This window comes from Saimiri boliviensis, chromosome 7, assembly GCF_048565385.1.
Source record: "Saimiri boliviensis isolate mSaiBol1 chromosome 7, mSaiBol1.pri, whole genome shotgun sequence".
NCBI lineage: Eukaryota > Metazoa > Chordata > Mammalia > Primates > Cebidae > Saimiri > Saimiri boliviensis.
The window spans coordinates 72,473,953-72,525,330 of record NC_133455.1 but is presented as its reverse complement, the minus strand read 5'-3'; the positions used below and the strand labels follow the sequence as shown (position 1 = coordinate 72,525,330).

General features: G+C 40.3%; 1 protein-coding gene and 1 long non-coding RNA gene across 2 annotated transcripts; one reads left to right on the top strand and one right to left on the bottom strand.

Annotated features, from left to right (window-relative positions):
* Positions 1–21,563: 21,563 nt before the first annotated feature.
* On the bottom strand, positions 21,564–38,708 carry ATP23 (ATP23 metallopeptidase and ATP synthase assembly factor homolog). The gene is made up of 6 exons (XM_003926507.4): positions 38,430–38,708; positions 34,660–34,705; positions 32,958–33,039; positions 27,285–27,422; positions 25,535–25,618; positions 21,564–22,014 (listed from the first exon to the last, which is right to left on the bottom strand). The coding sequence occupies exons 1-6, from the start codon at positions 38,614–38,616 to the stop codon at positions 21,811–21,813; spliced, it is 741 nt and encodes a 246-aa protein (XP_003926556.1). The 5' UTR covers positions 38,617–38,708; the 3' UTR covers positions 21,564–21,810.
* A 5,797-nt stretch (positions 38,709–44,505) lies between these two features.
* Positions 44,506–48,842, top strand: LOC141585133 (uncharacterized). The gene is made up of 3 exons (XR_012518464.1): positions 44,506–44,593; positions 45,094–45,177; positions 48,557–48,842. It is a non-coding gene; the product is annotated as an uncharacterized LOC141585133 (long non-coding RNA).
* The last annotated feature ends 2,536 nt before the right edge of the window (positions 48,843–51,378 follow it).

Genomic DNA, 51,378 nt, shown 5'->3' with positions numbered 1-51,378 from the left:
GCAATGCCAAGGCTAGCACAAAGAGGGCCAAAATGAACTCTCCTTCTCTGTCCATAAAGGCAGTACCGTGAGGAAAATAAAATCGTCCTGAATTTTACTGCACCTACACACACCTTTGTATAGGTTTGTATGCCTGGGGACAGAATTATATCATATGACACTTTATTGTCTGGTTCAAGAGTTAAGTCAGTCCAGCCTTGGCCATCTCCCATCCAACTAGGATTTTAGTTCCTTAACTTCACAAACCTCCATCCACCACTCCCTTTCTTAATTAGACCTGTGATCCCTGACACACAGTCAACACACTTGCAAAGACTCAGGCATTCAAGCAGAAACCAAAAACGTAGTGCATCTAGTGGCCAAAATAATTAAGTACTTAGCAAAGGATCTGAAGCAAAAATATATTACTATTTAGGGTCATGCAAGTGCTGAACGGTACACTACAACTGCTTTTAGTTTCTAATCTGTTTTAACAACACTGCATGGCAAAGTTGATTAAAATAAATATTTAAATAAAATCTAAGTTGAACAAAGCATTACAAAAATGTTTTAAGCCGCGCATGACTCACAGTTCATCCGTGATACGTTAGTGCCCTCTGCTGCTGGCTGGGTTTTCCAACAGCTCAGAATTTCAATACAGTTTTTCTTTTTCTCCCTTTTTTCTTTCCCATTTTTTTTTTCCTCCTCTTCTTTTAAGAACATTGCAGTGTATTGTTTTGGTTCAGCATTTTACACATAAATTACTAAAATTGGTAGAATGGTAATCAGGATGCATGGGAATATTTTAAATTATTATTGTTTGTATTTTGACATCAATGCAAAAAAAAAATCTTGATCAAAATTACTTAGAGATTTCATATTGAGCTGCAATCATGGAACACAGCATGTTATTGCTCTTTAATTTGTAAAATATCCCATAAAAGGGGATTTATGCAGTTATCATGCTAGCATATCATATAGGTTCCAATTTTCATTGATTAAAAATATAATTTACTCCTCATTTTGCATGGCTTATTTCTTAGGGTTGTCAGATTTAGCAAATAAAACTATGTCTCAGGTACTTGCATGGAACCTATTTCTACTAAATACTTATACTAAAAAAAGCTAAATCGTTAGGTTAAATAAGGTATTTATGGTTGTGAAATTCAAATTTAACTGGATTTCCTGTATCTTACCTAATGACCTTATCTATTCTCATGTGTGCTCTGAATCTCATAACTGAAATTCTTTTCTCTTATGATATTCAGAAACTTTATCTTACCATAATAATGTGTAAAAGCAAAACATGTCTTTCTCTATTTTATACTTCTTCCCTCACATGTTGTGAAAAACTGAATAGGTTTTCACATATCAACACTTAATGCAAAAGACTGAATTAGCAGGGTTTGTTAGTCATGAGATTAAAAACATTTGTTCTTAAAAGAAGAGTTATTTAATTAATGGATGGATTAAATGAGAACAGTCCTGAATTCCTCAGCTTCCTTTATGGAACAACAGACATACTATATAAAATGCATATAAAAAGTTCTGTTTTGTTCTAAGAATGGTAAGTTAGAAAGTAAGGGCACCCAGATGCAATATTATCCTAAAGTAGTGAGTCTCAAGCTTGCACAGCTGAATCACTTGTGGAAGTTTTTGGGGGGTTAGTGGGTTTGTTTTTGAGACAGCTCTGTCACCCAAGCTGGAGTACGGTAGCATAATCACAGCTCACTGCAGCCCCAAACTCTTGGGCTCAAGCAATCCTCCCGCATCAGCTTCCCAAGTAGCTGAGACTAGGTGCGCCACCACGCCTGAGTAATTTGATTGATCGATTGATTGATTGATTGATTTTAGAAACAGGATCCCACTATGTTGTCTAGGCTGGTCTCAAACTCCTGGCCTCAAGAGATCCTTCTGCCTCAGCCTCCAGAGTCCCTGGTATTACAGGTGTGAGCTATTGCACCTGGCCAGAGGGTGCTTCTTGATTTTAATGTACACATGAATGAAACAGATTGATCTGACACAATCTGGGCATTTCTAATTAGCAGCTAGTTGATGCCATTGCTGCTAAGCCGAGGACCACACTTTGAGAAGCAAAATTTTAGGAGAGACCAAAAAAGAAAAAAAAAAATTTTCAATATGGAACTACATAACGTCTGTGTAATTGAAAATGCAGATTACTTACCACCACAATACTGCCAGAATGTAATGATAACTGCCATAGAAACGAAGGATGGGAGCGGAGATAAAAGAAAACAATCTTTTTTTCTTGAGACAGTTTCGCTCTTGTTGCCCAGGCTGGAGTGCAATGGCCCCATCTCGGCTCACCGCAACCTCCGCCTCCCAGGTTCAAGCGCTCCTGCCTCAACCTCCTGAGTAGCTGGGATTATGGTATCTGCCACCACACCCAGCTAATTTTGTATTTTCAGTAGAGACGGAGTTTCTCCATGTCGGTCAGGCTGATCTTGAGCTCCCTACCTCAGGTGATCCGCCTGCCTCCGCCTCCCAAAGTGCTGGGATTACAGGCGTGAGCCACTGCGCCCGGCCAAAAATGAATCTTAATAGCCCCACAGGGGTGTTCAGTGCGCCACCTTCGGTTCCTTTATTTTCTGCCACAGTAACTCTCACTAGCAAAATGGAATTAGTATTTGCTCCCTTACTACTTTTTCAGAATTAGAGAATTTGCATTAGAACATTTTATATGCAGCATCCCAAATATGCAGTAATTTAAAGCATACAAGTTTCGACCACATTAGAATTGAGTTCGTAGTTTATTTCCATCGGACCTCTTTTAACCATTCTGGTCTGTTGGAGCTTAAAGCAGTAAGATGCAGATTGTGCATCCATGTGGAGCTGATCAAATCAACCCCTGAAAGTGTAACTGGTAAATTTCTTCAAGTGCTTTTGAAAAATTAATCAAGACAGGTTTGGTGAACCTTTGCTGAGAGTGTCGTTAGGACAAATGACTTGGTTCCCAATATATTATCATAAAGGAAAACTCCAGCTGCAAATCCCAAGGTGACCCACTCATCTCACTTGAATGGAAAATAATGACTTTTTAAGCACTGCAAATAATTTTGCTGGTTTAATATCAATTTGGTTAACACAATTAAATTGAACTATTTGATCTTTCATGTTCAAAAACCACCAATTTGACTCAAACATTCACATTTTAAAATAGAAACAGCCACCATAATCTTCCAATGCCTTCCAAAATGGTTTATACAGCCACATTATAGAAAACAGTGCATATAGCATTGTCTTTAAAATTTTTCGAGAATTAGTAATAAGAATTGATATTGAAATATTCTGCCTTAAGCACTCATATTTCACCGCAAAGCCAATGCCTTTTGTTTTTTGTTTTTGTTTTTGTTTTAGACAGAGGCCCACTTTGTCACCCAGGCTGGAGTGCAGTGGTATGATCTCAGCTCACTGCAACCTCCGTCTCCTGCGTTCAAGCGATTCTCATGCCTCAGTCTTTCAAGTAGCTGGAATTACAGGTGCCCACTACCATGACTGGCTAATTTTTTGTGTTTTTAGTAGAGGCAAGGTTTCACCATGTTGGCCAAGCTGGTCTTGATCTCCTGACCTCAGTAGATCTGCCCACCTCATCCTCCCAAAGTGCCGGGCCACTGCAGTCATGAGCCACTGCACCCAGCCCAAAAGCCAATGCCTTTATAAGGTCTTTGCTTGTATTCACCAGAGAAGGTAGAGGTGTTACAAACTGTACATCAAGTTCCACTGAATAGCCTATCTCCCAACCCCACCACCTTCAAAGTTACACCTACTTGGAGCACACTGATTTGGTCAATGTTAAAGACCTACTTTCAGTTCTTATTTTAATGAATCGGTTCATGATATTTAACCCTAGCAACCACCCTCTCTCTTCTCGAAACTCTCTTCCATTTTTTTACAGGAAACACTCCTCCTTTTGGCCTCTTTGGACACGTTTTTTCCATCTCTTTCTTCTCTGGCCAAACCTTAAATGCAAATATTCTCCTGTTTCTAACCTTTACTGTGTTCCCTTCCTATTCTATTTATTTTTTCTTCATTCTTATGGTTTTCCTGTTGTCCATAAAGTGATAATAACATCTACAACTCACAGCCTGGCCTCACCTCCAAGCCCTAGACTCATGCTGTCTGATAGGGTAGCTGCTAGCCACATGTAGCTAATAAATGTAAATTAATTAAAGTTAAATAAAATTTAAAACTCCATTCCTCAGTCACTAGCTGCATTCCAATACTCAATAACACTTTCAGCTGGTGTATACTGTATTGGATAGTTCAGATAAAGAATATTTCCCTCATCACAAAAAGTTCCGTTGGACAGTGCTACCTAGATAACAATTGCTAACACACAGTTGCTCTTCAGCTTACAACAGGGTCATGTCCTGATAACCCCATAGTAAACTGAAAATATTGTAAGTCAAAAATGCATTCCATACACCTAACCTGCTGAACATCGAAGCTTAGCCTGGCCTGCTTTACGCGGATCCAGAACACTTGCGTTCGCCTACAGTTGGGCAAAATCATCTGGCAACACAGTCTACTGTAGAGTATGGGTGGTTAACCCTCATGTTCAAGTGGCTAACTGGGAGCTGCAACTCACTGCCACTGCCCAGCATCAAGGAGAGTATCATATCGTTTTCATGACATCACAAAGTCAAAAAATCCTCAATCAAACCATCATAAGTCAGGGGCCATCTGTATAGCATTTTCTATGTGCCAGGCTTCGATTATGTTCTCTCTCTGTGCATATGTTCTCTTTCTGTCTCACACACTCTCTGTCTATCCATCTCTATCTCTTTCTCACCCTGTATAACATTTCAGTCAATGGCAAACCACACATACAATGGTGGTCCCATGATACTAAAATGGAGCTTAAAAATTCCAGTTGGCCCATGCTGCAGCCGTGGTAAATGTATAGCATAACGCATTACTGACATTAGCATAGCATTTTATGCACCATACACAATATTATGTACCATACATAATACTTGATGATAATAAACAACTGTGTTACTGGTTTATGTATGTGCTACATACTTTTTATCATTGTTTTAAGAGTGCACTCCTACTTATTAAAAAAAAAATGTTAACTGTAAAACAGCTTCAGGCAGGTGCTTCAGGACATATTCCAGAAGAAGGCATTGTTAGCATAGGAGATGACAGCTCCATGCATGCTATTGCCTCTGAAGAGCTTCTGGTGAGATAAGATGTGGAGATGAAAAACAGAATATTGGTGATCCTGACCTGTATAGGCCTAGGCTAATGCATGTGTTTCTGTCTTGGTTTCTAACAAAAAAGTTTTGAAAGTTAAAAAAATAAAATAAAAATTTTAAAAACAAGAAAAAGCTTATACAATAAAGATATAAACATTTTTGTGTAGCTGTACAATGTGTTTGTCTTTTAAGCTAAGTGTTACTACGAAAGAGTCAAAAAGTCTTGAAATTTTAGGCCACTATAATCCAAACAGTATGATACTAGTACCAAGACAGAGATATAGACCAGTGGAAGAGAACAGAGGCCTCAGAAACAATGCCACACAACTTCAATCATCTGATCTTTGACAAATCTGACAAAAACAAGCAATGGGGAAAGAATTCCCTATTTAATAAATGGTATCAAGAAAACTGGCTAGCCATATGCAGAAAGCTGAAACTGGATCCCTTCCTCACACTTTATACAAAAATTAACTCTAGATGGATTAAATATTTAAACATAAGATGTAACACCATAAAAACTCTAGAAGAAAACTTAGGCAATACCATTCAGGACACAGGCATGGGCAAGGACTTCATGACTAAAATACCAAAAGCAATGGCAACAAAAGCCAAAATTGACAAATGGGATCTAATTAAACTTAAGAGCTTCTGCACAGCAAAAGAAACTATCATTAGAGTGAACCAGCAACCAACAGAATGGGAAAAAATTTTTTGCAATCTACCCATCTGACAAAGGGCTAATATCCAGAACCTATGGAGAACTTAAACAAATTCAAAAAAAAAAAAAAAAAAAAAACCCTGTCAAAAAGTGGGCAAAGAATATGAACAGACACTTCTCAAAAGAAGACATATATGCAGCCAACAAACATATGAAAAAAAGCCTATCATCACTGGTCATTAGAGAAATGCAAATCAAAACCACATTGAGATACCACCTCACACCAGTTAAAATGGTGATCATTAAAAAGTCAGGAGACAACAGATGCTGGAGAAGATGTGGAGAAATAGGAACGCTTTTACACTGTTGGTGGGAGTGTAAATTAGTTTAACCATTGTGGAAGACAGTGTGGGGATTCCTCAAGGATCTAGAAATAGAAATGTCATTTGGCCCAGCAATCCCATTACTGGGAATATACCCAAAAGATTATAAATCATTCTATTATAAAGACACATGCACACATATGTTTACTGAGGCACTGTTCACAATAGCAAAGACTTGGAACCAATGCAAATGCCCATCAATGATAGACTGGATAAAGAAAATGTGGCACATATACACCATGGAATACTATGCAGCCATAAAAAAGGATGAGTTCATGTCCTTTGCAGGGACATGGATGAAACTGGAAATCATTCTCAGCAAACTGACACAAGAACAGAGAACCAAACACTGCCTGTTCTCATTCATAAGTGGGTGTTGAACAATGAGAACACACAGACACAGGAAGGGGAAAATCACACACTGGGGCCTGCCTGTGATGGGGGACTAGGGGAGGGATAGCAAGGGGTGGGAGGCAGGGGAGGGATAGCACCAGGAGAAATACCTAATGTAGATGACGGGGTGATGGATGCAGCAAACCACCACCATGGCACATGTATACCTATATAACAAACCTGCACAATCTGCACATGTACCCAGAACTTAAAGTATAATAAATAAATTAAGAAAAGAAAGTCTTGAAAAATTAAAGTTTATAAAATTAAAAAGTTACAGTAAGCTAAGGTTAATATATTATTTAAGAAAGAACAATGTTTTTTATAAATATGGTGCAGCCTAAATTTACAGTGTTGATCATGTCTACACTATTGTACAGTAATGTCCTAGATCTTCACATTCACTCACTACTGACTCACTCACAGCAACTCCCAGTTCTGTAAGCTCCATTCATGGTAAGTGCCCTAGACAGTTGTACCATTTATTTACCGTTTTTACTGTACCTTTTCTATGTTAAGATACGTTTAGATACACAAATACTCACCATTGTGTTACAATTGCCTACAGTATTCAGTATGATAACATGCTGTATAAGTTTGTAGCCTAGGAGCAATAGGCTATACCATATAGCCTCGATGTGTATAGACTATAACATCTAGGTTTGTGTAAGGACACTCTATGATGTTTGCATGACAATGAAACTGCCTAATAATACATTTCTCAAAACATTTCCTAAGCAACACATGACTGTATATATGTTTGCTCTCTATGTGTGTGTATATATATGTTCTCTTTATATATATAATAATGTCCTGTATAAATATATATGCTCTCTATATATATGCTTTCTCTATATATGCTTGTTTTATATATATATATATATATATATGTTCTATATATATTCTCTATATGTGTGTTCTCAATATATGTATGTTCTTTGTATGTTCTATCTACACATATTCTCTATATAGCATATATGTTCTCTGTACATCTATGTCTTTTCTACATATATATGTGCTGTTTATATCTATATATGCTCTCAGAGGGTATACGTGTTGTGTGTGTGCTGTGTGTTCATACTACATGTGTATATGCATGCTGTGTATTATATATGTGTATGTATACAAACATACACATACATACACAGACACATATACACATGCATATATATATACTCATTTAATTCCCACAACAAATTTCTGAGGTAGGAATTATTATTCTCCTTCCCATTTTACAATTGAGGTAATCAAAGCACATAGAGGTTTAGCATTGCCTAGAAGCCATGTTTTTAACTACTGTGATAAATTGCCTAGCTGGTATTTGAAGTTTTATATTTCTAGCTGTCTAGGACCTGGAGTCCTACAGACTCCTGAAACTTATCACATCTGAAATAATAATAAACTTCTTTTCCATTTCCCTCACCCCTAAATGACCCATCTGTGCTCCCTGTCTCAGTCAATCCCTATCCACCCCAGCTGCTAACCTAGAGTTATCCTTGTCTCTTCTTTCATATATTGAAGCTATCACTGACTGTGGTCAGGAAAATTTCCTAACAAGGATGTTGGTTAATGAAATAGTTCATATATGTAAGATAGGGTGAGGGAAATTGGTGTCCAGGGAGTAATTACAAGTAACACGGTAACAAGCTATGTGTGGTTTTGTTCATTGTTGCCCCCAAGAATTAGTTGCCCATAACCACTGTAACAAAATTACCACAAACTCCACAGTTGAAAATAATATGAGTATTTTATCTTACAGTTCTGGAGATCAGAAGTCTGAAATGAGTGACAGGAGTTAAAACCAAGATGTAGTCAATGCTGTGTTTCTTCCGGAGGTTCCAAACAGAGAATCCATTTCCTTGTCTTATCCAGTTTCTAGAGGTTGCCTTTATGCCTTGGCCCCGGCCTCCACCTTCAAAGAATATCATTCCAACCTCTGCCTCCATCCCCAAACCTCCCTCTCCATTCTCAAACTTTCTTCTTCTTCCTTTGATGTTCTTGCCTCCCTCTTGTTTTGATTACATTGTGCCCACCTGGATAATACCTGGACTATGTATTTGTGGGTCTATTTCAGCTTTTTGGCTTTCTGTCATCCTTAGCTGCACTCAATAATAAAAGATAAACAATCCAAGAAAAAAACGGGCAAAATATTTGAACAGACACTTTTACAAAGGAAATTTATTTTAAAATTTAAAATTGTCTAATAAACACAAGAAAATTGTTCAATATCATTAGTCATCAAAGAAGTGAAAATTGAAACTGCAATGAGAAACCCCTACACACCCACTAGAATGACTAAAAGTAAAAAGACAGCTGACAATATTTGTTATAATACGAAGCAAATAGAGCTCACATACACTACTGGTAGGAATCTGAAATAGCACAACCACTTTGGGAAAAGATTTCTGTTTCATTTAAAGTTAAATATACATATATTACTTGATTCTGCTATTCTATCCTAGGTATTTTACTTATTTGTAGAAAGGAGAACATATTCACAAAAAGATTTGTACAAAGAATGTTCATAACAGCCTTATTTATAACACCTAAAACTAAAAACAACCCATTATCTATAAGCAGGAGAATGAATAAACAAATTGTTATATATTCATACCATTGGACATGTCTCAGCAATAAAAAGAATGAATTACTAATAAATGCAATAAGACCAATGAAACTCACAGACATGCTGAGCAAAAGAAACCTGATACAAAAGAGCATATATTTAATGATTCCACATGTATGAAATTCTAGAACAGGCAAAACCAATCTATGGAGGAAAAAAATTCAGAAAAGTCCCTGGGTGGTGGGAAAGAGGGAAACTAACTGAGAAAAAAAAAAGGAAGGAATTTTCTGGGGTAATGCGGATGTTCTACATTTTATAATGTGGGTTACACAAATAAACATACTATCCAAATTGTGTAGTTAATATTTGGGTATCTCACTATATGTGAAATTTACTTTAAAAAATGAGTGTGATGTGGATAATGGCTGAAAGTATAGGTTAAACAAAACAGCAGAATGTTGATAATTGTCAAACCTGAGTCATAGCTGCAAAGATATTTATTATACTTGGTTTGCTTTGTACATGTTTGACATTTTCTATGATGGAGTTTGTTTAAACTGGTGGAAATGAATTAAAGGTTAATATGCACCAAATTCTAAATGCAATAATCTTCTATTTTAACTAAAACTATATGAGAACTGGCATAACCACACAGTTTTTGCTAGGCAGAAAATTGAGTGCTAAACAATTAAGAAACTATTGTTTTGTTTTGTTCATTTACGCCCTTGGGAGAATGAAGAGCAGAAAAGAATGAAACAGAATAATATTAGTCTGTAGCAATCAGACCATGCTATTTCAACTATTCACCTCCTCAAGAGGATAGCGATATTCAGCCAAGATATTGCCAAACCTAGTTAATTGTTCATTAAACTCGCTTCAGACAATGCCCTGAGTGTATAATTAATAAATGTTAATTTATGTCAATAATAATGTTGCACTTGAATTTTTTAACTTTTTTCTGAATTTAAAATATTTGAGAAGCAAGAGCCAAACATTCTCTAATAAGCCTGCATTTTTCTTTCATTATTCCCTTTCTTCTTTCCTTCCCTGCTGATTTCTACTTCTAACTTTTGCAATGCAAGTGTTAGAGTCCCTAAGGGCTGAATTTAGTTCTATAGAAATTACCAAGTAGAATATCTGGGATTATATTGAATAGCGTTGTTTATTCAACAGGTACCTTTGTTAAGTAGAAGGAAAACAAAAATTATGTGATGCCCTGAGTGGCAAGTGGCAGCTTCTCTGAGTGCTAACTGCATTCACACTTCCTCATAACCAAAGTGGTCAAATACAAGGGGGAAAAAATTACAATCGGTCAAGAAAACTCTCCTAACATAATGCTTCAGAGTCCTAGAGCAAAAGTCAAAGTTATATGCACACTCCAAATCTGGATCTGTAGGATCAAAGTTAGATCAGACAACCCACTAACATGGCCACCTGTTAATAGGAAACCCTGAGGAGCATCAGAAGGGTCAAGGTGGCTGGACTAAGAGCTCACTAGGAAACTACAGCTCCCTTTCATTCTCCAAGCCACTGTATAAGGAGAGACTCAATCTAAAGAAAAAAATAGATATTGCATTCATTCAATAAGTATTTATTAAACACTCACTGTCTATTATGTGCTGAGGTAGGCACCAGGGATACAAGAGAAAACAACATGGGCTTAGTCTTCGTCACCGTGGGCAACAGCTGCATCAAGGAGGAAGTGCAGGGTGATCTGGGGTGTGTAACACAGCATATATTTGAGGATATATAACCTGGGTTGAGACCCAAGTTGAAGGCTCAAGAAAAAATGTCCAGACATCAATAACCCTATTTCTAATTGGCTCAAAACGTGGTTCAGCCAATCGAAAGAAACCATAACCTCAATTCTTACCTCTCTAGCAACTGTGATAATTATACTTCTCATTAGATGTTGTGTCATACCGTGCATCTGAGGACTCGTTCAGAGGCTAATAGACACAATGCTTACTAAAATATCCCCAATCCCTCCTCCACCCTATTCAGATAGATTAAGTCTTTTAGAAGAACAAGCAGGCCGGGCGCGGTGGCTCAAGCCTGTAATCCCAGCACTTTGGGAGGCCGAGGCGGGTGGATCACGAGGTCGAGAGATCGAGACCATCCTGGTCAACATGGTGAAACCCCGTCTCTACTAAAAGTGCAAAAAATTAGCTGGGCATGGTGGCACGTGCCTGTAATCCCAGCTACTCAGGAGGCTGAGGCAGGAGAATTGCCTGAGCCCAGGAGGCGGAGGTTGCGGTGAGCCGAGATCGCGCCATTGCACTCCAGCCTGGGTAACAAGAGCGAAACTCCGTCTCAAAAAAAAAAGAAAAAAAAAAAAAAAAGAAGAACAAGCAGAACAACTAAGCCAAGACATGTTAAGGAAGTTTGAAGAAAAACGAAAGCTATAGAGGGGTACAAGATGACCAAATAGGAATAGCTCTGGAGTGCGGTTCCCAGTGAGACCAATGCAGAGAGTGAGTGATCACCATATTTCCAAACTAGTTTTTACTGCCCACAGACCAGGAGATTCCCAGGCTGAAAAGCACCACAAGTTTGAAGCATGGCTGTTTCAGCCAGCTCCACAGGTCTTTACACAAAACTCACACAAATCTGGGCAGCTGTTTCAACTGGCGCCTGAAAAGCCTGGGATACAGAGACACTCATTCAACTAAAAAAAGGGGGGCTGAAACAGGGAGCCAGGTTATCTAGCTCAGCAGGGCCCACCCCTACAAGGACCAGAAATCTGAACCTCTCTGGATTGAGATTTTCACGGCAAGTACAGCTGGACCTGGGTCAGTCCAGCTCGGTGGGGGGAAGGGCATCAGCCATTACCAAGGCAGTCCACCATTACCGAGGCAGTCCACCTTAACCAAAACAGTCTGCCATTACCAAGGCAGTCTGCCATTACTGAGGCAGGCCACCATTACTGAGGCAGTTCTAACTGTATCTCTGTAAACAAAACCAGAAGAAGTTCACACAGCAGCTGGGCAGAACCCATGGCAGCTCAGCAATGCCTCTGCTGCCAGACTGTGACTAGACTATCCCCTTGCTGGGCAGGGCATCTCTGAAGGAACTTATAAATAAAGCCCCACCTTCCCAGGACACAGCACCTGGGAAAAAAGATGGTATGAGTTCTGCTGCAACAGACTTAAACGTACCTGGCCAGCAGCTCTCAACAGAATAACAGAGCTCCAAGCTCAGCACTTGAGTTCCTACAAGGGACAGACTGTCTCCTCAAGCAGCTCCCTGACCCCCGTATATCCAAAGAGACACTTTATAAAAGAGAACTCAGGCTGACATCTCATGAGTACCCTTCTGGGACAAAGAAATAGAAGAAGAAACTGGCAGCAACCCTTACTGTTCTGTAGACACCGCAGGTGATCCCCAGGCAAGCAGGTAGACCTCCAGCAGTCCTACAGCAGAGGGGCCTGACTGTTAGAAGGAAAACTAAAAAACAGAAAGAAATAACTTCAACATCAACAAAAGGACATCCATTCAGAGACCCCATCTGAAAGTTACCAACTACAACGATCACAGGTAGATAAATCCATGAAGATGGAAAGAAACCAGTGCAAAAAGAATGAAAACACCAAAAACCAGAACGCCTCTCCTCCTCCAAGGGATTACAACTCCTCACCAACAAGGGAACAAAGCTAGTTGGAGAGTGAGTCTGACGAACTGAGGGATCACAACTCCTTACCACCAAGGGAACAAAGCTGGATGGAGAATGAGTCTGACGAATTGACAAAAACAGGCTTCAGAAGGTGGGTAGTAAGAAACTTTTCTGAACTAAAAGAACATGTTCTAACCCAATGCAAAGAAACTAAGAACCTTGAAAAAAAAAAGGTTAGACAAAATGCTGACAAGAATAAACAGCTTAGAGAAGAATATAAATGACTTGGTGGAGCTAAAAAACACAACACAAGAACTCCACAAATCTTACACAAGTTTCAATAGCCGAATCGATCAAGCAGAAGAAAGGATATCAGAGGCTGAAGATCAACTAAATGAAATAAAACAAGGCAAGATTAGAGAAAAATGAGTAAAAAGAAATGAACAAAGCCTCCAAGAAATATGGGATTATGTGAAATCTACATTTGATAGGTGTACCTGAATTGGAGAGAGAGAATGCATCCAAGCTGGAAAACATTCTTCAGGATATTATCCAGGAAAATTTCCCCAACCTAGCAAGGCAAGCCAACATTCAAGTCCAGGAAATACAGAGAACACCAAGATATTTCTGAAGAAGAGCAACCCCAAGGCACGTAATTGTCAGATTCACCAGAGTTGAAATGAAGAAAAAAATGCTAAGGGCAGCCAGAGAGAAAGGTTCAGTTACCCACAAAGGGAAGCCGATCAGACTCACAGTAGATCTCTCAGCAGAAACCCTACAAGCCAGAAGAGAGTGGGGCCAATATTCAATATCCTTAAAGAAAAGAACTTTCAACCCAGAATTTCATATCCAGCCATACTAAGCTTCATTAGCAAAGGAGAAATAAAAGCCTTTACGAACAAGCAATTGCTGAGAGATTTCATCACCACCAGACCTGCTTTACAAGAGCTCCTGAAAGAGCACTAAACATAGAAAGGAACAACCAGTAGCAGCCAATCCAAAAATGTACCAAATGGTAAAGACCATCAACACAATGTAGAAACTGCATCACCTAATAGGCAAAACAACCAGTTAGCATCAAAATGGCAGGATCAAATTCACACATAACAATATTTACCTTAAATGTAAATGAGCTAACTGCCCCAATCAAAAGACACAGACTGGCAAATTGGATAAAAAGCAAAAACCCATCAGTGTGCTGTATTCAGAAAACCCATCTCACATGAAAGGACGCACATAGGCTCAAAATAAAGGGATGGAGGAAGATTTACCAAGCAAATGGAGCACAAAAAAAAGCTGAAGTTGCAATTCTTGTCTCCGATAAAATAGACTTTAAACCAAAAAAGATCAAAAGAGATAAAGAAGGACATTACATAATGGTGAAAGGATCAATGCAACAAGAAGAGCTAATGATCCTAAATATATATACACCCAACACAGGAACACCCAGATACATAAAGCAAGTTCTCAATGACCTACAAAGAGACTTAGACTCCCACACAATAATAGTGGGAGACTTTAGCACCCCAGTGTCAATATTAGACAGATCAACGAGACAGAAAATTAACAAGGATATCCAGGAGTTGAACTCAAGCCTGGACCAAGCAAGCCTAATAGACATTTACAGAACTCTCCACCCCAAATTCACAGAATATACATTCTTCTGAGCACCACATCACATCTACTCTAAAATTGACCACATAATTGGAAGTAAATCACTCCTCAGCAAATGCAAAAGAATGGAAATCATAACAAACAGTCTCTCAGACCACAGTGCAATCAAATTAGAACTCAGAATTCAGAAACTAACTCAGAACCACACAGCTTCATGAAAACTGAACAACTGGCTCTTGAATGTTGACTGGATAAAAAATGAAATGAAGGCAGAAATAAAGATGTTCTTCGAAACCAATGAGAACGAATACACAACATACCAGAATCTCTGGGACACATTTAAAGCAGTGTCTAGAGGAAAATATATAGCAATAAATGCCCACATGAGAAGCAAGGAAGATCTAAAATCGACACTCTATCATCAAAATTGAAAGAGGTAGAGGAGCAAATCAAAAAAACTCAAAACCTAGCAGAAGACAAGAAATAACTAAGATCAGAGCAGAACTGAAGGAGATAGAGACACAAAAATCCCTTCAAAAAATCAATAAATTCAGGAGCTGGTTTTTCGAAAAGATCAACAAAATACACCACTAGCCAGATTAATAAAAAAGAAAAGAGAGAATAATCAAATAGATACAATAAAAAAAGATAAAGGGGATAACAAAACCGATTCCACAGGGAAAAAAAAAATCATCAGAGATTATTACAAACAACTCTATGCACATAAACTAGTAAACCTAGAAGAAATGGATAAATTCCAGGACACTTGCATCCTCCCAAGCCTAAACCAGAAAGAACTTGAAACCCTGAAAAGACCAATAACAAGGGCTGAAGTTGAGGCAGCAATTAATAGCCTACCAACCAAAAAAAGCCCAGATCCAGATGGGTTCACAACCTAATTCTACCAGAAATACAAAGAGGAGCTGGTACCATTCCTTCTGAAACCATTCCAAACAATCCAAAAAGAGGGAATCCTTCCCAAATCATTTTATGAGACCAACATCTTCCTGATACCAAAACCCAGCAGAGACTCAGCAAGAAAAGAAAACTTCAGGCCAATATCCATGATGAACATAGATGCAAAAATCTTCAATAAAATACTGGCAAACCGATGCAACAGCACATGAAAAAGCTTATCCACCATGATCAAGTAGGCTTCATCCCAGGGAGGCAAGGCTGGTTCAACATATGCACCATTTGTTGAAAAAGGTGTCCTTTCCCCACTTTATATTGTTTGCTTTGTCAAGTATCAGTTGGCTGTAAGTATTTGGGTTTATTCCTGAGTTCTCTATTATGTTCTGTTGGTCCATGTGCCTATTTTTATAGCAGTACCATACTGTTTTAGTGACTATGGCCTTATAGTATAGTTCGAAAGCAGGTAGTATGATGCCTCCAGATTTGTTCTTTTTGCCTAGTCTTGGTTTGGCTATGTGGGCTCTTTTTTGGTTCCATATGAATTTTAGAATTGTTCTAATTCTGTATCAAATGATGGTGGTATTTTGATGGGGATTGCACTGAATTCGTAGATTGCTTTTGGTAGTATGGTCATCTTCAAAATATTGATTCTACCCATTCATGGGCATGGGGTGTGTTACCATTTGTTTGGGTGATCTATGATTTATTTCAGCATTGTTTTGTAGTTTTCCTGTACAGGTATTTTGACTCCTTGTTTAGGTATATTCCTAAGGTTTTTGTTTGTTTTTGTTTTTGTTTTTGTTTTTGTTTTTGTTTTTTGTTTTGTTTTCCAGCTATTGTAAAAGGGGCTGAGTTCTTTGATTCTCTGCTTGGTCACTGTTGGTGTATAGAAGAGCTACTAATTTGTGTATATTAATCTTGTATCCAGAAACTTTGCTGAATTCTTTTATCAGTTCTAAGAGCTTTCTGGAGGGGTCTTTAGGGTTTTCAAGGTAAACAATCATATCGTCAGCAAACAGTGACAGTCTGACTTTCTCTTTACCGATTTGGATGCCCTTTATTTCTTTTTCTTGTCTGATTGCTCTGGATAGGACTTCCAGTACTATGTTGAAGAGGTGTGAGGAGAGTAGGCATCCTTGTCTTGTTCCAGTTCTCAGAAGGAATGCTTTCAACTTTCCGCCATTCAGTATTATGTTGGCTCTGGGTCTGTCATAAATGTCATTTATTACATTGAGGTATGTCCCTTGTACATCCATTTTGCTAAGAGTTTTAATAATAAAGCAATGCTGAATTTCGTTGAATGCTTTTTCTGCATCTATTGAGATGATCATGTGATTTTTGTTTTTAATTCTGTTTGTGTGGTGTATCACATTTATTGACTTGTGTATGTTAAACCATACCTGCATCCCTGGTATGAAACCCACTTAATCCTGGTGGATTATCTTTTCAATATGTTGTTGGATTCGGTTAGCTAGTATTTTGTTAATGATCTTAGCATCCATGTTCATCAAGGATATTAGTCAGTAGTTTTCTTTTTCAGTTATTCCCTTCCCTGGTTTGGGTATTCAGGTGATGCTGGCTTCATAGAATGAATTAGAGAGGATTCCTTCTTTCTCTATCTTGTGGAATACTGTTAAGAGGATTGGTATCAATTCTTCACTGAATGTCTGGTAGAATTCTGCTGTAAATCCATCTGGTCCTGGACTTTTTTTGTTGGTAATTTTTTTAATTCCCATTTCAGTCTTGCTGCTTGTTATTGGTCTGTTCAGGGTACCTAATTCTTCCTGGTTTAAGCTAGGAGGGTTGTGTTTTTCCAGGAATTTATCCATCTCTTCTATGTTTTCCAATTTATGTGTGTAAAGGTGTTCATAGTACCTTTGAGTGATCTTCTGTATTTCAGTGCTGTCAGCTGTAATATCTCCTGTTTTGTTTATTAGTGAAGTTACTTGGATTTTTCTCTTATTTCCCTGGTTAATCTTGCTAATGGTCCATTTATTTTATTTACCTTTTCAAAGAACTAGCTTTTTGTTTATCTTTTGTATTTTTGTTGTTGTTGTTTCAATTTCCTTTAGTTCTGCTCTGATCTTGGTTACTTCTTTCTTCTGACGGGTTTGGGTTTGGTTTGTCCTTGTTTTTCCAGTTTCTTGAGGTGTGACCTTAGAATGTCAGTTTGTGTTCTTTTAGTCTTTTTGATGTCAGTGTTTAGGGCTATGAACTTTCTTCTTAGCACTGCCTTTGCTTTATCCCAGAGGTTTTGGTAGGCTGTGTCACCGTTGTCATTCAGTTCAAAGAATTTTTTAGCTTCCATCTTGATTTTGTTTTTGACCTATTGCTCATTGAGGAGTAAGTTATTCAATTTCCATGTATTTGCATGCTTTTAATGGTTCCTTTTGGAGTTTATTTCCAGTTTTATTCCACAGTAGTCTCAGAGAGTGCTTGATATAATTTCAATTTTCTTAAATGTACTGAGGCACATTTTATGACCTACCCTAAGGTCTACCGTGGAGAAAGTTCCATGTGCTGCTGAACAGAATGCATATTCTGTGGTTGTTGGATGAAATGTTCTGTATACATCTGCTAAGTCCACTTTTTTCAAGGTATAGTTTAAATTCATTGTTTCTTTGTTGACTTGCTGTCTCAATAACCTGTCTAGTGCTGTCAGTGGAGTCCTGAAGTCCCTCACTCTTACTGTGTTGCTGTCCATCTCATTTCTTAGGCCTATTAGAAATTGTTTTATACATTTAGGAGCTCCAATGTTAGGTGCATATATGTTTAGGATTGTGATATGTTCCTGTTCGACAAAGCTTTTTGCCATTATATAATGTCCCTTTGTCTCTTTTAACTGGTATTGTTTTAAAGTTTGTTTTGTCTGATATAAGAATAGCTACCCCTGCCCACTTTTGGTGTCTATTTGCATAAAATGCTTTTTTCAACTCCTTTTAAAAGTTTATGTGAGTCCTTACTTGTTAGGTGAGTCTCCTGAAGGCAGCAGATAGTTAGTTGGTGAGTTCTTATCCATTCTGCGGTTCTTTATCTTTTAGGTGAAGCATTTAAGCCATTTACATTCAATGTTACAATTGAAATGTGAGGTACCATTGCATTCATCATGCTCTTTGTTGCCTGTGTATTTTGGGGTGCTTTTTGTTTTTGTTTTTGTTTTGCTTTTGCTTTTTAACTTGTATTTTTGTTTTATAGGTCTCATGTGATTTATGCTTTAAAGAGGTTCTGTTTTGATGTGTTGTGTTTCCAGGATTTGTTTCAAGATTTAGAGTTCCTTTTAGCAGTTCTTGTAGTGGTGGCTTGGTAGTGGCAAATTCTCTCAGCATTTGTTTGTCAGAAAACACTGTATCTTTCTTTCATACATGATGCTTAGTTTCGCTGGATACAAAATCCTTAGCTGATAATTGTTTTGTTTGAGGAGGCTGAAGATAAGGCCAGAATCCCTTCTGCTTGTAGGGTTTCTACTGAGAAATCTGCTATTCATCTGATAGGTTTTCCTTTACAGGTTACGTGGTGCTACAGCAGGCGTCCCCAAACTTTTTACACAGGGGGCCAGTTCACTGTCTCTCAGACTGTTGGAGGGCCGCCACATACTGTGCTCCTCTCACTGACCACCAATGAAAGAGGTGTCCCTTCCTGAAGTGCGGTGGAGGGCCGGATAAATGAATGGCCTCAGGGGACCGCATGCGGCCCACGGGCCGTAGTTTGGGGATGCATGTACTACAGTCTCACAGCTCTTAAGATTCTTTCCTTTTTGTTAACTTTGAATAACCTAATGACTATGTGCCTAGACAATAATCTTTTTGTGATTAATTTCCCAGGTGTTCTTTGTGCTTGGATGTCTAGGTCTCTCACAAGGCCAGAGATGCTTTCCTCAATTATTTCCCCAAATATGTTTTCCAAGCTTTTAGAATTCTCGTCTTCCTCAGGAACACTGATTACTCTTAGGTTTAGTCATTTAACATAATCCCATACTTGTTCAAGGCTTCATTCATATTTTCTTATTCTTTTTTCTGTCTTCGTTGAACTGGGTTAATTTGAAGACCTTGTCCTCAAGCCATGAATTTCTTTCTTCCACTTGTTCAATTCTATTGCTCAGACTTTCCAGAGCATTTCACATTTCTAAAAGTGCACCCAAAGTTTCCTTAATTTTTTATTGTTTTTTCTTTAAGCTCTCTATTTCCTTGAATATTTCTCCCTTCACTTCTTGTATCATTTTTTGGATTTCCTTGCATTGGGCTTTGCCTTTGTCTGGGGTCTCCCTGATTAGCTTAATAACTAACCTTCTGAATTCTTTTTCAGGTAAATCAGGGATTTCTTCTTGGTTTGAATCCATTGCTGGTGAACTACTGTGATTTTTTTTGTGGGTGTTAAAGAACTTTTGTTTTGTCTTATTACCATGGTTAGTTTTCTGGCTCCTTCTCATTTGGGTAGGGTCTAGGGCTGAAGGTCACTGTTCAGACTTTTTTGTCCCATGGGGTGTTCCCTTGATGTAGTACCCGCCCCTTTTTCCTATGGATGTGGCTTCCTGTGAGCCAAACTGCTGTGATTGTTGTCTCTCTTCTGGGTCTAGCCACCCAGAGCAAGTCTATCTAGCTCTGGGCTGGTACTGAGTGCTGTCTGCACAGAATTCTGTGATGTGAACCATCTATGGGTCTCTCGGCCATGGATACCAGCACCTGTTCCAGTGGAGGTGGCAGCAGGGTGCAATGGATTCCATGAGGGTTCTTGGCTTTGGTGGTTTAATGCTCTATTTTTGTGCTGGTTGGCCTCCTGCCAGAAGGTGGCACTTTCCAAACAGCATCAATTGTGGAAGTGTGGAGAAGTTGTGGTGGGCAGGGCTCTAGAACTCCCAAGATTACATGTCCTTTGTGTTCAGATACCAGGGTACGTAGGGAAGAAACATCAGGTGGGGGCAGAGCTAGATGTGTCTCAGTTCAGACTGTCCTTGGGTGGGTCCTGCTGTGACTCTTGTGGGGGCTTGGGGTAAGATGCCCAGGTCACTAGAGTTGTGTATCTAGGAGGATTATGGCTGTCTCTGCTGAGTCATTCAGGTTGTCAGGGAAATGGGACAAACCTGGCAGTCACAGGTCTCACTCAGCTCCCATACAAACCAAAGGGCCAGTCTCACTCCCACCATGCCCCCCACCTGCCCCAGCCCCAAGTCAGTTTGCAGAGGGTGGGTGAGTCAGGCTTGAAAACTTGCCCCAGGCTACCCGCCACCCAATTGTGAAAGAAAAGGTTTTGGTTCTTCCCCACCTGTGGATTCTGCACACCGGATTTGCACCTCCCCTGAGTTCTGGTCAGGAGGCTTCTCACTCAATTCAAATTGTTAAAAAGTTAAGCTAGAGATTTCCTCCTTCCTGTGGAGTTTTACCCCTGCTCCTCTGGCTGCCCTCACAATGGATCCCTGTGGTGCCAAGCAGGAATGGGCTGCTTGGGGACCCAACAAGCTCCCAGGGCCTTTCTGCTGCTTCCTCTACCCCTGTATTTCACTCAGCTCTCTAAATTGACTCAGCTCCAGGTAAGGTCAGAAATGTCTCCTACAGCCGGGCACGGTGGCTCAAGCCTGTAATCCCAGCACTTTGGGAGGCTGAGGTGGGTGGATCACCTGAGGTCAGGAGTTCGAGACCAGCCTGACCAATATAGTGAAACCCCATCTTTAAAAAAATAAAAATAAATTAAAAATAAATAAAATAAATAAAAAAAGAAATGTCTCCCACAAACAGATCTTCAGTTTTCCAGTGGGGGTGTGTGTTCAGGAAAGAAGGATCTCCCTTTCCCACTTCTGCAGTGGGGCACTCACAGTATTCGGGGTGCTCCTGGTTACTGCAGGAGCAGTCTGCCTCCTTCAGAGGGTCTGTGAGTCGTCTCAGTATTGCTGGTTTGTTCTTGCAGTCGATCTGGAGCTAAAATTCGAGCACCACCTTTATTAAAAAGAAAAAAAATATCTAACCAGGACTGCCCCCAGAAAATTACGCCACGTGGATCCCACATCTATGATAAAAGAATAAGGAAAGGATGGCATTGACACTGAATGAATTATTTCCAACTTTCATCATAACAACAATAACTGTCCTACAATGAGATCAGTATACATTTCTTTACATTTAACGTAAACACCAACAGTGGTCACCTATCAACATCATGGAAGAGTACACTTCACAGGTTTCATAATCAAATTTTAAAATAATCACATGTAATAAAAACGAATCACTAAAATACAAAAATGTAATTTATTTATTTATTAAATGGTTAGCTATAAAGATAAAATTTTTGCCTTGGAGTTTAAAGCAATTTCACTTTTTGCCATAGTTGCTTTTTCTGATGATAACGCTAGAATCACAGTCTTCTGTTTTATCTGGATTGAATGAATTGTTTACATGTTATGTTTGTTCACTTGAGAACCAAATTTTTTTTCTTCATGATGATGTAAGTTCTGTATTTATAAAATGTCATTGTGCTCATATATTTGAATAATACCGATCACGGTTTTGAAAGTCTCTATGAGCATATCTTGCATAAGTCTTGTTATGTGGGATCCTTCCAAAAGGTTCATAGTCATTGAAACAAGATTCAAAAACGTCATCAACCGCATTTTTAGCTACTTCTTTGCTGATATTCCTAACAGCCAGGATAGAAAGAGTAGCTCTGTCTCGCACACAAGTCTAAAAGGAAAGAAAAGCATGAGGCTTTAATTTTATATAAACATTTAATCATGAAATAATACATTTTATTTAATATCTGATAAAATTAATTTCCTCTCATATTATTTTACTAATTTCTGTCATTCCAAAGAAGAAAACAAGTTGAACAAAGATACATAACTCTTAAGGAGAATTTTTAGTTCAATCTAAAATTATTTAGGCATAAGTATGACCTTCTCTATTTTCTCATCTTTCCCACTAATATAAGCAGATGTCATTCTCAGGAATTCTAGGTAGTGTCTGCCAAACAGTATCTGCCAGTTTGCAAAATCACCAAAAGAAAAGGTCTATAAGGTTCTGATTGACGTTTTTGATAAATAAATTTAAAATATACTTCACTTCTGTAGCTCTCTTTCTTTTCAGTTGACCAATGCTAGTTAACTTTTCCTTTGAGAAGGGCAGTCTTCTCTGGAGGCAACAAAAAACCATACACATATCTAACCAAACCTGGAAAGTACCTTTATTTTGGGGGTGGGGGGGGAATTAAACAACTTTTTTTCCTGACTGTTCTTTATACAGATATTAAAGTTCTGTTTCTGCCAGGTGCAATGACTCATGCCTGTAATTAGAGGCCAAGGCGGGCGGATTACCTGAGGTCACGAGTTCGAGACCAGCCTGGCCAACATAGTGAAACCCTGTCTCTTTTTTAAAAAAATAAAGAATAAAGTTCTATTTCTAAAATAATAATTTACCTAATGTTTCATAGTAATAGACTAGAATATCTCAATACTCTAATTTAAATATTTAATAAATATAAGACCCTGCCATTCCAATTCCTGGAGAGCTTTTAATCCATTTATTTCTCCCCAGGCCCAAACTAAAACTAAGAAGAATGGCATTTGACCTTTTCCTAAAAATAATCAAACACCACACTGCCATGTGTGTACCTATGCAACAATCTTGCATGTTCATCACATGTACCCCAAAACCTAAAATGCAATAAAAAAATAATAATAATAATAATAATCAAACACTGGTTTGGATGGCTGTGCATCCTGACGATCATCCATTTTCTCTGCATGTTCCCAGTTTTTCTTTGGCCTGGTCAGTGTGCTCAAGCTGGAGATACTCATTAACATTGGAATATAGTGTTTCTCAACCTAAATTTTACTAAACACTGATTTAAAAAAAAAAAAAAACACCCAGGCATAAAGAAATAAGAAAAGGAAGAACCATTTGAAGCCAAAACAACAGTTGCTAGAAAGAGAGGAAATTTCTTCCCTTCAAAAATAAAAGATACCAAAAATTTGTCTTCTGAAGCCACAGGGTTAGGAAACACAAGTGTAGACCACAGATTTACTTCTTTTCAGATATAATAAATTTCTGTGAAAATAAAGGTATGACTGTGCAATTTTACAATTGGCAGCTGTACTTGCTGTTTCTATTCTCTGGGTACATGCTATACAAAGGCAGGAACTCCATTCTCTAAGACCTTCTCCTCAGCCACATTCCTACTACCTCCACATATTTTCTGTTCAATCGCTTTAACTATTTGTTTTCTGCTGCTGCTACCCAATGGTAAAAAGAGGAAAGCTTCTCTTTCAAAGACTGTGCGCATCTCAAACCCATCACAAAGATAGGTGACTGAAAAAAAATTCATGCTCTATTTATTATATGAACTGATTTTTTAAAAATTGGAAAATAATATAAAATTAGCATATTTTTCTGAAAATAGAGTATACATACAACTTTTTTTTTTTTTTTTTTTTTTTGAGACGGAGTTTCGCTCTTGTTGCCCAGGCTGGAGTGCAATGGCGCGATCTCGGCTCACCGCAACCTCCGCCTCCTGGGTTCAGGCAATTCTCCTGCCTCAGCCTCCTGAGTAGCTGGGATTACAGGCACCCGCCACCATGCCCAGCTAATTTTTAGTATTTTTAGTAGAGACGGGGTTTCACCATGTTGACCAGGATGGTCTCGATCTCTTGACCTCGTGATCCACCCGCCTCGGCCTCCCAAAGTGCTGGGATTACAGGCTTGAGCCATCACGCCCGGCCATACAACTTTTTTTTTAAAGGAATTTTCACCAGGCGCAGTGGCTCATACCTGTAATCCCAGCACTTTGGGAGGCCAAGGCAGGCAGATCACCTGAGGTCAGAAGTTGAAGACCAGCCTGGCCAATATGGAGAAACTCCATGTCTACTTAAAAAAAAAATACAATATTAGCCAGACATGGTGGCACAGGCCTGTAATCTCATCTACTTGAGAGGCTGAGGCAGGAGAATCTTTTGAACCCAGGAGGCGAAGTTTGCAGTGAGCTGGGATCGCACCATTGCACTCCAGCCTGGGCAACAGAGAGACTCCATCTCAAAAAAAAAAAATTTTCAAACTCTATTGACAAGAGCAGATATCCATGAGTTATGCCAGCACATGCTTTAACCACATTATCCTCTTCTCTAGGGGCGTGCTGATGTGTACCCCACTTCCACCCTCTCCACTGAGAGCCAGAACACAGAATTCACCAGAGAAGCCAAAACAAGGGCACAGAAAACATGCAGCACAAGACAAGTCAGTGGCATATCACTAAGATGACCTGGCATGGGCCGAATGCCTCACTGTCCAGAGTAATCACCCTTTGCAGGCAGCAGGCTTTTCTTCTCGCTCCCATTCACTAAGTTCACAATATCTCTGAGTAGCTCACTGTGACTTTTCACCCTCCACCCCAGAGTTGAGTTACTCCCTTTTCCAAAAAACCAAGGGCTTTCCTGTCGTTCCAAGCCTATCTTTTTTCACCTAGTTGGAACTGATATCCTGATGCTCACATACTTCACAAACCAGCTCAGCAGGCTCTTACTGTAGAAAATCACTGACCAGCCTTTCTCTTAAGTGTGGACTTTGGGCAGAACTGCTCACATTCAGTATCAATCCATTAAGTTCTATACTTCCTCTCCCCACATCCATCTAATACAGATCTCCAAGCCTTTCTAGCAGGATAATCTTGCCTTATAGCTACCTCTTTTGGTTTTGGTTTTTGTTTTGCTTACACAAACCCTTCTCAGCTAAGCTCATCATAGTCAAGTCAAAGCCAAAGGTTTCCTGTCACATTATATAGCCTTTACAGGTGCACTGAGACATAGCCATAACCTGTGCAACAACACACTCTCTGTTCTGAAAGGGATTACACTTTTTGTCTCCAGAATGCTATGATAGAAAACAGAAGTCAAGAATTGCTAGCATAACAGTAAGACAGGCTGTGATTTCAATTCCATTCCTTATCCACCCCCATCAAAAAGTATCCCAGGTACAAGACCTTAGCCCCTTTCATTATTAAAATCTCTCACACACTTATTGACTCACATAGCTTGCCCATAATTATAAAGTAGAACTAAATTCCATCTACTCTGTTTAAATGGTACATACTTTGCATTCTTTTCATAGAGGAAGTTCTTTCAATTTTCAAATACTGAATGTACTTCTCATTTCTTTATTCATTATTTCCACTCGTAACACTCTGGAGAGTAGGTGATTTCATGTTAGTTTTTACCTGGTGGTGTTGTTTTAATCCAAAATGGAACCTGAATATTTCATTTACAAGTGAGCAGTCTCCACTAAGGTTAGCAGCTCGAACCTATCAAACAGAAGACAAACAAAAAAGAAAATAAATGCTCATGTTCTATATATCTTTATGATATCAACCTATGTTTTAAATTAGAAAAGAATATAAAATTTGCATCTTTGTCTGAGAAAAGAGTATTTGTAAGACTTTTTCATAAAGAACTTTTTAAACTCTATTGACAAGAACAGATATCTATGAGCTATGCTAGACAATGCCAAATATGCTGTAGAGATGGGGAAAAGTTCAATTGCCTACCAAAGGAAACTTTCTAAATTTCATGCTATAGCTTTACTGACAGAACTAATTTCTTTTGGGACAAAAAGTAGAGAGCTAGACCTCAGAGTTAAAATACACACACTCAACAAGATATAAATACTTGTAGAAATTACCAAAAGTACTTCAAGAATGCATCTTGAGATAAACAGTTTCAGCATGAGCTTAAAATTGAATGCATTAATATCTGAGACACTTTGAGCATATGACCCTCCCAGCCCTAGCCCCAACCTCTGTTGGAACTTCCCTCAAACCAGTATAAGTTCATGACCTTCCTCTAGGGACTTGATTGTCCTGTGAAAAATGAAGCAACACAAAACACAAAGAATCAAGAACATTCCAAACTGATCACACTATGAGCATGACAGCCGGAAATTAGCACACATTTTCAGATTTACTATACTTCAGTGGATGAAAAAGTCTTAGAACTATCCACATAGATTCTACAGGCAGCCTGACCACATTTTTTGCTAATTCATCATAAAGAGAATGGCCCACTTCTTGGTCCTTCTACAATATTATAGCCTCATTCCTCTGAGGAGCTCAAAGTACTTAATACACTTTAGCTAAAAGGCATTAATTCTCATAGCACTTAAGAGAGAGACCTATTTAAAAGCTCAAGTTTCAGTCTATTCTCCAAATAATTGGAATTATAATTAGATGCAGGGGGGGCTACATATTCAAGAGGAAGGGAAAATAATCTAAGTTATAAAGTATAGGCTTGAGATTTAGATTATTTTAATTAACTCTTCAATTAATGACATGCAAGTATATGTATATGCAGAATATGCTCTCTCTAGGACCATATTCTGAGAGCAATCCAACTTGCTTAGTAATAAATACCTTTTTATGTTGTATTTTGGAGATAAGCACGTTTTACTCTAGGGCAAGCAAGGAGCTCTATGGAAGGCAGCCAGGCAAGCCAGTTAAAAACACTGGTTGTAATCCTGCCTCTGCCACTTACTAACTTTGAAATCTAAACAACTGTCTCACTTTCCACATACATAAAACAGGGACAATAATAGTATAATATCTATCTAAGTGGGTTATTGTGAAGATTAAATAAGAATCTATGCAAACAGAACAGTATTTGGAGCATAGCCCTCAGTAAATGTTAATTATTATTTTTTCATATTATAAAACATATTCAATAGGAAAAAATTAATAGCTGATTAAAGTCAGTCATCACTATTACTAGGACTTAAATAATATAGTTAAGAGAATTCTAAAAATATACTTTAAATTCCTCTAGCTGTATATCAAAAATTACATTCAATGATAGTTAAAAACAGAAATTCAAGACTAAGGTAGAGGAATACATTTAAATAAATTACACTTGAATAAAATATTCACGCATAGAGGGTTCTGCAGAAAAATGCAATAAAACTCATACAATAAAACTCACCTCTGAGCATGCCAAGTGTCTGAGGTTGGTGAACCAGTCGACATGGGCACGACAATGATCAAATGCATGAATGAGCTCGTGGGTGACCACTCTGTTCATATGGGCCTGATTACGGATATTATTCTGGCACAAAACTATCTAGGAGACACCAAATAACGAAAGTTCAGTGATTCCTAAAATCTCCTTTTATAGACTCGATCTTCTCTCCCACATGACCTCCCTTCTCCCCCCAGAAGTGAGGGAATTCACCTGCCTGGAATGCTTTCACCCACTGTTCTCCACTGACAACACATCTACACACTGGAAAGGTCCCAGTCCTAACTGTACATGCTCCATTTGCCTCGCCCAATGACGTAACTTCTCTCTTCTCCTCTCTCTGGACTACAATAGTACTTAGATTGAGGACACGTATTCACGCACCATTCTCACTGAGTTGATCATACTAATCTGTCTCAGATTCGGTTAAGAGAGTGGGCTTTGGAATGAAGCAGACAAATTCAAATTTCAGCTCCAGCCCTTACTAACTCAGTGACCTTGTGCAAGTTTCTTAATATCTCTGTACCTCAGTTTCCTCAACTATAAAAAGGAGATAGAATACCTACCTCATAGAAATGTGAGAATTAAATTAGAATATATTGTAAATACTTATCAAGTTTCTGAATGAGCATTGAATGACCACCACTGTCTTCATTTTACTAGAATGAGGGAAAATGCCAGGGAAAAGTCCTCAGAAAGAAGTACAAAAAGCGAACAGCACACTGAGCAGGGCCCTAAAAGAATTAGCAAGACACAAGGGATCCTAATAACGATAGCTGCCATTTACTACTGCCAGACGCTGGGATATGCCCCAGATATTTATATATTTATATACATTCATTCAACATCATTGATTCAACTAATATATATTGAGACCTATTAATAGATTTATAATCTAGTAATGGAGATAGAAATTAGCCAAATATTTATCAAAATGTTTAAATACATGCAATAGCCGGGCGCGGTGGCTCAAGCCTGTAATCCCAGCACTTTGGGAGGCCGAGGCGGGTGGATCACGAGGTCAAGAGACTGAGACCATCCTTGTCAACATGGTGAAACCCCATCTCTACTAAAAATACAAAAATTAGCTGGGCATGGTGGTGCACGCCTGTAGTCCCAGCTACTCGGGAGGCTGAGGCAGGAGAATTGCTTGAACCCAGGAGACGGAGGTTGTGGTGAGCCAAGATCGCGCCATTGCACTCCAGCCTGGATAATAAGAGTGAAACTCCGTCTCAAAAAATAAATAAATAAATAAATAAATAAATAAATACATGCAATGACAGCTGTCATGAAGAAAAGCCCAGGTTGTCATGAGCATATATAATGTAATACGCTGTAATCCCAACACTTCGAGAGGCTGAGGCAGGCAGACTGATGGAGCCCATGAGTTCGAGACCAGGCTGGGCAACATAGCAAAATCCCATCTCTATCAAAAACTAAAACTAAAAATAAAAATTAGCAAGGTATGGTGTCACATGCCTATAGTCCCAGCTACTTGGGAGGCTAAGGTAGGAGAATCACTTGAGCCCAGGAGGTTGGCGCTGCAGTGAGCCAGGAACACGACACTGCACGCTCTGGCCTGGGCAACAAAGGGAGACCCTGTCTCAAAAAAAAAAAAAGAAAAGAAAGAAAGAAAGGATCCCTGACCTGGTCTAGAGGTAAAGAAAGGCTTCTCTGTGGAAGGAATAGTTGAACTGGTATCTAATGAATGAACAGAAATAAAATTTGAGGTGCAGAGAAGGGAGTATTCTAGATAGAGAGAAAAACCTATGCAAAGGGTAGGGGGAGGGTTGAAGGAAGAAAATGCTTGAGAAGCTAAACGGAGAGGCCTAGAGTTGAAGCACAGCAGTGAGGGAGGTAGGCAACAGACACGGCTGGTGAGGTCGGGGGCCAACTCCCTGAAGACCTTGTCTTTACCCTAAGAGCACTGGGAAGCTCTCAGGATAAAAGAAATGTTGAAACAGAAGACTGTTTTTGTTTTATTTTGCTTTCATCATTTTAACTATAGTTGGAAGAATAGGCGGGAGATGGCCAAAACTAGATGCAGAGAAATTAGCTGAAGGCTAATATTCTAGGCAAGAGAACAGTACTTCAGCTAGACTGGTAGAAGTTGAAAGAGATACTTAGGAGGTAAATCAGATAAAATATAGTGATAGAATATGGGGAAGGAATCAGGGGTATCAACGATGATCCATAAATTTCTGGCTTGGCTAATAGGATTGATGGTAGCATCATCCACTGAGACATGCAAAACTAGAAGACTGGGTTGGGTGGGGATAGGGGATGGTAAAAATCATGAATTTGGACTTAGACATTTCAAATCTAAAGTGTCTTTAAGACACTTAAGCAGGCGGGGAGCAGTGGCTCTCATCTGTAATCCCAGCACTTTGGGAGGCTGAGGTGGAAGGATCATTTGAGGCCAGGAGTTCAAGACCAGCCTGGGTAACACAGTGAGACCTCATCTCTACAAAAAATTTAAAAAGTTAGCCAGGTGCGGTGATTCACGCCCACAGTCCCAACTACTCAGGAGGCTGAGATGGAAGGATCGCTTGAGTACAAGAGTTCAAGGCTGCAGGGAGCCATGATTGCACCACTGCACTCCAGCCTAGGCAACAGGGCAAGACCCTGTCCCAAAAAAATTCTTTTTCATTAAAAATATAAATAAATAAAAAGACACTCAAGTAGAGGTGTTAAATGGGCACTTGGACATATGGAATGTGTAGTTCTTAAAAGTGAGCTTTGACCCCAGAAAATTAATGAGACCTCCTTGGCAGAGAACAGAGTAAGAAAAGAAGGGGCTCTATGACCAAGGATTGAGGGACTTTGATATTTAAGTGCTGATATAGGAAGGTAAGCTAGCAAAGAAGCAACCAGAAGAGTACTGTATACTAGAAACCACAGAGAGACAGTGTTCAGCATTAACAGCCGAAGTCAAGTGTATACACACTCTATGATCCAGTCATTCTGCCTCTTGGGAGTATACCTTGGAGAAACTCTTGCAAATGTGCACCAGTAGTGAAGGTCAAGAATATTCATAGCAGCACTGTTCATAATAATAAAGTTGTAAACAATCAATATTAGAATAAACTGTAGTATAAACACACAACGAAATAAATACTATGTAACAGGGAAACTAAATAAACCAGAGAGGTACACACAACAACATGAAACAATCTCACAAGTGTTGAATGTGGGAACTAAGTTGGAGACTAACTGCTGTACGATTTCATAATACCACAAAATAATACATGAAACTCAAAGTATTCCATGCATAAAGCTCAAAAGCAGGAAACTAAGTCACACATTGTTGGATTATTTATGTAGATGGTAAAGCCATTCAGAAAAGCAGGGAATGGTTACCACAAAAGTCAGGATAAGGAAGGGAAAAGGACCTGATTCAAGAGGACCACACAGGTTTCTGAAGTCCTGGTAACCTTCTTTTTCTCTAATCTGGGTGGCAGTTACATAGGTGCGTACTTTCTTATTACTGAAAGTGTACATACAGGTTTTTTTTATACTTCTGTATGAGTGAGATGCTTCATAATGAAAATTTTCTTTTAAAAAATAGGCAGGGTGCAGTGGCTCACACCTGTAATCCTAACAGTTTGGGAGGCTGAGGTGGGTAGATCACCTGAGGTCAGGGGTTTGAGACCAGCCTGGTCAACACGGCAAACCCTGTCTCTACTAAAAATACAAAAATTAGCCAGGCATGGTGGCACATGCCTGTAATCTCAGCTATTCGGGAGGCTGAGGCAGGAGAATCACTTGAACCCAGGAAGCAGAGGTTGCAGTGAACCCAGATCGTGCCCTGCACTCCAGCCTGGGTGAGAAAGTGAGACCCTGTCTCAAAAATAATAGCATGGCACAGTGACTCACGCCTGTAATCCCAGCACTCTGGGAGGCCAAGATGGGCAGATCATGAGGTCAGGAGATGGAGACCATCCTGGCCAACATGGTGAAACCCCATCTCTACTAATATACAAAAAATTAACCAGGCACGGTGGCGTGTACCTATAGTCCCAGCTACTTGGTAGGCTGAGGCAGGGGAATCGCTTGAACTGGGAGGTAGACGTTGCAGTGAGCCAAGATCACGCCACTGAACGCCAGCCAGGCAACAGAGCAAGACTCCATCTCAAAAAATAATAATTTAAAAAACAAGGCCGGGCACGGTGGCTCACGCCTAAAATCCCAGCACTCTGGGAGGCCGAGGCGGGTGGATCACAAGGTCAAGAGACTGAGACCATCCTGGTCAACATGGTGAAACCCCGTCTCTACTAAAAATACAAAAAATTAGCTGGGCATGGTGGTGCGTGCCTGTAATCTCAGCTACTCAGGAGGCTGAGGCAGGAGAATTGCCTGAACCCAGGAGGCGGAGGTTGCAGTGAGCCGAGATCGAGCCATTGCACTCCAGCCTGGGTAACAAGAGTGAAACTCCATCTCAAAAAAAAAAAAAAATTTTTTTTTAAATTAAAGGAGAGGGTGCCCAACTATCTTCAACACTGCTGAGAATTAGGATGAAAGTTCAAGATGTACACTCTATATAACCCTGGGGGGATGGGAACGGGGGTGAACTTATTCAGAGCCATTTTGAGGGATATAGGTATTGTGATTACCAGTTTACAAATGAGGAAACTGAGAAGACAAAAAATAACTTGCCCAAGCCCCACAGATAATAAGCAGGGAAACTAGGTTTGAAATCAAATCTGACTCCAAAATCTAGACTTCTCATCCCTGTTCTACATTGCCACTTCCCATGATTACTATAAAAAAGTTATCAATAACCTAAATACATATAAAATTCTCCAGCAGGAAACAGGTAAATATAGTTAAGTATGAATTATATATTGAAGTGTGAAACAGTTACTTATAACACCACCATTTACCCTCATCACATGACATTATCTACCACCTCCAAGACTCTGTCGAAACCCTCTGATGACTTAAAACTAGTAATAAAATTTACTGAATGCTTACTATGGGCCAGGCACTAAGATAAGCAACTCTATAAGAGATATCTCATTTAATTCTCATAATCATTCCATAAAATAGATATATTTATTGCCCATGTTATATAGATAAGAAAATTCCCCTAATGACAATTTTCACAAGCACTATCACCTTGTAAAGGTAAAACTCTTTCGATTAGCATTCAAAGACCCCCACCATATGGCTACCATTTCTTTCCAATCCTATTTTCCCTTATTCCCCCCATGTTCCTGCCCTCCAGATAAACTAGACAATATGCCATTCCCTACACATGCCGTGCAGTTTCCCAGCATGCACTTTTGCTCATGCTACCCGTGCTCTGCCCCTAAGGAAGCTTTACATCTTCTAGTCAAATCAGTTGGTACCTTTCAGTCAATCACATCACTGTCCCATTGTGGTAACCAAACCCATCTAAAATGGTTTAGCCTGCCTCATTTTATAAGTATCTGTGTTCATGTCTTATCTTCCCTGTGAGGCTGTAAACTCCTTAAGAGATTTTAAGAGTAAACTCCTTAGAGAAAGAATAACTAATTTATGTTTTTAGTCCTACACAAAGTCTACCAAACAGAATGCTGAGCACATGGACAATGCTCAAAAAATACCAGGAGAGAGGGTTTAAGGGAAAGAAACAATTTGGCAATTAATGCCTACCTGAGATGTTGAAGCATCAAAACCTCCACTGACATTCCCATTACAGTCTTCGCAAGAAAAGTGTCTATCTTTGTTAACAGCACTAAAAGGCAAGAACAGATTAAAGAGACAATGTCCAGAAGCAGTGTGCAGGTGGCAAACAGCCCTGGGCCAGGACTCAAGAGACCCTCCACCATATAGTAAATGCCCTCCACCACTAACACATAGAGAACCTTGGGAAAGAAACTTAACACCTTCAGGACTCGGTCATCTCATCTGTAAAATAAGGAGATTGTAGGCCGGGCGCGGTGGCTCACGCCCGTAATCCCAGCACTTTGGGAGGCCAAGGCAGGCGGATCATGAGGTCAAGAGATCGAGACCATCTTGGCCAACATGGTGAAACCCCATCTCTACTAAAAATACAAAAAATTAGCTGGGCATGGTGGCATGCGTCTGTAATCCCAGCTACTCGGGAGGCTGAGGCAGGAGAATTGCTTGAACCCGAGAGGCGGAGGTTGCAGTGAGCCGAGATTGTGCCACTGCACTCCAGCCTGGCACCTGGCGACAGAGAGAGACTCTAACTTAAAAAAAAAAAAAAAAAAAAAAAGGAGATCATATGTAAAATCCATCCTAGTTCAAATTCTATAGATATGATTCCATAAAGCATTTGTTCAACTGATTATGACCATATTGCAAGTATGCTGAAGTTCCTGCCCTTGGGCCCAAATGTTAAGAACTGGATGTCAAAAGTGACTTCCTTTAAGCCCCTCAAAGTTATACAACATCTGCAAGGTTCCCAAATAACAAGCTGAGATTTCTTCTCCATTAAAAATAATGCTCGGGCTGCTGTAGCAGAAAGCCCAGGATTGGTAACTACTTACAAGAAAATTTTGAATACTGTCTTTACTAATAGGGTGAATGGTAAAAGCTAGAAAATGAGTTGGGCCGGCACAGTGGCTCACACCTGTAATCCCAGCACTTTGGGAAGCTGAGGCAGGTGGATCACTTGAGGACAGGAGTTCAAGGCCAGTCTGGCCAACATGGTGAGACCCCATCTTTACTAAAAATACAAAAATTAGCTGGGCATGGTGGCGTATGCCTGTCAACCCAGCTACTCAGAAGGCTGAGGCAAGAGAATTGCTTGAACCTGAGAGGCAGAGGTTGCAGTGAGTCGAGACAGCACCACTGCACTCCTGCCTGGGCAAGAAGAGCAAGACTCTGTCTCAAAAAAAAGAAGATGAGTTAGGGCAGAAGATGTCCAAAGAGAACAAGGCTTGCCTGGAGACAATGCAGCCAATTACCTCCATTTACCCTATGGAAAAGACTTCATGACCTCAGAGAAATTTTAAGCAGTTCTCTTAAAAGAGGGCCAGGTGCAGTGGCTCACACCTGTAATCCCAGCACTTTGGGACACCGAGGCAGGTCGATCACAAGGTCAGGAGTTCAAGGACAGCCTGGCCAAGATGTTGAAACCCCATCTCTACTAAAAGTATAAAACTTAGCCGGGTACAGTGGCAGGCACCTGTAATCCCAGTTACTTGGGAGGGTGAGGCAGAAGAACTGCTTGAACCCAGGGAACAGATATTGCAGTGAGCCAAGATGATTGCACCACTGTACTCCAGCCTGGGCGACAGAGTGAGACTCTGACTCAAAAAAAAAGAGAACTTGGTTTTTGTTTTCAGCAGCCAGACAACAGAGCAGCACTTCAAAAAGAGTTACTTACCAACCTGAGTGTTTCATAGCATCAAGCAGAAGTTTGACATATGGATCTAAAAAAGATATTGAGTCAATTAAGTTCACTGGAAAAGTAGCACCAATTAAACTACCCAAATAGCAGTATATTATCAAACAGTAACTCACAGGCCAGACACAGTGGCTCATGCCTGTAATCCCAGTACTTTAGGAGGTCAAAGTGGGCAGATCACTTGAGGCCAGGAGTTCGAGCCAGCCTGACCAATATGGCAAAACTGTGTCTCTACTAAAAACACAAAAATTAGCCGGGCATGGTGGCCCATGCCTGTAGTCCCAGCTACTAGAGAAGCTGAAGCATGAGAATTACTTGAACCTGGGAGACAGACATTACAGGAGCTGAGATCGCACCACTGCACCTTAGCCTGGATGATAGAGTGAGACTCTGTCTCAAAAAAAGTAATCTTATCTTAAAATTAGTAAAAATTGAAACAAGAGGACAAGCTTAAATTAACATCAAAGCAAATTTGTACTGAAATAAAACACTAATACAAATACCAAGATGGTCCTACTAAGCATCTTAGACAATATTGAATATGCTTTTAAAGTTCATTTTTATTTAAATGATCAAACACAATGTATTACCAAAAGACTGAGGGAATCTAGGGCCACATTCCTAGATGTGAACAACAGCACAGTACCTAGATTTGAGGAAGCCAGTAGCCACACTGTTCTCTATCCTGGTCAGACCATGCTGGCAACACCATGTCCCATGCTGAGTACTACCACACTCTAAACAGGACCTGCCACTGAAGCTCTTCCACAGGGGATGGTGACTAGGATACCACGGGACTATTTTCAGTAAGAAGCAAGAAAGGATTTGTGGGGGGTGGAAAGGAGACAGAAGACTTAACTAGGACCACAGTAGCTTCAAGTATTGACGGGATGGGATGTGGGACTTATTTAATATTTCTTCAGTTAATATTTCTTCAAAGGGCAGAACAAGGACCAAAGTGTGGAAGTTACATGTGGCAGATTTCAGCTCAGCATGAGAAAGGATTTTTCTCCAACAGCTAAAGCTGGTAAAACAACAGACAGTAGATTGAAAGGGCCTCAAGGAACAAGTAACTATGTTCCAGGAGAGATCTGTGGAGTATCTGGCCAGCAATGGCACAGAGGTTTTCCTTCAAGGGGACCGGGAGGCCTTGATGATTCCTGATGGCCCTTCCACATCTAAGACTCTATGGGCCCGTGACTACTACAGGAAAGTACAAGGAACCTAATATGTCTCTAATATTAATTTGTCTCATAGGTATCTTGTCTGAGTATAAATGCACAGCAAATAATATGACGTAACCCCCCCAAAAAAAGAAAAAGAAACTAAGGTTTTTTTAAAATATTGAAGGCAAAAATAGGCGAGTAAAAGAAATGTGAGAAGAGACTGGGCGCAGTGGCTAACGCCTGTAATCTCAGCACTCTCTGAGGCCGAGGCGGGCAGATCATGAGGTCAGGAGTTCAATACCAGCCTGACCAACATGGTGGAACCCCATCTCTACTAATACACAAAAATTAGCCAGGTGTGGTGGTGCACACCTGTAATCCCAGCTACTCAGGAGGCTGAGGCAGGAGAATCTCTTGAACCTGGGAGGCAGAGGTTGCAGTGAGCCAAGGTCGTGCCATTGCACTACAGTGTGGGTGACAGAGCGAGACTTCACCTTTAAAAAAAACAAAAATGTGAGATGAGAAAGGCAGGTATAGGTTACTGCTTTACTAACCTGCCCCTTGCAAGAGTGTTCACAGCAGAATACTTACTGTTAACAATTGAGTGAATACTAGGTAGCAGGCACCATATTAAGTGCATTATTATTCACGCAACTAAAAGAATTTTACAAAGTTAAAATGGTTTCAAAAGTCTGTAGTCCTTGTACTTAAAAATGCTGTCAAAACTGTGGTTTGGTACTTAAAAAGGACCTGCAGCAACATTTAGAATAAATCTGCTTTGGTGGGGGAAAAAAAAAAAAAAAAGTCTCCCATGAGGCCTGGTTTCTGCCACCAGGTCCCCACCCAGGGATAGGATTTTAAAGCTGCAGATTGACACTTTACTACCAGGAACAGGCCCTCTTAGCCACCCACCCTTTGGAAGATCAAGGCCCATTGATTCCTACTGAGGTTCAGTTCAGCACCCTACCTTCCTCACATCCTGTCTATTTCGACTCTTCCTCCACTATGTGGCCCTTCCACTGTAAAAACAGCTACCATTTATTCAGCTCAGCTCCTGATACACTGTACTTTACATTCATAAAATCAACACTTTTTTTTTTTTTTAGACAGAGTCTCGCTCTGTTGCCCAGGCTGGAGTGCACTGATGCAATCATAGCTCACTACAGCCTCAGCCTCCTGGGTTCAAGCAGATCTCCTGCCTCAGACTCCCAAATAGCTGGGACTACAGGCATGAGACACCACACCCAGCTAATATTTTTATTTTTTGTAGAGACAGGATCTCCCTATATTGCCCAGGCTGGTCTTAAACATCTGAACTCAAGCAATCCTCCTGCCTTGGCTTCCCAAAGTGCTGGGATTATAGGCATGAGCCACCGTACCCAGACCCATAAAATCTATTCTTCACAACAACCCTAAAAGAGGCATTTTTTCACTTCTCTTTTTTTACAATTAGGATAGTGAGGATCAGAGAAGTCACTCTTCCACACCTATGGAAAGGGATCGGCATTTGAACCCACATTTAACTCTGCATCCCATACTCTTTCCACTTCTTCCACTTTGAAGCACCTTCAAAGCAGGGTGCTAACTCGTCTTTGTACTTCCCCCTACCAGAACCTGGGAAGCACTCAATACATATTTGTACAGTAAATACGGTATCATCATTCTCTCCCCTCTTACCCTCTACTCCCCTTCCTCCTCCTACCTCCCTGAGTCTCTATAAGCAGGTAATCCCAAGAAGGCTGTAAAATGTTTGGGTGGTTGATTTTTGAACTGTGACTGGCCAGCTATAAAATAGTAACCTTGCTTTGGGACAAGTACGTTTAAGTCTGATCTTCTAAATGTATCTGAAAGTAAACTTAGGAAGTCTATGTCAATGTAAAGGAATTAAGAAATCTACTCTAGTGCAGTGTCTATGAGACTGGAGAGAAATCTGTCAATGGGTAGGTGTGTACCTGTTTAACCCACAGCAGTCTTTAACGTTTTTGGGGTCGTTGGTCTCTGAGAATATGATGAAGCCATTAACTCTCTCCTCCCTTAAAAAAATGTACTTAGGCATACACATACACACACACACACACAATTTCACAGACCATTTCAGAGATTTCTACGCTCTGAGCCCATTCATGCATGAAGGCTAAGAACCCCTTCCAAGGAAAGGTAGGTTTGCAAAACTGTTGTTTTTGCACTGCCAGCCGTAGGTATGCCTTAATTAACCTGGCTGGCTCTTTAAAACTCTGCCTCACCCTTACTCTGAAGTCACAGTATAGCTAGCTGCATAACTTATGTAAGAAATCGGATGATCTGTCAGAACAGTGGGTGACAGAAAAGCAGACAAACTCTTTCCACAAGCCAAAAACAGCACTGAAAAGGATCTCAGCGCCTCCTCTAGTGGGGAAACTGAGACCCAGGCTCCCAACCTAGCCCCCATGATGCCCAGTCTGCCTAGAGTCTGTGCTGAACCCGGCTCATTCAGCCCTGAGGCTGAACCCGCAGCCTCTGGCCAAGTGTTGCCCAGGCCTCTCCTAGCCCACCCGGTCTCAGACCCACTCTGCCGAACACCACTCTCCAGGTCATGGCTCCTACTTGTTTCCAGCGTCCTCAGGAGCCTAAGCTGGCACTTCTGGTTGCTGGTGAAGAAGCTGGAGAGGAACCCTTGCTGGAGATTCCCCTGGGCCAGACGCTTAGGGAAGACCTGGCAAGAGACGTGTTGCTGCTGCAGCTGCTCCCCTGCCGCGGGGCCTGGCCCGCTCACGTCCGGAGCTCCAGCCATGCCGCCAGCAGACCGCGCTGCTGCTTCCTCCAAGCTCGGGCGGCCAGAGAGACAGGGAAAGTAGCCTCCCTCCCGCCCACCGGACCGCCCAGGAAGGCCCTCCCTCGGCAGGGAAGAAGGGCAGCAGGCTGGGCGGTAAACGTCAGGTGGGAGGGGACTTTTGAACCTGACGGGGAGCGGGACTTTTGAACCTGACGGGGAGCGCGGGGCCGGAGCGACAGGCGAGGGGCGAGGCGAGGGTCGCAGGGCGGGGCGAGTGGCGCAGGGCGGGGCGAGAGGCGAGGGGCGGGGCGAGTAGGGCGGGGCGAGTAGGGCGGGGCGAGTAGGGCGGGGCGAGTAGGGCGGGGCGAGTAGGGCGGGACGGTGCTGGGCCAGATGCTGGCGCTCAGAGCTGGCTCCTACGACTTCCCTTAAAGGCAAGAGCCGGGCTGCAGCGGGCTTCGCTGCTGCCCACCCAGTGTGGGTGACAGGTCTTTATAAGCGTTGTTCTGCAGCCTCCTGCTGCCTGTTGCTAAGGGTTTCCCGCCTCCTCGCAGACACTCCTTCCTCACCTCGGGGCGAATACTGGCCACTAAGAGCTCTTCTGCTGCTGAAGACATTGGCCATCCTCCCACTCCCTGCCTTCTTCACGGCAGGCCAGTTGTCATCTCTGGCCCCCACTTTCCCGACCCCTGCCATCCCTCAGATCCACTTTACCCAAGGATGCCTCAGGCCATATTGAAAGTAGTGTTTTTCCAAGAACAAGAAACCAACATCGAGTGTTCTCACTCATAAGTGGGAGTTGAACAATGAAAACACATGGACACAGGGAGGGAAACATCACACACCCGGGCCTGTAGGGGATGAGGTGGGGAGTAGGGGAGGGACAGCATTAGGAGAAATTCCTAATGTAGATGATGGGTTGATGGATGCAGCAAACCACCATGGCACCTGTATACCTATGTAACAAACCTGCACATTCTGCACATGTACCCCAGAACTTAAAGCAGGCGTCCCCAATCTTTTTACACAGGGGGCCAGTTCACTGTCCCTCAGACCGTTGGAGGGCCGCCACATACTGTGCTCCTCTGACCACCAATGAAAGAGGTGCCCCTTCCTGAAGTGCGGTGGGGGGTGGGGGGCGGATAAACAGCCTCAGGGGGCCGCATGCGGCCCGCGGGACATAGTTTGGGGACGCCCGACTTAGAGCATAATAAAAAAAAAAAGTAAGTAGTGTTTTTCAGAAACGTTTGACAAGTCACATCAAAATCCTCAAAATGTAGGACCAACTGTATTTTTTCTGCCCATCTGTACCCATTCATTTACCGTACTCGGCTGCCTACCCAAATAACTTACTAATAACAAAGTGCACCCTGTTTATTTCCACTTCTCAGCTTTAACTGTTATTTGTTTGAAACCAGCCTGAGCAATATAGCAAAACCTCCATCTCTACGAAAAATTTAAAAGTTAACCAGACATGATGGTGCATGCCAGTAGTATAACCATACTGTTATTTCCATCTTTAAACCCCTTTCCTCAGCCCCTATGTCTGGAGCCCAGGTCAAATCTGCCTACTGTAGAGCTGTTGGCCTCACAGGGTCATAGGATGTCCCTTATGCTGTGCTGAGGTGCAGGGTCCAAGAAGTAAAGAAACAGGACATTGAAGAACTGGTGAAGAGCATTTGGACTCGGGGGACCACGCCACCTATAAGCAGAGACAGGCAAGGCCCCAAACACTCAGAATCGTCTGTATTTATTAGGTACAAGCAGGGGGAAGGGTCATAAATGAGGTCATCATCTATAAGCTTAGTGATAGGGCATACATAATCACGTGAGTCACAAGCAAGGGGGCCGCCCCATTATGTCACCTGAGCAGAGAGATGGGCCATGCACAGTAGTAGAGGATCATGTACAAAAAAAGGGTCCACCCGCATTAGGTCACCAAGGCAAGGAGGTGGGCTGTGTGCAACAGGTGTTGTGCACAACACTTCTTATCTGGGGGCTGGAGACTTCAAAGGTTTTCTAAAAGATACTGTAAGCCAATGCAGTGGGAGCTGACAGACTTGTGCTCTTAAGATATTTATGGGAGAATGATTTGAGCTAGCACAGAAGAGAGAAAAGACTGACACCCTGTACAGCTGCCATGACTGGTCACACCAGAGGGGTTCTTCTCCCTCCGTTATTTGCGGGATCTCAGGCCTGAGGACTACTTTCCACAGGAACTGGATGCAAGGTACTACAACTGCTTTATCAGGAGGAGAGGTTCTTGTTCCAAGCCTGCCATACAGCGTATGCCCTTTCAGGCAGGGACACCCCCACTTGGGTCTTTGGTTCCTATCCTGATCTGGCTGTTTTTCCATGTACTGCTTCTGTTCTGTGACTGCTCTAGGCATTCCTCCTGCTATAAACTACTACATGGTTATATGGAAGGATTACATAAATCAGCAATAATGTGTCAGTACAGCTCCAACTACAATAGCTATATGATTATATAGAAAGATTTATGGAACTAAGTATGCTAGATATAAGTAGTAAGTTTGATTATATAATCATATATAATTATATCATATATAATTATTACTAGATATCTGTAAGCAGTAAGTTATAGTTCAGGCACTAATTCTATAAACTAATATATGATTATATATAAAGGATTATATAAAGGAAATAGCTGAGTAATAACGCTATAAACTAAGATATTCTTCAGGCACTAACCGTGCCTGGGGTTTGCACAGCTCTCCTTCCTGGGTGCCCATGTTGGGGGTTATCCACATCTACTCCACAGGGCATTCCCAAATACCTTCATCACAATTAATGTCTCCTTATCTCCCAATGTACAAAGTACTTTGAACCTGTTAATTATTTTCATCATAGCCTGCCAGGCTTTATCCAATTTGTGTGTTTCTCTTTTCCTACGAAATTATTCCGCTCAGCTCACACATTTATTCAGCACCTATGATGGGCCAGGCAATGTGTTAAGAGACTGAGGAAACAGATGATTAAGAAAATTGCTAAAGTTGAAGAGCAGCATGTGGTTTATGTAAGAAACATTCCTCAATAATATAGGCTCACCAGGCCTTTGGGGTTACAAACAGTGCTTTATGTGTCACAGATGCTCAATAAATATCTAAATCGAGTATGATGCTAGGATATTTATTCATTTGGAATATTATAAAAATACAAACACCTGCTATGTACATAGACTGCTAAAGCCAAAGGTCAAAAAAATAACTACTTTTTAATTAAACTCACCGTGGACACATTATTTCTAATCCTCACTACAACCCTGCAAAGTATTATCTCTAATTTGCAGATAAAGAAACTGGGCTCAGCAAAATTCAATAATATATCTAGGACCACACAACTAGCCTTCAATCCAGTTATAGAACTAAAACATACACATATGGAAAACTAAGCCATTACAATACAGTGTGATTAGTTTGGAATACTGAAGGAAGGCTAGTTATGCCTAGAAATGGACCATAGCCTATAAACATTTGAAATACTATTTGGATTTTTTTTATGCTTTCTTTTTGTATACATAGATTCAGGGTGTATGTGTGCAGGTTTATTACATATATCATGTAGTGGTGAGATCTGGGCTTCTAGTGTACCCATCACCCAAATAGTGAACATTGTACCCAATAGTTAATTTTTCAACCCTCACCCTTCCCTTCCCATCCTCCCCACTTTTGTAGTCCCCCATGTCTATTATTCTCCTCTGTGTCCACATGTACCCAGTGTTTAGCTTCCACTTATAAGTGAGAACATGTGGTATTTGATTTTCTGCTTCTGAGTTATTTCACTTAAGATAATGGCCCCAGCCCCATCCATGTTGCTGCAAAAGACATGATTTCATTATTTTTATGGCTACAAAGTATTCAATGGTATATGCATACCACATTTTCTTTAACCATCTGTTGGTAGACACTTAGGTTGGTGGTTGATTGTATGTCTTTGTCTTTTTGTCATAACAATTCCTTCTTTTTTTTTTTTTTTTATTTTTCACAGACAGGGTCTTGCTCTGTCACCCAGCTGGAGTGCAGTGGTGTAAGCATAGCTCACCACGGCCTTGAATTCTTGGGCTCAAGCAATCCTACCACCTCAGTCTCTCGAGTAGCTAGGACTACTGGCATGCACCATCATGTCTGGTTAACATTTTAATTTTTTGTAGAGATGGAGGTTTTTGCTGTATTGCTTAGGCTGGTCTCAAACTCCTGGCATCAAGTGATCCCCCTGCTTCAGCCTCCCAAAACTCTGGAATTAGAAGCATGAGCCACCACACCCAGTTATAATTTGTTTTCCTTTGGGTACCCAGTAGTGAGATTGCTGGGTCAAATGGTAGTTCTGTTTTTAGTTCTTTTGAGAAATCTCCATACTAGTATCTACAGAGGTTGTACTAATTTACATTCCCACCAACTGTGTATAAGCAATCCCTGTTTTCTGAATTTTCATAAATATCTGTTTTTTGACTTTTTAATAATAGTCCTTCTGACTGGTGTGAGATGGTATCTCACCATGGTTTTAATCTGCATTTCTCTGATTATTAGTGATGTCGAGAATTTTATCATGTTTTTTGGCCACTTACGTGTCTTCTTTTGAGAAATGTCTATTCCTGTCCTTTGCCCCCTTTTTAATAGAGTTTAGTTTTTTCTAGTTCAGTTGAGTTCCTTGTAGATTCTAGATATTAGTCCTTTGTTGGATGCATAGTTTGCAAATATGTTCTTCCATTCTGTAGGTTATTTATCTTACTATGCAAAAGCTTTTTAGCTTAATAAAATTCATTTGTTTTTGTTTTTGTTGCATTTGTTTTTGAGGACTTGCTCAAAAATTCTTTGCCTAAGCCAATGTCCACAAGAGTTTTTCCTAGGTTTTCTTCTAGGATTTTTGTTGTTTCAGGTCTTACATTTAATTCTAATTCATCTTGGGTTAATTTTGGTATACCGTGAGAGAAAGGGGTACAGTTTCATTCCTCTACATGTCTATCCACTTTGTCTAGCACCATTTATTAAATAGTGTATTTTCCCCATTATTTATTTTTGTTGTCTTTGTCTAAGATTAGTTGGTTGTTAAGTATGTGGCTTTATTCCTGTAGACTATTTGCAATACCCTTCAGCCACACAAATAAGCAAAAAAGTACAAACCCAAAGCTGCAATATAGCCTTACTAAATTAGCTAAAACTGTTTCAATACTCATTGTTGAAGGCACAGATAGAGGGAAAAAAAATCATACCACAACGTCAATGGTTGTGCAGGTATTGAAATTTTTTTGTTACATTCTTCTGAATTTTTCTAATGTTCCTCAATAAGCATGTATTACCTTTCTAATCAGAAAAATAAGCTTTAAAAAATTGAGTGGGCTTTGGATGCCATGTGTACCTTCATCTGCATACAGTATAAAGACATACTTAACCTCTTCACTCTTCAGACATACTGAAAACCACCGCAGTCTACACATATGCCCCAAATTACTATTTTATTCCCAGATAAAATGTTCTCATTTCAAAAATTCATCTCTAACATTCTGACTCCACAGCTTTTAGTACTTAATGTTTTTGTTTTTAGTTGACACAAATTATATTTATAATATACAACATGATGTTTTGAAACATGTATACACTGTGGAATGGTTAGGTAAAGCTAACACATGCACCCTTTGGCTCTTTAACGTCCAATTCGTCTATCAACGACCAACCAAAATTCCGTGAGAGTAAAGCCTTTGCTTAGCTTTCCAGTACTGTTGCACCGTGAGAAACAAAAGGGTCCCCGTGACCCTGCCCAACAATACGCCACGCAGCCAGAAAACGCCAGGTGACCCCCAGGCAGACACTTCCGGAAGAAACCGGAAGAAACTGGCTCTCCGAACCTGGAAGTGAAGACAGAAAACGCACAGCATTCTGGGAAGCGTTACGGAGGCGGGATTGTGTTTGCTGGCTGTTACCAGGACAACTGGAGACGACTGACCGTTATCTGCGGTTTGGAGCCGTTAGCGCGAGAGGTGATGGTCAGAGGTCCTTTAGGATGAGCTAAGGGGTGGTGAGGACTCTCCTAAAATTATCTTAACAAGAGATTATCCAGTAGTGCCCCGCGCCCCAGCCGCTGGACGGGGGGATCTGGGTTACACTCCCTTGTTTCTGAGTCAGTCTTAAGGTGAAATGAAGTGTAGCCCAGTGACTTCACTGTCACTTTTCTAGTTTTCTGTCTTCGTTTAGAAAATGTAAGTTGAGAATTTCCAATTTACATCAGGATGTGTTCTAATGGGCTTGTTTTTAAAATTGTGGAAATTTTTAAAAAGAAAATAAATCTCACCAGTCATCCAGCTACCCAGAACAAAATTTTCATGTGTTACCTATTAATTTTTTTCTCTGCATTTTTTATAGTTGAGATGATTTAGGGAAAACCATTTTGTGTCCTGCATAACTGTATGAATGCGATATAATTTTGGTATTAATATCACAGCAACAAAGAAGGCATTGAAGACTTTGAATCTGTTTACAGTGAATTGAAAAGGCAGGATGAAGTGGACACAGCATGTGAAGACGATTCTTTCAAGAAGTTTGGCTGTCAAGGAAAATAGAGAATGTGAGTAGCCAGAGGACAATGACAGGTGAAAGAAAGAAATTGGGAGCCAGACAATACAGCCTGACAGTTTATGCCTGTATTGATGTCCCACCTCTTTCACAAAATATTGAGTATGCTTGGGGGAAAAAAATATATACTATAATAGGAGAAAATGATTGGAAGAGAAACTGAGGCAAAAGTAACTAGAAAACAAAATAAAGCCAGAGGTGTGTTAATACCCCAAAACTTCATACCAAAATGTCCATGTAATTAACTAGAGGGGTGCCACAAGTTGGGTTCTGAGGTTCCTCACAACTAAACCAAAGGGTAAATATTAAGTTTCACATGATCCATATGAGGGAGGGGGACTAATGGCATATTATGGAATCCTGTTAGACATTAGCTGTATGCAATTGATTGGGTAATGTAAGTTCTTTAGACCTCATTTCTCCATCTCTTAAAGAGTGGAGAGAGGAAGGAGACTGTTAGATGAGATGATCTTTTAATATCTCTTCCACTACTAGTAGTCTATGATCATATAGGCGAGAGACAGCAAACTCAAATGCCTAAAATAGGGACTAAGAAAGTTTCTTAAGTGAGGAAATGGACTGGATGTGATTAAAAAAAAAAAAAAAAAAAAAAACAAGGAGTAATAGAGTTTATAATGGTGGAGTTGATTAAGCTGTCCCATCTAAAACTCCGGACAATTGTAAGGATAAGGACCCAGTGTTGCCAGATGTTCTGAGTTTTCAGGAGAAACAGGAAAATCATATTTTTGATAATATTATACAAAACAAATAAAACACCTCTACTGGCTAGATACAATTCATAGGTCACTAATTTTCAACCTTTGCTATAGGTGAAAGGACCTCAACAAGAGGGATAATTGTTTGAATTAAAGAATTAAATATGAAGAAAAAAGAAATTAAAAAGAATACCAAGATTTCCCCTTGGCAATAAGGAGGAGATAGTAACATTGATACTAAAATTAGCAGAAGGTTTAGGGAGAGAAGGTGCTTGATTGTGAGTTTCTTCAACATGGGGCAAACTTACTTGTGTCCATAGCACATGAATCCAATTCAGCTGTTGGGTTTGAGAAATCTGTGGGATTTATCCGGGGAAAGGGTACAGGAAGGTAGGTCAGGAGTTTGGGGAGAGAAGATGAAAAAGGAGTTAAAGATGTAAGATTCATTCTTTCAATAAAGTTTCATTGATTATATATCATAATATGTATTTTCACAAGACTCTAAACTGTCTGAGGGCAGAAACCCCTTTTTTTTTTAACCACTTACCCAGCTCCTAGCACAATACATAGTGCTTATGTATGTTGAATAAAGAAATGAAAAAATACAAAGCACTGTGTTTTACAGTATGCAAGATGCAGAGTTGAATTAGAAAATCTTAAAGGAACAAACTCGGGTCTACTTGAAGGTGGAAGGTGGGAGCATGGAGAGGAGCAGAAAAAGGCTTAATACATGGGTGATGAAATAATCTTTACAACAAACCTTCACATGTACCCCAAACCTAAATAAAAGTTTAAAAAGAAGAAAATCTTCCTAAAGAAGTTTGTAGGGCAAGGGCCCCATATCCAAAAGGAAGGAAAGAAGGAAGAGAGAGAGAAAGAAAGAAAAAGAAAGAGAAAAAGGGACGGAGGGAGGGATGGAGGGAAGGAAGGAAGGGAGGGAGGGAGGGAAGGAGCTTATAAGCCAGAAAGTAAGACACATAAGTAACTAATGCAAGTTAAAAAACTACCATGGGATTCAGAAGGGGAAGATCTTTTAGAAGAAGTTAAGAAGTTAAGCTGTGTCTTTCTTGATAATGAACAGTTAGGATTCAATCACATAGGTGTTAGGAGAGGAACTGATCAGAAGCAGTTAAATAGAAGATGTAGGCCGGGTGTGGTGGCTCACACCTGTAATCTAAGCCCTTTGGGAGACTGAGGTGGGTGGATCACTTGAGGTCAGAAGTTTGAGACCAGCCTGGCCAACATGACAAAACCCTGTCGCTACTAAAAATACGAAAATTAGCCAGTGTGGTGGTACACGCCTGTAATCCCAGCTACATGGGAGGCTGAGGCAAGAGAATCACTTGAACGTGGGAGGCAGCCACTGCCCTCCAGCCTGGGTGGCAGAATGAGACTCCATCTCAAAAAAAAAAAAAAAAAAAAAAAAAAAAAAATGTATACCCTTTTGAAAGTCAGTATTTGAAACTGCCAAAAAAAAGTGAATAGTGAAACAATTTGAAGCCAGAACTTTGAGAATCACCCATGTATAAAGATGATGAGGAAGAAAAACCAACAAAGTAAACAAAGTCATCAGAAAGCTAAGAGAAACATCTGGAGGGTGTGTTTCATAGCAACTAAGATTCCAGGTTTCAAAAAGGAAAGGTCAGCCAGTGTTGTCAAATACTACAGAGACAGCAAGCCATCAAGGAGAATCCAAGACCATTGGATTTGATGGTTAAGGAAATCATTGATGACTTTAAACAATTGGCTGATGAATATAAGAAGAGGAGCTTAAAAGAGCAGCAGAATTGAAAGGGTTGTTGATTTGTTTAGGGAGGTAGGGAATGGGGTTCCATAGGCACAGGGGAAGAAAATAGAAGATGAGATTAAGCTGCAAAACAAGATAAATTTATGAAGCAAGATTTTGGAGCAGTAATGAGATCAAGAAATGAGGGAAGAGTAACATCAAGAATCTGCATTATAATTCTAACAAATTACGTTTTCCTGCCCAATGGCCTGGTTTCTTTTCACGGTTATGGCCCTAAAATAACTTCATAATCTAAAAAATAGTATTAGAACTTTAACTTAATAATATTTGCTAATGTTGCTTTAAATCCTTTTTTTTATAAACAGATATTATTTTGGTTGGGGCATGGTGGCTCACACCTGTAGTCCCAGCACTTTGGGAGGTCATGGTGAGCAGATCACCTTAGGTCAGGCGTTAAAAAACCAGCCTGGCCAACATGGTGAAAACTGGTCTCTATTAAAAATACAAAAATTAGCTGAGTGTGGTGACAGACGCCTGTAATCCTTCCTACTCAGGAGGTTGAGGCAAGAGAATCACTTGAACCCAGGATGTGGAGGTTGCAGTGAGCCGAGATCACACCTCTGCACTCCAGCCTGGGCAACAGAGGGAGACTCCATCTAATAAATAAATAAATAGGTATTATGGTGTATACACCTGATTTTTTGGTTGCTCCACATTCCTCTCAGGAAACCACCACTCACCAGCCTTAGCCTGTGTGCTTGAAGCGGGGCTGATTCCCAACTCCCCACCCTGCCCCCATTTTTACACTTGATGCAGACCTGACCAATGAGAACCATAATTGGTACTTTTGCTGACACTATTTAAAAACAAAAAACAACCTCTCTCCCACTGATGTTATGATATTGCAGGTGCTAAAGACCATATAGACACAGAGCAGACAGGCCACCCTTGCTACCATGTGGAGGTTTGTCTAATATTGAAGCTAAAGAAGCTAAGCCAGAAGACAGAGACCAAGTCCTGATGACATTGTTTGAACCCAGAGATACAGACATGTCTGAAAACTAGTTTTACCACTGGATTTATCAGTTAAATGAGCCAATAAACTCTCTTTTATACTTAACCTTGGGTTTTACCTGATTTTTGTCATTTACAGCTCAAAATATTCTAATATAGAGATATGCATCATTAAATCAATATTATTTTTTTCTCTGTCTTACTTTAAATGTAACTCGATAATGTATTCTAAAAGTATTCTACAGTCTCTCTAAGTTAATCCACAAATGTAGTAAAATTCCAATATTAATCCCAAAAGTATTTTAAGAGCTTGTTTTTGTTGTTTGCTAGTTTGGGACTAAACAGAATTACTCCAAAATTCATTGAGAGGAAAAAAAATGAAAAAAACAAGAAAATCAAATTCATAAAGGGTAATTGCACTGTCATATAATAAAGCATGAAACAAGAAAAATAAACACAGGGTGAAAATGGAGTAGCAATAAACAGTCATGGAACAGAATTCAAAGCCTGAATATATCTAAGAGCACTTGCCAAATTTAATATGTGGTAAATTAAGAAAAGATTAATCCAGTAAAGTATATAAAAACATTGAGCCAGATTTAGAGGAGAAAGATAATTAGATCCTTACCTTATTCCCAGAATAAATTTCAAATGGATTTGTGACTTCGATGTAAAAATTGAAGCCAGATTCTCAGTATACATTGATTGGCATATAATTGGCACAATCTTTAGAAATATCAATTAAATGTTAAATATTAATAATGTACAACACAGCCTTTCAATTCCAGAAATATATCCTACAGAAACAAAATATTTGTATAAATATGGATAATGCAGTATTGGAATATCAAAAGTAGTAGTACACATATGAAATAGGATATGGAATACCTGTATCATACATTCACAGAGGAGCAGTATCACAACAGGGAGGTGAAAATTGATTATTGAGAGAAACTTTTGTTTTCTAAAGCATAGATACACGTAAAGCTTATAAACGGATATACAATACATATGTGGTATTGAAACTTCATGGGAGAGTAATAAGAAAAAACTGTCTATGCCAGGCACAGTGGCTCACACCTGAAATCCCAGCACTTTGAAAGACCAAGGTGGGTGAATTACGAGATCAGGAGATCAAGACCAGCCTGGCCAAGATGGTGAAACCCCGTCTCTACTAAAAATACAAAACTTAGCTGGGTGTGGTGGCAGGTGCCTGTAATTCCAGCTACTCGGAAGGCTGAGGCAGGAGAATCTATTAAACCTGGCAGGTGGACGTTGCAGTGAGCCAAGATCGCGCCACTGCACCCCACACTCCAGCCTGGGCAACAAAGCAAGACTCTGCCAAAAAAAAAAAAGCGGGAGGGAGGGAAGGAGGTACAGTAGGAAGGAAGCGGGGTGGGTGGGGGAGGGGAGACTGTTCAAAAAAAAAAAAAGGAAGATGACTAAAAGGCTGAGAAAAACTGTGTATACAATTTGATACCATGTTAAAAAGAATGAGGTAGATTTTTGTATGTTGACAAGAGGATGCCCCAAGATACATTGTTTTTAAAAAACAAGTTGTAAAATAGTACGCATAATGTGATTACTTTTTTAATAATTAATATATGTTGATACAAACAAAAAAGTATTAGGCCAGGCGTGGTGGCTCAAGCCTGTAATCCCAGCACTTTGGGAGGCCGAGACGGGTGGATCACGAGGTCAAGAGATCGAGACCATCCTGGTCAACATGGTGAAACCCCGTCTCTACTAAAAATACAAAAAATTAGCTGGGCGTGGTGGCGTGTGCCTGTAATCCCAGCTACTTGGGAGGCTGAGGCAGGAGAATTGCCTGAACCCAGGAGGCGGAGGTTGTGGTGAGCCGAGATCGCGCCATTGCACTCCAGCCTGGGTAACAAGAGCAAAACTCTGTCTCAAAAAAAATAAATAAATAAATAAAAGTATTGGTGTTTTTCTTTGGGGTTAAAATTAATGTTCAATTCTATATTATGTTTACATCTTTAAATAGTATTTTAATAAGAAGATGACTTGTAAGAATAAGTGAATATTGGAGTAAATGTTTTCATAGTCTTGTGATGAGAAAGGACTTTTTAAACATGACTCCAAAACCCAAAACTATAGAAGTTTAAGTTAAACTATGTAAAAATAAAAATTACTACGTGTTTGGCCAGGCACAGTCACTCACGTCTGTAATCCCAGCACTTTGAGAGGCCGAGGTGGGAAGATTGCTTGAGCCCCGTAGTTTGAAACTTCCTGGGCATCAGGAAGACCCCAACTCTACCAACATTTTTTTTTTAATTAGCCAGGCATGGTGGCCACACCTGTAATCCCAGCTACTTGGGAGGCTGAGGCAGGAGAACTTTTGAGGACAGTAGGTCAAGGCTGCAGTGATCACTCCACTGCACTCCAACCTGGGCAACAAGAGTAAGACCCAGCCCGGTGCAGTGATGCACACCTATAATCCCAGCAAGGATTTGAGAGGCTGAGGTGGGCAGATCACTTGAGGTCAGGAGTTTGAGACCAGCCTGACAAACATGGCAAAACTCCATCCCCCATCCCTAAAAAAAAATACAAAAATTGGCTGGGCATGGTCATGCACACCTGTAATCCCAGCTACTCAGGAGGCTGAGGCAGGAGAATTGCTTGAACCCATAGGGCAGAGATCCGAGATTTTGCCACTGCACTCCAGCCTGGGTGGCAGAGTGAAAAGGTTAAAAAA

What these genes read in the sequence shown, in the direction of transcription:
- ATP23 (XM_003926507.4), bottom strand. Translation starts at nt 38,616, where the DNA reads ATGGCTGGAGCTCCGGACGTGAGCGGGCCAGGCCCCGCGGCAGGGGAG. An exon ending in GACACTTGGCATGCTCAGAG is followed by an intron (nt 25,619 to 27,284) that starts GTGAGTTTTATT and finishes TCTGTTTGATAG; the next exon opens with GTTCGAGCTGCTAACCTTAG. An exon ending in GATTAAAACAACACCACCAG is followed by an intron (nt 22,015 to 25,534) that starts GTAAAAACTAAC and finishes CTTTCCTTTTAG; the next exon opens with ACTTGTGTGCGAGACAGAGC.